At 45.6% G+C, this 71532-nt stretch overlaps 3 protein-coding genes across 7 annotated transcripts in view; 1 reads left to right on the top strand and 2 right to left on the bottom strand.

Moving 5' to 3' along the window:
* Window positions 1–3933, bottom strand: part of FOXP1 (forkhead box P1) — a 377497-nt gene extending 373564 nt beyond the window's left edge. For 4 of the 5 annotated variants that reach the window (XM_085072287.1, XM_085072284.1, XM_085072295.1 and 1 more), the window contains exon 1: window positions 3807–3933. The gene's annotated coding sequence lies outside the window, so the exon portion shown is untranslated. Of the gene's footprint in view, window positions 1–3034; window positions 3534–3806 lie in introns of those variants that run through there. The other variant, XM_085072285.1, reaches the window with a different exon arrangement.
* A 27249-nt stretch (window positions 3934–31182) lies between these two features.
* Window positions 31183–48014, bottom strand: EIF4E3 (eukaryotic translation initiation factor 4E family member 3). Its single transcript, XM_085072281.1, has 7 exons — window positions 47687–48014; window positions 39091–39163; window positions 37073–37167; window positions 35641–35701; window positions 34323–34389; window positions 33121–33276; window positions 31183–32630 (listed from the first exon to the last, which is right to left on the bottom strand). Exons 1-7 carry the CDS (start codon window positions 47977–47979, stop codon window positions 32599–32601), a joined length of 777 nt encoding a protein of 258 aa, XP_084928407.1. The 5' UTR covers window positions 47980–48014; the 3' UTR covers window positions 31183–32598.
* Window positions 48015–62784: 14770 nt separating this feature from the next.
* On the top strand, window positions 62785–65073 carry GPR27 (G protein-coupled receptor 27). The gene has a single exon (XM_085072280.1). It carries the CDS (start codon window positions 62876–62878, stop codon window positions 64016–64018), a length of 1143 nt encoding a protein of 380 aa, XP_084928406.1. The 5' UTR covers window positions 62785–62875; the 3' UTR covers window positions 64019–65073.
* The last annotated feature ends 6459 nt before the right edge of the window (window positions 65074–71532 follow it).

The following is a 71532-nucleotide window of genomic DNA, read 5'->3' as shown; positions in this document are numbered from 1 at the left end:
GTGTGCACACGGTATTTCATTTGATATACAAATACATGCTCAACAGATATTTTACAAAAGGATTTGTATTATCCAGTTCAATCTCTTAATATAAATGACCAGAAGAGGTACAAATACTAAACACTGAGATACATTCCATAAATTTGCCTTTTTACTACCAGCCCTTTTCCTAATTTTTACAGTGCCATGAAACAGAAGTAATTCAGGAGCTACAAATGTTTACAGTATATCACATCAAGGATGATAATGCAAATTTTAGCTCTTAAAAAAGGGGATCCACTCCATGAGAAACGCATATTGCAGCGTATGCTGCACATTAATGTCCGATGCATAATTCCCCGCTCAACTTCCCTGCTCCTTCTCCTACCAGGGCAAAACCCAGCTGTGTTACGGTTACCAGTGGAACTGATTTAAGCAGAAAATGTTTATAGATGTTAAAAAACATTACACATTACGCAAAATGGCTTAATAGCATACATGTGCATGTTTAATGCACATACTTTTTATTGTCTAATTATAACACATACCATAAAAATCTACAGGCTTCAGATTAAGTTATGCAGGACAGTTATGAAACCTTACCTTACACAAAGTATAAAGTACTTATTGTGTGATCTGCACTGCCAATTAAAAAAATGCTTATGCAAAAAGATTTGAGATTTCTTAATTCTTCAGCAGATGTGCACTTGGTCTGCCTCCTGATTAATATACATTAGGGTAACAGCCTCTTGCTAGGATTTTTTTTAACAGAGATTTACATTGTTTTACAATGCTTTAAAGAAATGAAATGGACAGATTTGTAAAGTTTGCAATGAAGTGTTTGAATACAAACATGAAACTGTCATGCAACGAAACTAACCTCACTCCCCTGGTTCAGTTCGATTAGTACTTAAATCCTAACTGTTTATTGAAGTAAAATCAAGTGTCTATTAACACTCTTTACTGGTGTTTCCACCAAAAAACTACACAGTAACAGTCTCTCTGATACAGCCATGAAGACACATTACACACAGTCTTGTAAAAATCCTGTGTTATCAAAACCAAGGTCCATCCCGACTGCTTGGCAACATGTTTGAAGGAAAGATATTACAAGTTTTCCAAACTCCAGGAACGCAGTCATCCAACATACTGCGCTTAATCACAACCAAACTCCTCTCTTATACACCAATGCAGAACTTACACACAGAGAGAAAAAAACAAGTCCACATTTCCTTACAATTCAGCAAACCAGAAATAAAAGCTGAATTCCACAGAACTTTTACGTTTTTCTGCAATACACTACTGTAACGCCTTCTTCTCTGCAGCTCTAGACAGCGTAAACAAAATCAAATCCTAAGTCTCCCTGAAAGTGTATAAATGCACTTCAAACCATCATCACTTAAAAAAAAAAACAAACACCAAACCCCAGCCCAAGCACAAAAAAACTAACTTTGCAATCAAAACTGTAAGCAACAGAAAGCCTTGTCTGAAATAGTCGTTATTTTTCTCAGAGTTATCCTTTGGTTTCACAACAAAGATCAGCATTTGTAATGGTCCATTTCTGCATAAGTGAACATATAGCCTTGCTGCCTGATCGAATAGTCCAGAGCTTTCAGTGAGGCAGCTCCTGACAACAGCCCAGCAGCAGCTTTGTTTGATCTCTCCTGCCTTCCTTAATCTGGGTTGTCAAGGTTCACTTGTTGGAGGCTGTTTACTTTACTTTTTCCAGAAAAAAAAAAAAAAGTGATTTTTTTTTCCTGTCTCTCATACAATGACTAATCCAAAGACCAAGGGGGAAGAATGCTGCCAATGCAAGATGTTAAAGCTACAATACCTTTTTGCAATGAGATTTTAGCCGACACCTTTTGAATGGTAACTAGTGAAGAGCTTCCTCCCCCAGTGCACTGGTCCATTCAATACGGTTGGGAGATAGTTCAAATAAAATGTGCAGGGGAAAAGCTTCAGAGGAGAGAAGTTAAAACGAGCAGCCCAAATTTCCCTGTCTTCCCCCAAATCTAGTTGCAGAGATGCAGAGTACCTCCTTGGCCACATTCGCTTCCCTGGGAACTTATTTCAGGCTCTCTCAGACTTACAAAAAGTAAAAGCTTCTCAGCAGTAACAGAAACTGTAAAAATAATACTAAACCTAGCAAAACACCTATTTTCCAAAATATTAAAACAAGCCATGGATTAACACCACAAGCAAAAAAAGTTTCTTCGATGACATGCTTGCAACTTTGTCTAATTAAGCAGCTGTCACTAGTGACATCAACATTTGGTCAAATCAGGTAAAATCCAAGTTTAGAAAAACAGTACGGAAAGGAAACGCAGCTTAGAGAACTGTTTTAATATTTCAAACCATCCAGCACCCTAGAAATCAGCAGGCTATACGGTGGAGACGACACGCTACGAGCAGTACACATCCATTACTCACTCCGAGAACAGTTACTAAAAATGAAACCTTAAACTTCTGAGCACAGAAGTTGGGCTCCAGCCTCTCTACAGAAGCGGCTCTGAGCGCTCGCAGGCGGCAGATGCCTCGGGTAGGGACGGGAGAGCTGCGCGCTGCTGCCGCTGCCAGCCTTGGGGGAAACCGGGGGGGAAAGGACGGGGAAAAAAGAAAACCAAAAAAAGTAATCTCGCTCGGCTTGGTTCACTCAAAGCAAAAACACGCAATTAAAATCATTACAGCGAAGTGGCAGCAGCAGACTCGCTACAAGCGCGGCGCTCCGCAGCCCGCCCGGCGATGCTCTCCGCGCCGGGGCCGCGCGGTCATTAATAGTTGCCGGGCGGTGGGGAGGGGGCTGCGCTGCGCCCCGCGGAGCCCTGCCCGCGCAGCTGCCCGCGCCCCGCTCGCTGGGTTGGTTTGTTGTTTTTTCTCTTTTTTTTTTTTTTTCAGGAAAGAAAGAAACCCACAAACCGGCGGGGCGGGGGTGGGGAGGAGGGAGGCGCGGACACGCCGCTCGGCCGCCTGCAGCGCGCACCCCTCCGCTGCCCGGGGAGGCTGCCGCGCGTTGCTGCGCGGGCCGGCAGGTGCGCGGGGCGGCCCTACTTACCGGGCACCGGCGGCGGCTCCGCGGCGCGCAGCGAGCCGCGGCTCCGTCCCGAGGCTCCGCACCGCGGGGCTGCGCGGGAGGGGGACGTGCGCACACACACGCGCGGGAAGGATGCGCGGTCCGCACCCGCGCAGCGAGAAGTTACGCCGGGCTGAGCTGGGGAGGCGCGGGTGTTTATTCAAATACTTCGTTTCCAAAAAAAAAAAAAAAAAAAAGGGAAAAAAAAGGAATTGGGGGGATGGGCGCAACGCGTCCCAAGGACCCGCGGTGGGGGTGGATGCGCGACGCGAGGCTCCGCGCCTGCGGAAGAGACTGCGCGGGCGTGAAGCCGCAACAGGTGCCCGGGGAAGGGGGAACGAGCAGCAGGGCACGGTGCGGGGGGGGCGCGGCCCCACCGCAACTTCTTGCCCCGAGTGCCGAAGTTGGGGCGTGCGCGCCCCTTGCGCGGCGGCGCGGAGAGACCCGGCGGAAAACACGCGGAAAGCGCGAGCGGGGATGGGAGGGGGGCGGGACGCGCCGCATCCCACCGGGGCGGGGGGTGCGCGCAGCGCGGGGCGGGGGGGAAGTTTCCAAAGTGGGCGGGGAGGGGGTGCGGGCGGCCCCGCGGCCCGGGGAGGGGGCTCCGCGTCCGCGCACCGCCGCCCCACATCCCCCCACCCCCCGGTACCGCGGCGGCGGTCGGGGAGGGGCGGCCGGGCACGTGGGGCCGGCGGGGGGAAAAGTGCAACAGCCCCGGAGGAGCGGGGAAAGTGTCGGGGGGCGCCGGACTCACCCGCAGGACTCGGCCCTGCCGCTGCCCAGCACGGCGCGGCCGCGGCGCGGGCGGGCGGCGGCGCGGAGCGGCGCGGGGCTGCCTCCGTCCCGTCCCTCCCTCCCGTCCCTCCGGCACGCCGAGCCCGGGCGGCGCGGCGGCGTGCTCCGCCGCTCGGTAAATAACAATAGAGCCCTCCGCCCGGCGCCGCGCCCGCGGGCCCCGCACGCCGCCCCGCCGCGCCCCCGCCCCGCGCCGCCCCGCGCCCCCTCCCCGCCCCGCGCAGCCCCGCGCGGGCGGGCCGGGGGCGGCCCGCGACACCCCCGCGGAGGGAGATGTTGTTATTTTTTGCTGTTGTCAGTCTCTGACGTCACATCCACCTGCTGGGTAAACAAGGCTCGGCGCAAGGGAAAAATAATAATAAAAAAAAATAAAATAATAGAAGCGGGGGGGTGAAGCGCGCAGGGGGTGAGGGGCGAGAGGTCCGCCAGCGCGGAGCTCCGCGGAAGACGGCCGGGGGGGGGGGCGGGCCGGGGGAGGCGGGGCGGCCCCGCGGGGAAGCGAAAGTGGCGGTGGAACGCGGTGCGCAGCGCTGCGCATCCCTGCGCGCCCCTCCGCGCCCCGGGGGACAGCTCCGCGCGCGGGCCGGGGCCGCTACGTCGGCTGGGGCGCAGCGCTGCGCACCCCTACCAACTTTTCCGCAGCCGCGCCGGGGGTGAAGGGGTGTCAGGCCAGCGGAGCTGGGGGGCGCGGGGGACCCCGGAGTGCCTTCCGCAGGTACCCGCGGAGCCGCCTTACCTGCGCGGAGCGGCGAGGCGGGCGCTGCCCGCGTTCCCCCCGCAGCGCTCGCCGCTGTAGGCGCAAACACCGCTTAGACACACTGCGCGGGTGCGCAGCGGCGCGCACCGGCCGCTGAGCGGGACTGACCGGCCCGAGGGCCGGGCTGAGTGCGGAGCCGCTCCGCGGGGGTGGGTCCGCATCTCGGTGGGTGCGCGGAGCGGCAGCGCTCCCGGCCGCGCCGTCGGGGCTCCCGCGGAGAGGGGCGGCAGCGCCCGCGGGGAGAAGGGGCAGAGTCGGGACCACCCGGCTGCCCCAGCCCTGCGGCTCCGGCACTCGAGCACCGCGAATTCTAACAGCACCGACGGCCTTAGCGGGGAGCTGGAGCCTCGGGCGGCGCTGGGGCTCCCTTGACGGCGGCCGGAGCGGGCGAGGGGAGCGAGCCCCGGCGGGCAGCCCCTTGCCCCGCCCGGGACCCCGGCTCTGCCGGCAGCACCGCGGCGGCCGGAGGGAACGGGGCTCGATCGTCGGGCGGCCCGCAGGGATGGAGAGCGTCCTGCCCGGCTCTGCGGACGGGAGTCATCGGGCAGCCGCGAAGTTACCGAGCGACCGACTCGTTCGGGGAAAAAACTCTTTTTCTTGACCCGCCCGGCTTTCTTCCCTCCCTTTGTTTTTTGGGCGATCGCGTGTAGCTGCCCGCAGGACTGACCCGGGGCCGGGGGCGACGGTTTCACACAGTGCCAGAAGCGATACCTCGGGGCGAACCGCGCCCGCGGAGACCCGCGCCGGGCCGAGCCTCGTCCCCCGCCCGGCCCCGGCGGCTCCGGCAGCAGCGCCGAGCCCGCGGCGCCACCTCCCGGCGGAACGGCGGGAGCCGCTCCGGCAGCAATTAACACCTGGAATTACCCTAATAGCGAGGTACTTATGCCTAATTCATTGTATTTTAAATAATTAAGAGCGGGAAATCGCTGCAAATAAATATTTGCGGAGGTGATGCTCGCGCCGCTGCCGGAGCGGTGCGCTCGGGCCGGCGGGGAGCGCTCGGTGCCGGCGCCGGGCGCTGCGGGGCCGGGAGCGGGTGAGAGCCGGGAGTGGAGCGTTCGGCATCCGCTCCTCCAGCCCGGGAACTGCAGGAGACTCCGGGGTTCATGTGACCGGCGGGACCATCAGCTTTAAAAGCGAAATTTTCATTTTCTGCGTCTTTTGTTATATTTTTCGCTTCATCTGTCTCTTCGATAGGGAGAAAAAGGAGCTAAACCTATTAAAAGAGCATTTTTAAACACTCTCCCCCTTACCGCTAAAAAAAATACTTGTTTTGCATTTCATCCTCGAATAAACGCTTATTGGTTACTTCTCCATCTCCTGTTTTTAACTTCACACATCCAAACCAGTATATCAACTCTGTAAAACATGATTAATTCCACAGACAATACCAGCGGTGGGACTTCTCCCTCCCCCTCTGCCGATGTAGCTGCTAATTGTACTTGAATTGTTTACTGCTGTATTGTTTTACAAGTGCCTGGAGAAAGATGCTTGATATTCCCACCACCAGCAGAACCATCCCAAGAGCAAATGCTTGGCAGATTTTGGCAGGGATGTACACAGGCTACAAGTACAGCTTGCTAGCTAAAAAAAAAAAAAAAAAAAAATTATGAAGGTGATGACGCCTCTGTAATTATAGGTGTTACTTGTTATAAAGTCAGAATGTTTTCCAAGCTACTGTAATGCCACACCTCCAGTGTCCCAGGAGCCAGGCCTTGGAGTCCTTTCCGCTTTAGTCACTGGTTTATGAGGCTTTGCAGAGCACATCACCAGGCTGCACGGCAGGTTCCTGGCCCACTTGGCACTCCTGTGTAGGTGCAAAGCCCATGTGGGTACTCAGCTGTTATTCTACCTTTTACATCAGACATGAAAAGATGAGATACACACTGTGTACTGCCCCGAAAAGTTGGTGGACATAAAAAGGAATGTACATTGGATTTACAGCCTGGTTTTATGATTATCTGACTTGGTTTCAAATGAGCCCAAGCAGAAGCAGCCCTGAGAGTCCCCTCATACTGCAGCTTGAGGCAAAACCCCTTCTTGGCAAGCTGGTGGTTGGTGCTTTCCACATTTCCTTGTTTGGGGTGTAGTCAGGGCAAGTCAGATCAGCCTAACAACAAATAACCTTCAAAAGGGTAGAAAATACAGCTCTGCCCATCACATGGTACACGTGCAAGGTAAAGTAACTGGACAATTCTTTTGAGCAGATAACTTCAAGGGCAGGAAGAGTCTACTAGCCTATGAGAGGGAATTTTAAAAGGTGTAAATATCAGCTTAGAGGCTGAGCCCTGTGCTCTTGGCAGCACTTGCACCAGCTTTAGTGGAAGCAGGGTCTGTTCTCCAGTTGGGGAAATCCCACAAAGAGATAATGTGACACAGCTAAGGGCTCAAGTCGGCTTGTCTTACAAAGTAAAAGCTCTCCCAAATGAGACGTATAACCAGACCCGGATATTTTTAAAAATTAAATATTGTAATTGGGATTTTTTTTTTCCAGCATCCCAAATTCTGATCCCTCAGTTGCAAACACATTTGGATTTTTCATCTGCTTTTACTATTATCCTTTCCCAGTTTCCCTGGCCACAGTAGAAGCCGTGTCCTGGCCTGTGCTGGGAGGACAAGCTGGAGCAGAACTGAGCTGCCATGTGCCAGGAGGTGCCTGGCAGGACAGGGCTGCCCTGGAGCCACCCCGAGGGCTGGTGCTGGGCTGGCTGTGGCAGAGCAGGCAGCGAGCAGCACAGCCAGCTTAGTGCTGCTTGTAAGGGAAAGACAAGGCTGTGCTGCCCCGCAGCATCACGATCCGGGGAGAGCAGGCTGGAGCCTGGCTCCACACACAGGGCAGCGGGAGTCAGGCACAGAATAAATGACATTTCACTCTGTTGTGAGTCCAGAGGAGCTCCACTGCAGTCAGAGTTGGTTTGGATTTGCATGGGCAGTGCAGAGACATGAGTCTTGGATTCACCCCAGACTCCTCTGGGTTCCACAGTGGATGGGAAAGGCTCCCCATGTCTGTACCCACACTAATCCTCTTTACTCCTGGAGGTGTCCCTCCAGCCGCCACTGAACCAGAAGCCACCCAGAGATAACTTTTCTATAGCACATTTCCATTTGTCCTGAGCTGCCAGCCAATACATATTTCCTTTTCCTGTGGGGGCAATGAATAGCCATTGTATTTGCGTTGGACTATTAATCTGCCTGAATTTGGTCGAGATTCTTAAATGAATATTCATGGGAATTAATGTCATTTAATTCCTATTGCTTCCTGAATATAATTACGTGGCGTACGTGAATTGGCAAACACCACAAGACATCCAATCTTGTTGAAAGTCTATGACCGATTAAACACCATGAGATGGACACTCGTGCAGTACTGAAGATGCACAAAGCACTGCCAGGATGCAGCTTGACTTTGGGAGAGGAAACCAATAAAAGAGGAAAGATGTACACGGTGGGAAGCAAACAACACCTTGAGGGTTAGAAAATATGATTAAAAAGGTATTTTAATACAAGCTCTTCCCCAGGTATTTGTCTACATGTAGGGACTACATTAAACATTTATATTATTTTGGGGAAAAAAAAAAAGCCTTATTTCTTCCACTTTCCCACCCACAGAAAAGCATCTTTCATGGCCTCTTATCCTGCCCTCTTTTGAGAGACAGCATCTCTTGGAAGACCTTCAGCACAGCCTACAAATAAGAAGTGCCCAAGCGCAATCCTCCTTCTCGCAGCAGCCCGCCTGCCAAAGTTCACGCTGTTCCCTGAATAATAAAGCATAATCAGCTCTGTATTAAAGCAGAACCCATCCCCAGCATCAGTGCTACCAACCCCTGTCGTAACATAACAAGGACTCTTCCCAAAATATTTGGGCTTGCCCTGTCACAGTGAGAGGCGTTCAAGTTCAGCGCTCTGTCAACAATGCCAGGTGTCTCCTGAACCTCCGGCGCCCGAGCCAAGAGAGAGAGCTCAGAAGCACAGGAATAATCATTATTCACATTACTAAAATGTAACGGAATGTTTAAACAGATAACGTAACACGATCCCTCACAGCAGAAAAAAAAATACTGTTTATTATTTATCCCTGTCAGATAGAAAATGAACTCAATCTCCTGGAAAGCAAAAGCAAAGCCCTTCTTTTTTTTTTTCCTTCTTTCTGCAACTGACAGCCACGAAAAAAAATTCTATTGTGGCAGCTGTGCCCCTTCAAAGGGGCTGATGTTCGCTGTGGTTCTTCATAAACCAACTGGCAAATTTTGGGGGTGAAAAAGAAGTGACTTGAAGCCAAACACATCTAAGAAAAGAAAGCCTGGTGAAATCAAAAATCCAAGAACAATTTCATGTTGAGTCAATCTGAAGATTTCATTTCAATTTTGATTTTTTTGGGGGAATAAGAAAAAGACACACACCCCCTTGCTTGAAAATAAAATTAAAGGACATTTTGAACACAAAGTAGTTTCAAAATGAAAAATCAAAGTGTTTCATGTCAGAAGTGTCAAAACTAACAGCTTCAGCATTTGTCAGAGCTTTTTTGAGTTTTTATAAATGACAAGTTTGGCATGTGTGCACAGACCGTTTTGGTGCTGCTGAATCTGCATTTTTGCATGCAAAAAAAATTGGTCGGGTGAAATTTTCTGCGGAGAAGCCGTTTGCCATTCCCTTTGTGTGGAGACCAGCAGCACTCTCCCCATGGCTGCACCATGCAGGAGCCTTGCTGACACCTCCAGCTCCTCTTTGGCTTATTAATATTTTACCCTTCAGTTTGCAGGACTCCACAGGCCTGTTTTTTTCCAGAACCAGCTCCCTGGTTAGCAAGAGGAGGTGCAAAGGTTAGGAGAGACCGACTGTGCATCTCCAGCTTGATGTGCTGCCATGTGACAGGCGGCCACAGACCTATCCTAAGGTGACATTAGGTAATTTTTTAGCCTGGTTTATTACTGCTAAGTGCCCTTTCATTGGCTTGCTGCCTTCCTAAAGTGAGGCTTTTCCAAAAATGTTTCACCCTGAGAAGTTTGGAGAGGTTACAGTTAGGTTTGCACCTTATGTGGCAGGAGAGCAGGGGTGGAAAGTGGGGTATGCAGCACCTGAATTAAGACATTTAGTTTAAAATCTTATATTACATAAAAATCTTAAGTTACATAAATGCTATTGCTATAAAAATGTACCAGCAAGCATTTACAATATTAGCAACTGAATATATTCTTGCTAGCAAAGCAGCAGCCACATGGATTTTGCAGGTCTGCTTCCAGCCTAGCTGATTTTGCTGCAGGTTTGGGACAGTGCCTAATCCCCTGGGAAGGCAGCAAATAAGATCTTCTGCAGATAGCAGACACCTACCTGCCTTTTGCTACCCAATTTCTGTAGCACTTTCTACATCTCTCTGATGACAGCAACACTTCTTGCTGTATCTTGACAACTTCTAATTAACCCGATCTCAGCATCTCTGAAGCTTCCATAGAAAAGCAATGTAATTCTCTAGAGAGGGAGAGCAAATCCAAAACACCATCTCTTTCTCTGACCTCCAATACAGCCTTTTACTCCACAGAGACTACAAAACCCAGGTTATGTGTAGTCTGACTCTGCTGAAGGCCGGACCAGCTCTTTCCCTGCCTTCTTGGAAGGCTGCATTGGAAGCCAGCAGAGATGGGAACAGATTTCTAACATCTTGTTGGCATTTCTGGGTCTGCTTAAACTCCTGCTGCAGGAGCACATGCAGAAATCTCCACGAGGACATGCCACACTTTCAGGTTCCAGTGAGACAAGCAGTCTCATCTTGGAGTCGGTCTCCTCACTCCCTGCCCTGCTCTCCCCACAAGTTCAGCATTGCCTGGGAAGGAGATGCAGTAATTGCAGCTTTCCCTGTGAAGGATTTTCTGTTGATGCTGTCTCCAAAGTGTTCTATGCTGAAGTATTATTTCATCTTAACTTTTTCCACTATTATGACTATTTTTTAATCCAAAAGTCCAACATCAACAAAGATTAAAGCTTTTAGGCTAGTTACATATCTATGAAAACAACAGTCTCCTGTGTCTTGGGAGATAAACACTACCAGATGCTCTAGTAAACACCAGAAAGGGGAGAGAGGGGGGAAAAAGAGAGTGATCAGGAAAAGTAAAGGGCTGAAAATAAGTTAGAAATAGCAGAACAGGAAACCAGAAAAGTAAATTCCTGGTGTTTCTGGCTCTGTGGCAGTGAAGAGGTTAAACCCCAGTACGCTGCCATCTCTAGACAGAACTGGTTGTTATTGCATTGATAAAACCCCGGGTTGTGTTTTCCTTGTCCATTTTGACCCGTATCTGACGTTAGCATTGCAAATGATGTCTGTTGCCATTCAACTACTCAGAGTGAACGGAGAGAAACAAGACAGAGAGCTTAGCAAAGATGATACTAATGGAAGGGGTGGGGAAAAGTCTGATTTACATGTAATTAATTATTATTTATGTAAAAACCATATCGTTGTGGTGGTTCTTGACATCATTTAAAGCCTCTTTTCAAAAGAGGAGTCTCCCCTGTTAATGCACTAATCTTTTCTGTGCTGCAAATATGAACTGTGACAACTGAGGGCAGCCACACTGGCCCATCACCACCACTTGCAGGGCTCACATCACCTGCCCAAAGGAGAGAAGAAGAATCCTGCCTCCTCCTGAACAGGTGACTTTGCATTGCCAGGGTCATGGGAAGCTAGAAATTTCCCATTCAGTGGGAAATCATCAGACCCGAGGCCAACATAGTGCGGAAGATGACAGAGTTATGCATTGCCATTGTGAAGAAGTTTCAGATTAAATAAATGTATTTTCTTCTGAACTTGTAAAATGATTAACTTATTTATTTGATTTCAGTATCTAATCACAAAATAATTACCTAACCCAGCCCCAAGGTATCTTGGCACTGTTGTTCGAGACACACTCCAGCACAGACAAAAGCTCCCGCGGGAAGACATCAATCATCTTCCCCTACAAATGAAACTGGTCCACAAAAATGAAGGGCACGGCTCCACCCCAGCTCTTTCAAAATTCAGCTGTCTCAGCCAGAGCTCCGGTCCAGCTCCCAGACACATCCCTGCCCACTGGTTTGCACAGGAGCTAGGTCAAACCTCAAGTGCATGCATTACATATGGCAGCATGACCCAATTTATTCAGGCTCTGCTGGACAAAATCTGTACAGTGGGAAGTTTATTGACAGTGTCTCACTGGTTCTCTCTAATTTGCCAAAGAGGCTGCTGGGCAGGAAACTCTGTTAACCTCAATCATAGTAAGGACAGATTAAAGGGAGCTGGCCTCAAAAACAGCCAAGTCTCAAGCCACCTTCTTAATAAAGAAAAAACACCCCACAGCACTAATTGGAGCAATTGGATGGGGTGGGAACTTTGTCTGGAGCCTGGGGGTGGAGGCTGGACCAGATGGGATGGACAGTGCTCATTGGAGGGAGGGATGTCACCTGCACACTGGTTCCACTCACCCATTGCACTCCCTGCACAGCCCACGTGTCCCAGCACATCTCCCCATCCTCCGGAGCATTTCTGCACACAGCACTGCCTCTGCCCATGCTGTCAGCTCACAGGGGACACACAGTGACACTGGTGGCTGCTGAGACCTCAGCCCTGTGCTGCCCAGCTTCGGGAGGACACCCAGGGCAATGCCTGCCATAGGCCAGGTGGACCAAACCAGAGGCAATGCAGACAGAAACCTGTCGGCAAGGTTCCCACCTACCCTTCTGCTTTTACACAACGGCACAACACATCATGTTCTCCCATTGTCACCTCCCTGTCAACTGCTGTGAGCACCAAAGCGTAGCTAATCCCACCTGAGAAGGGGTGGAAATCTTCCCTTAAACGTATATTTTAATCGCAAGTGAATAATTTCCAAACAGCACAAAACAGTATTTTCTTCAACCTTTGCACATCTCAGCTGTGGGAGGATTTTCATCCTGGGTGAAACGGCTTGTCCAGCCTTGCCCAGTTTGTGAATGAGCTTGGATACCAGGCAGGGACCCGATATCCCAGTTGGAAGAAAGAAAAAAATTGCCCTAACAGAGAACCATCTTCCCAATTGCATTATTTGTTTTGTCAAAAGCAGCAATAGTTACTGCCATCAGCTTGAGACTGAGCAAACTCAGGTCATGCAGAGCATGCTTGGCATGAGGAAATGTTTTTGTTTCTTGAAGCAGGCTCTGAGAAGGTCAGCTTCTCTTGTCTGCCTCTACATTTCAGGCTTTAAATGTTTTTCATTTTGTTTTTGCAATACTTTTGCCTACATCATCATCAAAACATTCTTTTTTTGTTTGTTTTATATTTAAGTTGGGGGAGATGTTTAAAGTCACCTTTCCCATAGGGACAAGTAGGCCAATATCTGTGTATTCCAATTTTCAGACTTGTAGAACTGAATGAGGTCACAGCAGGGACTGTTTTTCCTAGAGAAATTAGCACAATCATAGGGCAGAAATGTTTTCAGAGCTACTGAAAATTCTTTATCTGGTCAGTCTAGAGACCAGATGTTTTCCTACAAATTCTTAGCTCTTGTTGGTTCACAACTGCTCTCTGTCATCTTTGCACATCAAACATCTGCAGAGTCAAGACAGTGTTTTGAATCTCAGAAAAATATCAGGCTTTCAGAAGGGTTATTTTTTCTGCTGTGGGTTTTTTTTTTTTTCCAGAGAGAAGATATTGTCTTAATGGGAAACCTCACACCCAAGAACCTTGTGGCTGTTTGTTCCTACCCAGGATAATTCCCTGGCCAACACATTACGGCTTCCACCCCGATACTGTCAGAGTCAGAGGCACATTTCCTTCAACCCTCTGACTTGGTTAATCACATCAAGTAATTTGTTTATGAAGCTCAATTTTTCAAAGCCCAACTTGGAAGCAAGTATTTATCCTCCCAGATACAAGCACTTCTGCTATAATTTCTTTTAAAGTCAGAGCTGATCTTTATCTACAAAAGGCCGGAGCAATAAGTATTTGGTGTGTTTAGAAAACACGTCTCTTTCACCACACCTGCAGCCCGGCTGCCAACTTTCAGCCATGTGGACTCTCCACTGCTCTGGGAGATTCTGGTGCAGTAAACAAAGTAGTTTTCTCTGGATTCCCATGTTCCAGGTACCTCTCCCAGATGTTTTATGTACTTATGCCCTAAAGGTCTTCACACAAGTCCTGTTTCCACAGCGCTTCCAAGGGTTTGGTGGGAGCAGGAGGTGACGGTAGTTGAGTTTTCTTCTACTTCTCCACTCCTCTAGATCATCCTATTATTGACTTTACAAGAGATGCAGAAGAGCCTTCACAGTTGAACAACAACAAAAACCATTTCAGGAGTTACTCCTAAGATTCTTCCCTACCCTTGATGTAAAAGACAAATGAAATGCCATCTTTTTCAGGCTTCTGCTGAAAAATTGTTACAGCACCCTAACCTGCAGCTGTCTCCCACAAGCTGCTTCTACCTGATGCAAGGTGATGTCCCATAAGCCTCTCCCTTGGCATCACTAGTGTTCATGTGGGTCATAGCAATGCCAGTGCCACTGAGCAAACAAACTTCAAAGTAAAAAAGAATGCCAGAGCCAGGGAGACATGCCTGAGGGTGAGAGAACTGGGATAATGAACTCACAGCATCAGCCAAGTGCCAACAACCTGGTACTTTTTGTGCCTCTCATTTCTGCAGTTTCTTGGAATGGTTTCCTAAGCCACCGTTTCATTTTGGAGATGAAAGGAACAGGCAAGGGTTAAATCAGAGCCACCATCCCCCACCCCAGTCTATTCACTGCAGAAGGAAATCTGTCTCTCTCCCACCCCTCAGCATCCTGTCTCTGCTGCCTTGGAAAACACACAAATCCCTCCCGGCTTCCTGAGGGACAGAGACCTCAGCCTGCTCCCAGCCCTCCTCCACCCCGGTGCACCCTGGGGCATCCTGGTTTCCCCAGGGCAGAACGCCCTTCCCAGGGGGCTCCAGCCAAAGCAGCTTCTTCCCTCCCACCTGACCTGGCCAGAGGAGCTGCTCTAGCAGCACCATCTCTGTCTCCTGGGTTTTATCCCAGCTACTGCTCAAACTTGGTGTTGGGTACAGTAAGTATCCTGCAGCTACCACAGCTTTTTCTTCACCAGGGGCTGAATAATTCCTGAGTGGCTTCTTCTCCCCCTTGTCTCCCTTTACCAGGTATGCCCCACTGGCTCATTTTCCTTTTTTGCTCTACAGTTGATGGGGACAGCCAAAAGGAACTTCAAACTGATCCCTCAAGGTCATCCCATCCTCATCCAGTGTATTCCCCATTTGATGCCCAAGAGTTTTCCCATCCCTGTGACTCCACAGAGCCAAGCCATGCTCATAGCAATCTAAAGGTTGGGAACCCACAGGCCAGTTCCAGTGTTAAACCAAGTCACACAAGCCTCATTAAGTCCCTCAGAGGTCACACAGGGGTCACTGCTTTCCTTACACAGCCCTTGAGTACTGCTGAGCACATTTGCTTCTGCTGAGTGGAAAGGTCAGCTCTAGAGCCACAAGTCCTCTCCAACAGGCTCAGAAAATGGACCAGTTCAGTTTCCCCTTCAGATACAGGGAATGGCTGCCAGGAGGAGAAGAATCCAGCCCTGGGCATGTGAGGAGGCTCAGCATCACCTGGGGCACCCAAAGGTGTCCCACTCACTACAACCACATGGCACAGCACAGCTGGGAGGTGCTCAGTACCCTCACAGCAGCATCCCCTCAGAGCTGTGTCCATGCCAATAAGTGCAGTTTGAAGAATGGAATGGCCCTGCTGCTGCCTGCAGTCCATGAGCTGAAGCTGTGAGCTCTAGGGCCTCTGAACTGCATGCTGGATGTCACAGAGACATGGCCTGAGAATGCTTCCAAAGGTCAGGTACTGCACACTCTGCATCCTCTGTGCAGCCTAACTAGGGCACTGTGAATTCGCACCTTGGCTCTTTGTGCTGGAACTTGGCCATGGAGACAAGCCCCACATGGCTTCTTCCAACACTCCTGGTCATGGGGAAGCAGCACAGAGAACTACAGCATTGCCAAATCTAAACATTGAAAATCATGAGTCATAGTTTCCAAATATTATCCCAGTGGTATTTAAAAAATAAAAAAAAAAAAAAGGAGGAAAAAACCCAAGACATTTAATGAATTCCATTTTTCATCTTTCAGATGACACCCAAAAGTTTCTCCACAGTTCTCAGTGCTAAAAACTCAAGGGAAAACAAACACATGACAGAAAGCAGGAGTAGAGATTTTCATGCATTCCCATGATTCCAGAAGCTGGAGTTTTAAAGAAAAAGAAATAAACAACAAAAGGCTTATGACAGAAAGATTATAATTTGGCTAGCAGCAGAACTAAAATCTCATGGTTTATGTGACAAACCTCAACTGAACAATTCAGCTCAAAAACTTGGAAAAAGAAGGTGAAACATTCCAGCATAATTTTGGCTGCCAAAATAACAGAAACAATTGTGCAAAATTTCAACACAAGAAAAAAAAAATCAATGAGATTTGTTCCACTTTCATGAACTCAAACAGATGTTGACAAAAAGATGTTGCAAATAGTTCTTGCTGTTGCTCAGCTGAGCCTGAGTCGTTGCAATGCGACTGCATCTCTTGTTCATTAAGTCATCGCTGTCACTCACACAGAGCAGCCAGTGCAGTGTCTCTGCACCCTCTGTGCTCCTTTGCAACTTTTACCAGCACAACAGGGTTAACTTCAGCCTCTTGTACCATGTTAACAGTCAGAATTAATTAGTCTCATTTCTTCTGCAAGAACATACCTGTACTGCCCTAGGAGAAAGGGGCACAGACCCTGTTTCAGACATAAATCCCTGTTCCTTGGTAACATCTGCACTTTTTAATATGATCTACAATTTGGGCTACAAGTACCAAAGGGCTCAGCTGGCTCCTGTGTGCTACTTTCTGCCCTCTTTCGGCAATGAAGCAACCCTTAATTGTAGTTACTCTAGATTAGACCTGTAGGACCCAACCTAAATCATACCAAGATCCAAGAGGTGCTCTCCTGGAAAAAGCCTTCTGAAATGGATCCCATGTCCAAATGGAAGATGACGCCATCACTGGTTTCATTTCAAGGCAATCCAGATGTTCAGTAAAGTGATTAGGAAGTGGTGTGTATCAAATAGAAGATACTCTGCGTTGAATTAATGCATTTATTTGCTCTGAATGGTTTTCCAGTTCAGGGCAGCACTTAGCCTGTCATAAGTAAAGTGCTTTGACAGAACACATGGACATTTCTGCTGCTTAAACTGAGCCAGCAAACAGAATGGCCAGCAACTCCCAAGTCTCAGAAGAGTCCAAAGAAGTACTGTGTCTCTGATATATTTATTTCCTGACCCACTAAATGCATGAGTTCAGGTCCCATTTGTCAGCATCCTTCATAGGAACAGCCATTTGAAAGGAAGCAAATAAACATAACAACATTACAGTGGGGTCATTGAGTTTTCAGCCTATTACTGGCTAGCAGGTGTGCAGAGCATCACTCAAACCAGATAATATGGCCCTTTGCTTTGAAGAATGAAAGCCAAGAACTTGTCTTGTCTCTCTGTGGTGCAGCACCTCTGCCCAGACAGCCTTGGTTGTTCTACTGCTGTCCCCAAGCCAGGTGTCCATGCTTGTGGCACAGAGCTCTGGTCATAACCTGGCCTCAGCTGTGTAACTGGGACAAGGTCAGTAAAACCTGTCCAGGACTAGCAAGAGCTGCTAAAGCCTCGTCTCAAACTACTGTAGGGTGTAAGTGCCTCCTGCCTCTCCCATAGGAACCTACTGGGGGTTTTTCATTCACTTCAAAGAGGAAGAATGAGGATGAAGAACAGCTGAGAACATAACGTGGGTAGATCCTACGTTTTACTTCCATATTTAGCAATCCAAGAGAATCAGTAGCCCCCTTCTCCCTCCTTGTCAGAGAAGCATTCAGTGGATGTGTTGACTATTACCCCACCTGCTACAGTTTTCTAGGGAGAATTGCAGAAAGAAGTCCCCAGCCAATCACAAAACCACTAAATCCAGAGGCATCACATCCTCTGCAAATGGAAAGCACCCAGCTGAGACAAGGCACCAGTCACCCCATCCCAATGCAGCATCCACTGACATGGGCAGGATCTCCAGTGCCAGGGTCCCTTCTGAGTTCAGACCTATGTCTCTTTTTCTCACTTGAGTTTCTCCTTACACCTTCTGCTTGTGAACAGGGAAGGACTCACAGGCACATGGGAGAAAAAAAAATCCAGATAAGAGAATGCAGCTGGGCTGTAATTTGTAGTTTCACAGTCCTTTGTGGATAAGCCCCAACACAATACATCCATTTGCCTGCAAATTCCGAATTGTGTTAAACCCACGGTAGTTCTAATGTAACAATATCTTCATGCTGAGCAACTTGAAGACTGCTGAGAAATACAGCACTTAAGCAGAACAAAAAGCAAATTCCCAGCAGCACCTTCCACCCCCATGTTTTTATTGAGTTTTAGTAGAAAAGAATTCCAAAATACAGAAGGCCTGCAGACCAGACTAGGCATTGTCTGCATTAATTTGGGGTTTACATTACTTTCAGCTGATACTCAGATGAAAAATTAACCCAGCATTCCTCTATGGTTTGGGATTCCGTGAGCGAGTTTTATAGACACATCTCTGCTCCCTGGACCTGGTGTTCCCAATGATATCCACTAACATGGGAATAGGAGGAACAGCTCTGTGTGTGTGTGTGTGCTTGTTTGCAAGCCAGCATCCCAGATGAAAAAGGAACATGCAGAATAATATCAGCTCTGATCCGAGAGCTCTGGAAGGGGTCATGGTAATGTAACTTTTCATCAGCCTTAGTGACAGAAGAATCTGGCCACCAAGATACCTGGTCTTTTGCCATGCAAAGAAATACCAGAAACTGATTTAAGTGGCACCAAGATTTTTTCATTAGTGCCTGAAGGAGGTAGAACTCACATATTCCTGCATATGAGAAGGTGTTGCGTTCTCAGTGTTATGTGTTTCTTAAAGTTTTTAGCTCAAGTTTATCCCTTAAGGCAAAAATAAAAGTTTTTCAGGTTACCAAAGTGCTGGGCTTCCAGCTGCACTTATCTGATTATGAAATTTTAATTCTCAAAATATGTAACTACATAGTTGTCATTTCATTGAGTTACGTAGGATGCAAACCAGAGAATTGCTTTTATAAAGATCCCTCAATGTAACATATTTACAGTTCCTACTTATTTCTGTTGGAAGCTAAGTTTTTAGCAGCCACATGTAAATTTAAACACCTGAGGCCTTCCCTCATACCAGAGGTTACAAACTTGAGCCACTTCTAAGAACCTCCAGGACCAGCCAACTCTTTCCATAAGGGGCACTTATAAGCAAAAGCTCCATCTGGGAATGAATGGGAGGAAATCCATGATTGTGGGAGGATAACAGGGCATCAACACACCCCAGCTGAAGAGAGCATATCATAACTACTCCATCCAGACACCTTCAGCAGCAATCCCACCTGCTCCACCATCCTGGAAGGATCCTGCAACTCCACTGCAGTGCTCCCACCTCCCAGGGAAAGGCTGGTGCCTTCTCCAGTAACACCATCACCAGCTCCTGGGAAGTACCACCACAAAACTCACTGAGTCCCACTATTAATGCCTGTAGCTAGTAGGGCACACAGATCACTCCTGACTCCACCAAAACTGTTTCTCTCCCAGTTTTTCACAAGAGCCCTCTCCCAGCAGCCAGTAAACCCCCCGAGCAGAGCCCAAGGAGAACAGCTACCTCCCCACAGCAACACACAAGCTTTCCTCTCTCCTGTGGCTTCATTCCAACCAGCTTTGATCCACTGGCAGAGAGCTGAAATGCATGGGAGCCCTTTCTCAAGGGCCATATTTCCCTTCTCCCTTCCAAACCACCTCCTTGGAGGAGAGCTTACCTTATGGGCTCCTGTAGCCTGAGGGAGCTCTGGGAGAACAGCTTGTGCAGATGGAGCAGGTCAGGCCTGTTCCCCTCACTGTCTGCTCACAGGTGGAGGCGTTTTCCTCTCCTGAGCAGGAGCTGGAGGTTACAGAAACACGGTGTGAAGCATCTCCCTGATCTGCTCCCTTGGGTGGGATGGCTGGCAGGAAAAAAAGGGACCTTAGCTCCAGGATTTCTCATCTGGGTACCTTCCACTTACAGGAGTTGGGCCCTCTAACTTAAAGGAATGAATGGAGTTTATGAGACAGGATGGCAAAATTAGGATTAAAGCAGATCAAACATTAGGTTTTCAAAAATTACAGTGAAAATAACATTAGTTGTAAGTGGTTGGCAGGAGGGGCATCCTCACTGGAGCAAGGTCTACAAGCTGTAGCAGACAAATATGGGCAGTTCTATCAGGCTTTGCTTTATAAACACCCTGCAAAGGCAAATCACTGGGTGGGAAATGAAATCAAGAAGGAAAAATATATATGTTTCTGATTATTCTACCCCTAATGTTGTGTTCTGTCATTATGGCAGATTGCTTAATTGTGCTGCTGATTACTTTTCCTGAATTCTTCCTACAGCTGTAGTTTTCGCAGTGCCGAGGAAACACTAATTAGCAGGAGGAATGTTGCCTTAAATTTTTTTACAATATATATACATGTTAAAGAAGAGAATTCCTCAGTATTTACCTATTTACCTACTTAGTCCTGGTTCTGTTGTTTATTTAACCCTTCCACTCCCTGTTGATCTGTCCCTCCTGTACTCATGCCTGGGCTGAGGTGGGGAGGCACGTCCTGGTGTCAGGTGAAAAGGCAGCTGTAATCCCAGGTAGCAGCAGTTTGGCTCAGTCCTCCCCACCCCTCAAAATTCACCTTGTCCAACAATCCAAATGTGCATTCACTGTGGGATGGGTTGGTCTTTGTGCATTTGCTACTAGGAATTATCTCTATACTTTGCAATATGTAAAATAAGATGTATAGGAGCATCTGCACGATGCTGTAATTTTACCACACATTTAGACTCCACATCCTTAATGATCCTTCACAGGACTGATTTGATGTTAACTCTTGTTTCACTGTGGCATGCTTCTGCTCTGCTTGTCCTGTCATATATTCCTGCAATATATCCACTCAATAAGGAGAAATGCTTCTTATTTTGTGTAAAATAATGCTTTGGCATTGGAACTTTTTAATATTTTGTCCTTTAGTGTTAACTACTGGTTCAGACAGCCTTCATCGTCCTCCTTCTCATCATCCCCTCTTCAGTAGATGCAATCAAAGAGTGCAGTTGCTCACTAAAAGCATGTGTGGAACCCTCACACAAGATATTTTAAGAGGGGTCGGAGGGGATCCCAGTCTTACACTTCCACAAACCCACAAGTATGGGATCGTTGGATTTAACAGAAAAAAAATGAGGGGGAGTAAGCAACACGTCTGCTGTTTGTAGGTTTTACCTCTCTGAAGTGACTGCTGCATTGACCCCATCTAGCACAGCATTTTTTTTTCTGTTTCTCTTGCACTTTTAGCCATGGTCTGAGCTAGCACCTCGACTGTGACCCAGGGCAAGCCTGCTATGTATAATCAGCAGTTTAAGCCTCCAGCACTGTAGGTTTTTGCTGGGGTGCTTGAGACTACAGCTATTCCGTCAGCTCAGTTTGGGTTTGACTCTCTGGGAGCTCACACAGCCCACACACCCCAGCACAGCCACCCTGCTTCCCAAGAAAGGAAACTTGGGTGGGATGAGAAACCTCTTCAGGCGCCCTCGCTGCCCCGCGGCATGGCTGACTCATGAGCGATGCCCGCGGGGCTGCCGCCTGTCACTGTGAAATTTCGGTGGCATCAGTGACTTCCCCAGTCAGTCCTGCCCTTGACACGAGAGATGGGTGTTTCAGTTCACCAGCTGCACCAAAAAGTCAAGACAAAGCAAACCAAAAGCAGTTTGGGCTGAGCTGTTAAACAGATCGAAACCCAAGGTGAGGAACAGCTCGACTCAGCTTAGCAACTGCAGTGTGTGAAAAGCGCCCAAAACTCACCAAAACGGGGTTTGACCACCTGAAAGTTGGGAAGGAAATTAGTGAGAAATCTGGGTAAAGTCAAGGGTAGCTTATTAAGTCCCATTTGTAAGGAAAAAGCCAGCTTTGGGGCTCGAGGAACAGAGGCTACACACTGACACAGATCTGTCAGAGTTGCCTTCATGCTTTATGCACATTCACAAAATACATTGGCTTCTTCCTGCATATGTTTTCCCACCACTATATTGCTCCTGAAGCTAAAATTACATGAACAAATAGTGCTGCCCATTAGGACAAGGACTTCAAGATGCATCACACCGACTGAAGCTGGCTGTAGACAGAATCCCTGGCATCTCCTGGGCTTCTTCCACACTCTTCAAAGGGCCAGACACCACGTGCATGGCCAACCCCGTGGTGCTGGAGGCACTGGGCTTGCTTTGAGCCTGCAGTGAAAGAGCTTGTGCATGCTTAGCAGGCGAGGTCAGCGTCTCTGGACATCTGGCAGCTCCCAACAGGCTGCCAGACATTGGGAAATCTGAGACAAACACAAAAAAGCCTCCAAATCTGCCTGTAAACAATGTTCAGGTGGGAAACCAGCATGTACAGTAACTCTGGAGCCTGCTTTGCTTTAGCCATGACTGGAATGTAACCAGTTGTGGGTTTTGTGGAGTCAAAATTGGGACCTTCAGCCCTGAACCTCCTCCACAGCCAGGTTCATTAGGGTATTTAGGTACCAGAATTCATTGAACAACTCAATCCATTCATTTCACTGGACCTCTGTTCACAGAGAGCAGTTTCTATCCAAAAGAGCTTGCAGATGAAGGACTGCAATGTCAGATAGTACAGATTGTTAAAAACCACTAGCACACATTGTTTGCAGACTGCTACCCCAGTCTCTCCTCCAAGAAAAAAGCCATTTTATCTGCCTGTTCCCGGTAAGTACAGAAAGAGGCTTTATGGTCACCCTAAGTATTAAGATTGAATAATGTTTGTCTATATTAATCTGAAGTACATGGCAGCGAATAAGGTAATTTTTCCATTCTTCTGATTGTATGTGAAAATTCTCTATGAGCTTTTTGTGCATTTGATTGCAGCAACTTGGGATGTTTCCTAATTTGTTCTTCTCCCAGGACAGTTTTTCTGGATTAGCTGCTAACAAGCCCTCGTAGAACACATGGTATAAAATATTGTTGCTTTAACATTTCAAACACCCTGGAGAGGAGGTCACAGTCTCCTGGCCCATGGCCCACGTGCAGTGCCTTTGCTGTCTCAGAGGCCCTCTGTTAATATCTGCTGCAGCCAAGCAGCAAGGAGTGGGATGGTCCCACAGCAGGGTGTTGGCTGACAGTGACACACGTGCAAATCAAAATCCATGTTTTCCTGCTCCAGCACTCTCCTGGTGACACCTTTCCGTTTGTTTAAGGCAAGGATATGTTGGCTAAGAATGTCCTCACCCACCCTCTAAATGGCACTGCACATAAATCACTGTTACTTAAAGTCTGTATTTCTTTATTAAAGGAGATGCTGCAAAGTGCTTGAAAATAACGTTTGCTGCTGTGAACTGTGGTGCCCAATCAATGAGGAACATGACAGTCAATTACCCCTCCACTTACTGACTGTCCCCAGAAATCAACCTGGATCAATACCTTCAATCTCAATTGATAGCAGATACCAAATCTGAAATAGTACATTTCATTGCTGTGGAAGTATTACCAGAGTGTGTGCAGTGCCCACTGCATTTATTTAACCTTTCATTTCCACTTGCTCTAATTTGCCGGGGGATGTGCTCTTTAAATGGTTCACACCCATCTTTACAGCAGAAGTGCCCAGCCAGGGTCATCGAGAGGAGAAGCTGGATCACAGCTCACTGCCCCGGAGCATCTTCAGTGCAGAGAGAGCCTGAGGCAGAGAATAGGGAAACAAAGTTCAGGCCAACGCAGCAGGAAAATCAGGAGGGAAACTTGGGTGCTGAAGCAAAGGAAGGTGTTCCCCAAGGTGCTGCTCTGCAGTGGGCGGCAGTGCAGCCACCACAACCTTGCTGTTGTCCCAGGTGGCATCTCCATCTACTGCCACCCCTCAGTGTCACCATTCAAGCAGTGAAAATTCTCTCGATATACTCTGGCAGAGCATCAGCTTCACAGGAGGGAGGGTGGTGAGGAGCAGGAGGTTGTGCCTGTCTTTGTTACAGAAGACTTAGCAAAGCTTCCAAATATTTGAAGAAGAGCTGTGCCAGGAGCTCTTTCAGAGTTTCCTTCGAAGATGCCAGTTCTATCAGGCTTTTGTAATTGAGAGGGATCATTTGCATTTGTAATGGTTTAAACACAAACTCATACACACCGGTGTGGGTGCAGTGGGCAGGGATGGAAATGGTCTGGGCAGGGAAGAACTTCCCTGTACTTCTGCCTTCCCATTCAAAAGCCTAATGGGCTTTGATTTTGGTGTCCCTCAGGCATCCCTGTGACCATGGACTACTGCCACCTCCCTGCCATTGCCACCTAAGGGAGCCTGGGCCCCTCACCATGACAGACTTGTCCTCTTGGACAGCGGCATAAGCTCCTCCATGGGATGACCACAGCAGCCAAAAATCCCCATGCCAGCTTCTGGATCAGTGCTACAGGTACATACAGACAACTCGACTGTGAAGTCAGAGGTCTCTTGCCTGCACCAGTTGCTCCTCACAGGCAAACCCCAACCCTATGATTTGCCACCATGGTGCTGCCAGCTCCTGCAGGCTTCACTACAGCGAGCTGGCTCCATAAAGCACCATGTCCTAGGGTCAGACAGCCAAGGTGCTTGGCTTCCCCTTAAAAATACTTGGAGAGGTAGTAAGAATAGGAAGGGTACCTGCTGCATCCTTAGAGTCATGGAGAAAAAGCTGGAAAACTTGAACTCAAGAGCTCAGGATATAGGCAGCAAGAAACACGCTCTCTTAAAAATGGTTTACTATTGGAGTTGACTGTTAATATCGATTCAATGTCCACATGTGGCAGAGGCAGGAAAGCAGCTGAAAGATAACGGAGATAAAGCATTATCCCTAGGATCACAGGATGGCCAGGAGCCAAGGCATTGCCCCTTTTTTAATACACAATCCTTGTCATAAGATTGTATATCCATTTGGGGGCAGAATTCCCCTACTTTACTCTGCACACTCCCCTCTGAAAGCCTTGTAATGCTTTACTTATTGGCATCTTATTTTGATGAATAGACTGCAATTGGTGCAAAAATCTCCTGAATGGCTTTAGGAGACTCAGGCATGTGATCGTTGGCCAATTTGTACTAAGTACCATCACTCAAAGTCTGTATTACTCACAGGATGCTTAAGCCAGCGTATTTTCCTAACAGACACAGTCCTCTGAGGGTACAGCTAAGCGTGCTGGGGACTTCTTTGAAGTAGTATAAAGGATAATTATTCCCCAAAGTCCCATTTAAAAAACATCCTCAAAAACTAAGTTTTGCGCCTTTGGAGAAAAAAAGCCCAATCCCAAGTACAGCAGTACCGGGAGGAGTGACTGCCTGCCAGGCTCAGAGCGGCACGGGAAGGAGACATGTCCTGTCCCTGCTCCTTGTCTGGATTGAAATATTGAGGATAAAAATAGGGAAAAAAAAGAGACCTTGGAGAAATGTGGGTCAAGTACAAGAGGCTGCTTTTTTTTTGTTGTTGTACTTTATGTAATGGGCAGGGTGCCTGGGAAAAGGATATCTCAAACAGCAGTGGCAGCGGTGGAGTCTCGGAGCTCAGGTGGATTTCTGCAACCTGTTACAGCCTTGAAAGAGCTTCTCCACTGACAAGCTGGCCCCAGCACCAGGCTACTCCTCATCAAAGCTCTTTTCCCTCCTTGGGACCCCAGGAAAATGCAAGTCCCCGAGATGGTGGTTTAACACATGAGCAAGGAAAAATCCCTCCGCTGGTCTCAGTTACCAATCCCTCCTCATGCCGTGGGGCAGGAAACAGGAAACACCAGCCCCAGCCCACTCACCTGGATGGGCTTTGCCCATTTCTTCAGAATTGCTTCTGACCTGGTCAGCACCATAGCGAAGCCATGGAGATGCAGCCCTCTCTTACTTTCTGAGTGCAGAAATGCATTTGATGATCTGTGTTCACTTTCCAAGAGTCAGAGCTGGACAAGGGCCTGCCTGAGCAACAGAAGAGCTCATTCCTAGGTGAGGAGAAGAGAGGGAAAGGCAGATATTCCATTTAGCTCAAGATAGGGGAGAAGCAACCCACAGCAAATAGATGCTCCCTCCATGGCGCAGTATTTCTAATTAAAATTAATTAGAAGTTGTCACATGCTCCATTCCATTATTTCTGCCTGGCTTTGGGCAAAATGGTTAGCAAAAAGTTTTTCAAGAGTGTTTAGTTTGTGGTGTCAGAGATGTCACCTGACACCAACAGTTTTACCTGGCACTGTGAGGAGCAGCCTGCTTTGCCCCACTGTGGACATAAAGTGCTTTTCCTATGTCCTACCAGGAGTGCAGAGCCCCAGGAAGAGATCCCATCCTTAAGGAGAAACACAGGAGCAGCACAGCCAGCCCCACTCCAGCTGCAAACTTGCCCAGCCATGACAGCTTCTCCCTATTCCTACAGATTGTTTTAAGCTTTTTGTGTGCTCAAACAAAGGGAGAAATACACAAGTCCAGAAAAAAGTTATACCATTATTATTTTTAGCATGCAGTTGTGTTCAGAAATCCCCCAGAAATCAAAGACTTTCTGAATTTGCCAGCAACAGTTAAAGAAAATCTATTTCCCTACTGCTGTTCATAATTTAACCACCCTCCCTCTTATTTGCACTGTTTATACATGAATTCCTACAGCATTATGTGCTTTGTATAAGCAGGAAAAGTCCAGTCCAGACACGGCTCCATGACAGCTCCTCCTGACTAATAGCAGAATTATCCTTACATAAGTCCTTTCTCTTCCTTGGCATTTTTTCTCCCTCCAGGAAGGTACTTCCTCGCACACCCCGGCAGGATGGAGTGGCTCAGTTCCATGCCTGATGTCGCAGTGCCATCTTATGGCAGCTCCAGTGCCAGCCTTTCACAGGAGATCCACTTGCTTTCAGCTCTTTGCAGGCGTTTTCTTGTTGAGGAGTTGAGGTTTTAAATTTATAAACTGTCTATTAAAATAAAAAAGGCAAATATTAAATAAGAGATTTTGGTAATTACTGAAGAACTTTAGAAACTTAAGAGCCTTCCAAGGATGCTCAAAGATGGAGAGTAATCAGCAGAGATAACTTCTTTTCTAAGAAGCAGGAAGGATGGAGATGAGGGCAATGAAGATGCTCACATCACTTTTGTAGTTAGCTTGAGTCCAGAGGGAAAAACATCACCCTAATTACTTCTGAAAACACGGAGAAGGGCTGCCCTGGGCTCCCCTGATCAGATGGCCTGCTGGGAGAAACTCCAGGAAAGTTACCAGCTCACCCCCACCACACAGCTACAGCAAGAAGGTGGGGGATCTGAGACATAAAACCAGAAGAGTGGTGGTCCTGTAGCTCCTGCAGGGTGTAGATGTAGAGAGTGACAAACAAGCTGGTTGGGAAATACTGAACACAAACAAAACAAAAAGTCTCCACAAAATTATTGCAAAGTGGAAAAAGAAAAAAAGCCATTAAGCTTTCTGTGCAGACTGTGCCTGTGCCACACAATGCAGGATGATTAACCAGTTAACCTGGCAGGCCACCCTGTCCCTTCACAGGCAAATATTATTTTGAAAAGCTACTAAGAGCCAGCAGTGCTAATGTATTTGGGTCAGGATTTTCCTACTCCAAACTCCCTATTTTGTGACCAAAGGCATGCAGGAAAAATCCCTTCTACCTTTGATGGGATTTACAACGTGATCTACCCCATGGCTGTGAAAGCTTCAGCGGGGAGGCAGGGGTGCCAGGATGGGTGCCTCCCTAGTGGGAGGCCATGGACTGTGATTACCCAGGGAGGGCACATCATGGCACAGGATTACATGCACCATCCATCACTTGCTGACTGTGGTTTTTTTCTCTTTGCACACTTGTATGGCAATGTAACTACAAAACATTCCTCTGAGCTGTTCACTGATGTGCAAATATAGCTTTAAATGACTTCTCTAGGAAAGAATCCTCACTATTTTATACAAATTGTCTTGCATGTTTATTAGACAGAATCATGATCCAAAAAGAAGGGGATCCATCCCATGCCTGTTCATAACTCTGTTACACATTATGAGCTGAACACACTCCAGGCCCCCTCATATGATGAATGATACCTACTTTGCCCTTCCCTTCCAGCCTGCTCCCATGTGCTTATTTATTTATGGAGCCTCAGTGTGCTGATGGATACTCTCCAAGTTCCTCCATGAGACAGAGCACATCACAGGCATTGGGCTTGCAACAGGCAGTTTGGAGAGGGAGCAGTAAAACCTGAAACTCTGCTCCTGGCTTCACCACCGTGCAGGGACACCCCAGGACTGCTCCAGAACTGCTGCACTTCCCACTGACACTGCTCCCAACAGCTGGTAGTTTCCCCACATTTAAAGCCCTTTTTCCTGCCCCTTGACAAGGAGCAGAGCACCAGGCTGGACTCAGAGCCATGCAGGTGCATGGATGCTAACTCACCCACTCCGGGAATGCTGTGCCTGGGAGGTGCAAACTGGATGTCTCCTGCTGTATTTAGCTTGGCTGGCTTGGCCAGCCCATTCCACTGTCTGCACAGCCTCAGGGAGAGTGGAAGAAAACAATGTCCTGCCCAGCCAAGCAAAACACAGGGAGGTCAAAAACTGTTGTACAGCTTCTTGGAGATGACACACACACCCGAGGCAGGTCCACTTGTCTCCTGGCATGGGAGCATCGTGCAGAGCCCTGCTCTAACACCACAGCTCCCAACCCCAGCTCCTGCCCCAGGCTCCAGCACACACCTCCCAGGGATGAGATTTTGTAGCCTAGGTGGGAGGAAGGTGCTGATGTGGGTAGTCCTGGTGCAAAGCGCAGTCCCCATTCCCCTGCACTGTGGTACATACGGCTTCAGAAATAATCCAGTGTTCATTAACTTGTCAAATTAAGAAACTGAGAGCTGTCAAAGTGTAGCAACGATTGGAGGTGGCTTTTATGGCAAACTGTGGAATCTCCCACTGTTTGTCTAATCTCATTTCCTCATCCTTCTTGTCCTAAGAGCATCATTATAAGACGGGGAAAAGTAGAGAGGTGAAGACAGGAACGATTTCCAGCTGAAAGGACCTCCCCTTTCTGTGTGTGTGTGCAGATGAGAGGGTTTGCATAAACTGTGTGGGATCAATAATTTTCCTCTGTCACGTTTATATTTTAAGACAACTCTTAAATTTCATCCCCTCTGGTTAATCTGCTATAGGAAGAATATAAAAATAAGAATATTCTTTTGACTGGTGGCAAACATGCCTGTCCTCCAGCACTGGCTTTTAAGAATGCAACGCCAGAGGGAGCAACATGTGGCACATCTCAAGCCCCTGCAGCTGAGATGAAGCCCTAGAGGAACCAGCTGCTGTGACAGCAGAGGGTGAACAAGCTGTCCAACAACAGCAGCAAACCCAAATAAATTAAGTCAACGCTGTCTTTGCTGGGGAATGAAAGGTTAAAACCATGCCAGCAACTGGTTGGGGACAGGCTTTTGAGGCAAAGCTGCTGTTCCTTGCCTGCTAATTGTTATGTTTTCCAAAGATTTTATCAACTAAGTTGTGTTCAACAAACTGCTATTTAATTACTAGAGTAAAATCCTGTTAATTAGCCAGCCCCAGAAGACAGTCCTTCATCCCTGTTAAGTGAAATTCCCAACTAATCCCTCCAGCAGCCATTGTGTTGCAGCCTGGAGAACCCCAGAGAGCCACTAGTGATGCCCATGCAGGTGGAGGGAGCATCAGAGCTTGGCTCCCACCTGCTGCCAGTGGCTATCTTCAGCCCTGGGAAGGTGCAGACCAGCACAAGTGTAACACCCAGAAGTAAAAAACTGTTAATTCCTTGTAGCAATCCACAGCTCTCCCTCCTGGCTGCAGTTGCCCAGGTGGCTTCAACCACAGCCTGGCCAGCATCTCCCATCACATCCCTGGGCTGCATCCCCTTGCTCCCTCTCTTCCTTCCTCTCTCCAGTCCATGCCTGTGCCTATGAAGGAGGCCAGCAGTTCCCCTTCAGCCGTCTCCACACCAGCCTCTACCTACCACCATGTAGCATCAAAGCTTTCCCCAGCAGGACGCTGTGAGCACTTTTACATGGTGCTACAAACATTTCAAAACATGACCAGGACTCTCCTCTTAGCTCTCATCTCACCTGGCTTCCCAGGTGTATCGAGGATATGAAGTTTCCACAAAATTCACAAAACAGCCTGGATAAAAGAGACAAGTGCTCAAGCTGTGTAAAAAGCTTCAGCCTTTCTGGATAGTGCCCGAGGGCACCATTCCAGTCTGGATCAGCCAGGGCTTGTTCCCACCCCAAGGGGGAAGCAGGTTTCTTTCATTGAGCTAGTCTGGAGTTTCCTTGCAGTCTGTCACCATGAAGTTAAATGTTTTAATTTTGCATTGAAATGCCAGCAGAAATTAATTTTGACAGGAAGTTGTAGGTACTTCTCTGATATCCATTTAAACAATTTAGAAGATTTTGAAGTACTGGTGGGTTCGTTTAATCAAGTTCAATAAAGCAAATCTCCAGGTGAAAATAATGAATATTTAAAAGAGTATAAAAATTAACTGTTCGACATCATTTAGTATAAATACATGCCTACAGATGTAGGGATGAAAGCACAGTTCAAAAATTCTACAAAGTCTTAAAATCAATGGTTGCAAAATTTCAATATGCAATTTGTCATGTTCCTGTGAACTTGCAGTACCTGGTTTGATCCAAGCCCAATCTTGGATTGTGGCATACGATACACTGAATTTTAGTTAAAAATATATCCATCAGCCCTGATTCTAAGTAATAACAACAACTACCATCAGAATTAAGCCATGTGGGAAAAAAAAAGAAATCCTTGATTTTATAGAAGAGCAAAAACTTTACAACACTTTGCAATATGGAGCTTGGTAGTCAGCATGCAGCTACCCTACCCTACAGCTAGAATAACATCTCTAAGCCTTTATCCAATGTTGAAGCACAGAGGTCTTTAATATTAAAGAGACACACAAGGCAACAACATAAAATATTTGCCTTCACTTGGATGAATAAAGTAATACCTTAAACTAACAAGTTCCAGTGAAATCACCAGACCAGCCCCTTCTGCCAGCAGCTCTAACTACCGGAATCAACATCTGTCCTGAAAACAAACCTGGGGAAGAAATAAGAGGCTGTGGCTTGTTTCCAAAAGTAAAAGGAAGCAGAGGGAGAGGTGTGTGATTAATTCTTTATTAGTATTCCACTTACATTTCCTCCAAAGACAGGGAAGTATTTCAAGTGAGAAATCTTGCTCATCAAGCAGTAGAAAACGTTTCTCCTCACTGTGTTCTAACCCTCACTTCTCTGAAGTCACTCTTCCCCTCCATCATGCAGACCTGGAGGCTGTCCAGGTACATCCCACCTGCAAGTATTCGCTGGTACTTCACTCTTCTTCACTGAAAAAAAAATTAATCTAGGAACAAAATAGATAGCTTTTTAAAGAGTACGTTTTAATGAAAAATACACAGGTTTGAGACAGCAAGACCAGTAACATTTCATCCCAGAAAGCAATTACAGAAGCAAGACACTTGGATTTTAGAAAATGTGTTTAATTAATAATGCTCATTAACTACACAGTTTTAATCCATAAATACAAGTTATAGTTGTAAGTACAAGACAAAGTTGTAAAAAAAATCTCAAATGTGTGATACTTATTTTTAAACTTATTTGATATTTATAGATTCCTCTTAATATACTAAAGATGTGGAAATCAGTGCAACTTGAAGAGCTGCCAGACAAAACCCTCTAAACGATGAAGGAATGCTTTGCAGAGGGTATGTACATCTCTACCTTGCAGCTTATTGTAAAAGGAACTACATCAATCTTTGGTAGTATATTAAAACACCTCAAACAGTTAATATAGACAAACATTTAAAGGTTAACACTGTTTATATTCCTATTCACCCTACAACACAGATTTGATTTCTATATTTTTTGTTTGTTTAAAAAAAGGTCACTTAGGAAATCTCGATGGCTTGAAACAACAGTGGGATCTGTTCCTTTGCACTGAAATCAACAGCAATTCTGACACTGACCTAGTGGGTGCAGACATGGGTCTGATGTGCTTAAGGAAGCAGGAAGGAGAGATTCAGTTTGTACAATTCATTAGAAATTATTCATTACATCTTTTCATGAATTTACAGAAAAGTACCATAAGAAAGTATACAATATAAAAAGGTAAACACCCTATCACTCATATAAGAGGGATAGAGTTTGCAGGGCTTCTTACTGAGAAATTTCTGAATCTAACCTGAACAAGGGCTCTTCTGAAATCAATACAATTAAAAGACATTAACATCATCCTACACAGGGGGAGTCCCAATATAAATGTGTTCTCTTTAGCTACTTATTTAAGGTATGATTTTCTATTTACTTGTACAGTATGTGCTGTTGTCAGTGCAAGACCAGATTACACTGAACATTACAATAAATGCAGTGCAATTTCTTTCTCTCTTGGGACAAAACCAGTGAGTAAATTTTAACATGATAGGAATGTTTCAAAGTCAAAATTGAAAACACATTTCCCCAAGCCAGGATTCCTCCATGTACAGCACATCTTGGAAAAGCAACAGAGCATCTCTGTTTGCTTTTCACTAAGTACAGTGCAGAAGAAAAGAAAGCCTACTATCTTAACGAAAGGGGGACAAATATAACCAAGTTAAAAAAAAAACCAAGTGGCCAAAATATTTTTTTAAAGAAACAACAAAGAATTAAAACCACCAACTCAACATGAAGTAATGAATCACATATTTAGTGGTCAATGCAACTATTTGGTGTTTTTTCATTTTCGGTAGCAATAGTCCAGTTTGAAATGTTAGAAGCTCAAAAGGCCCAACCACATGTAGCACTTCTGCAGGGCTTCCACCATCATCCTCCTTGTCCAGACCAACTCAAAATGTCAAATAACAACAAATGATCTTGGCATACAAGGCACTTAATGCTTTCCACATCAGCCTTCAAAAGCATGATGCTCTCTGTGGGCTAGGGAAGAGAGAAGGAAATAAAAGAATAAAAGAACATGTCAATTCTGTCCAGGAGTTGAAAAGATTAAAAATAGAGAAGATAAATATAAATCAGTCAATGAAGAACACAACATGCCAACAAGTGATCTTTCAGAATAGACCATTCTGATAATACATTTATAGGCAGTAAAAAATATGAGATCCCTAAAAATCCTGATTGTAAATGGTTCCTCTAAGTGAATACTTAAATTGGACAGAAGAGATTTGTTTGATTTGTTTTATGAATCAGGCATATTAAACATGAAACAAAACATATTCTGCAATGAAATTAAAAATATCTTTTGAATGATAGATAACTTCTACATTGAAGGGACATAATTTTAATGCAATGACAGATGCTATATTCTTAAGTGATTAATGATTAATCAGGCAGGATATTCCCATAGAAATGCCTTACCAGCATCTTGTTTTTCTAATGAAGGTAGAATTTAACAGCAAAAAATACTTACATTTATAAAAGACTGCTTTAAAAGAAGTGTGTGGGAGAAGTTTGTGAATCTTTTCTAAAACTTTTGCTTCACTTGCTGAAGAGGAGTTCATGTTCCAGACTTGCACAACATCCTCACGGTCACGAACACTGACACTAACCCCTATTACTTCATCATCTGCACAGAAGGGGAAGAACCATGAAGGAATACTTTAAAAGTGAGACATGTCTAATTTGCTACTTATGTATTATGAAACAGTGCCCAAAAGCTGGGAAAAAAATGAAGATGTGAAAAAAACAGCAATCTCCAGTGAGGAAAATACCAATGTTCAAACCAGACAAAGTAGTTACCAGAAAGAAACTCTGGTTTTAGAAGCTATTGGAAATATTACCTCATGGTCTTTTTTATGAAGTGCCATAGCATTATTCATCTTTGCTATTAACACTCTTATACTTGATTAGAAGGGAATCATAAGACTCCCTCCAGAAAGGTCAGCAATATGAACTACTAAAGATAATTTACCTACAGTAATGTCTACAAGCAGAAATGGGAGGATGAGGGTGAAACAACTAAAACCCCAGGAACAGTACCTGGTGGAGATCAGACACCAGCTTTTCCAAACTTTGCTCTCTTTTTCCTTTATATTTTTTCAAGGCAGCAACAGAAAAAAAAGAAAACAAAATTAATGAAAGTAATAAAGCCCCAGTCAGGCTGCTGCTGCCAGTGCTGGTAACTCAGCACTACACTGAAGAAGTCCTTTTTGGTGTGAAGTTCTCAGGATACGGTTTTGTGGAGAGCTCAGAGGCCATGCCACAGCTGGGAGCACTGTCTGCCTACAGCTGTGAGCTCCATGGCACAGCTACTCTGTGCATCCCAAAGAAGGGATCACTAATGATAACACAAAGCTGGTGTCAAAAGCACATGGCCAAGGGAAAGAACCACCCCTGTAGGCAGCAGAATTCAATTAATATATTTGCTTAAAGTGACCCCAAGACAACCCTATCAGTGTATAAAGGGTGTGAGAGATGCAGTTTGAAAGGTTATTGCTGAACTGCTCTGTAAACTTGAGAAAGTTTTTTTTTTTATGGAATGATAGCCAGTGAAGGATGATTCCTAACAGGGTATTCACTGTCACTGTAACAGCCACTTTAATCAGATATTCATGCTTAGAAGAGAAGCAAATATGGGGAAAAGAAATGATGGAGAACTGTCTCAATCATTACCTGCTGCACAACAATCTGTAAACTGTTCTCCAATAGTTGCTAGCAGTAGCTCTTTCCAAACTGCAGCCTAAGGAGGCAGAAAAAGATTGTATTCACATTATTATTTTTTAATTTAAAAGTTAGATTTGCTAGTTCAGTTTTGAGTGTCTTCTCTTCCTGAGGTTGTCTAGACAAAAAAAAAAAAAAGGATGTTTATTATAAGTGCATGCTGGGTTATATAATTAATTGTTAGGTCTGTACAAGATGGTTCATCTTAGCCAAGGAGATGCTGTGCCCACATGTGATGAAGAATGAAGCCAAAAAAACTGAGAAACAGGCATAAAGGTGTTATTTATGCTATTTGCAAGGCAAAAGCTGAAAGCTGACTGAAGTTCACCTTCAAGCAAACCTTTCAGAAGTGACTGAGGCCATGTGGTGCATGGTTTGAGAGATCAAAAGTACCTTCATATCAAAAAGGGGTTGCCATTCAGCCTCTGAAAAACAAGGCCTCTGGGGTCCCTAAATTCACTGTCCAGTAATTCAGGCTCCCCAAACCACTTGTCACTTCTGACAATCTTCACACCTTGGATTATAAGACGAAAAAGACAATTTCAATTTCAGTCTTTTGTGATCACTTGGGACTGCAGGGGAGGAAAGCTGCCACTCAGATGCAAGGAAAAAGCCCACAGGCAAAAATCAATTAACTTTTGGCTGAAATTTTGAGTACCATCTTTCAGCATTTAATGCATTCTGCAAGGCTGTCACATTTTTCTGACACTTCACTTTTTCTGTTTAAAGGCCTGATCCAGAGCACACTTACACACATAAACACCATGTGTGAAGAGGTCAAATCTCCTTTCTGTGGCAGTTCACAGAACTTACTCACATGCATTTGATTAGGGAGGCAAAGAGAAAAACAGGTATTTCATTAGAGCTCAAGGATATGCCTGAATAGACTTCATTTTTCACACTTTCAAATGAAAAAAATATATCATTTAGCACAGATTATCAGGAAAAGGTCTTTCTATTTTTCTTTGTATGCCTACAAGCAAACAGTCTTGAGAGCAAAGGTGATTATAAATGACCACATTTCCAAGCTGAAACACTGCAGCTTTCATTTGTTTTATAATACATTGCCAAATGTTATCTAAAGCAAGAGATACAGAATTATTGGAAAAGAAACATCCACTCATTTTCTTTAAAAGGTTATGGAAGTTAGTGTTTGGTTCTTGTGTTGGGTGATGTCAGAAGTAAAAACCTTTACAACAGTTTTATCAAGAGAAGTTTAAAGAAACTCCCTTACTAAATAAGGCCTGAGTAAAAAGTCAATATAACATACCGTACTTTCTTTAGGGACCTTCATTTTCCATACGCCTCCTTTGGCATTGCTTTCTTCTTCCCTGTTATGGGAAATAGATCAGTGAAAATAAACATTCAAAAGCACATCTAGATAACCCTATGTTTGTGGTTTAATTTTCCCAGAAAAATCCCATCTGAAATGCAATTACTAACTCCAGAGAGCATGACTCTGACTTCTGACATGAGAGATAATTCTTTCATTGTTCCCATGAAGTATATCTCTCAACACCTAATCCCTTTCCTAAGTTTTGTATATTGGAAAATACTTACATTTTCCCTGACTACAGACCATCTTTGAAGTGGCTGCCCACTGTATGAGAACAAGCCACAAAACAATTTTACATTTTACTATGGTAACCTTTAATTTTGGAAAACCTCTGGCATATTTTCACAGAAGCAGCTTATTACTCTTTCATTTATTCAATTTAATAAAAGAACACGAGCACACTTCATTTCAGTTTTGTGACAGCTATAAATTAATTGCCCTTATTAAAAAAAGACTGAAGCTGCCCAGGGTCAGGGCAGAAATAACCATTAAACTGCTTTGCAATGACAAAGGCACAATGTACTAACTTGTGATAGTCTCAAGTTTATTCTGTCACAATTCTTTTTCTAAGACTCTAAATTAGGGCTTCTAGTTTCCTATTAAAGCAATGTAAAGGCAAAATTAAAGGAATAACCTAAAAATTAATCTTTGAAATATCTAAACACAGTATGACACCTATAGAGATTCCTCAGGATCAATGGCCTCCCACCAATCCCGACAGATGCTGAGGAAAGGAGGAGGAAACATTGGGAAGATATCTTCAAAAATCTGCATCCTCAATTCTTACTTCAGGATTTGTCTTTCTTCCTTAAGAAAAAAAAAAAGCTGAAATTGGCCAGTATACTGTAATGGTAATCTGAGAAAAGATTCATGGCAATAATTATTGAAAAGCTAGTGAATTACTGATGATGAGATCAATCTCTTCCAATCCCTTTCCTAAAATGCAAAATTATTTTGATAGACCTACAATAAGTGTTTAATTTTCAGAACTGATCTTTGCATTTTACACCTTTAATAGTCACTTACCAAATGAAAACTAAAGACAGGAAAAACAAAATTTAAAAACTCCAATATATTCTCATTTATCCTTACAAAGATATGAAGGCCTGCACACAATGGCCCAGTTAATCTATACAGACCCCAATGTTTTTTCAAACCCACCTGAGCTATCCTGAGCAGTCACAGCATTTTCAGAAAAGTAACGTAGACCTTTAGATGCATTCACTTTAGAGAATTTTCTTTCATAGGTGTCTTAAATTCAGGTGTTTGCAGCCAACAGAAACAAGACACTCCTGTCCCACACCTTTCACCCCCTCAGGTTATTCCACTGCCCATTCCCAGAAATATCTGTTAACAACATACATACCAAAGTGGGCGTCTTTCTCCCCGCATTAAATGGTAGCTACATCTCAGAGGCAAATTTGTCACGGGAGGAATGTTGTTGTAGACACTCCAGAAATCCTTGAAAAGGAAAAATACGACTTGCGTTAACACAAGAGAGTGTTTCATGCAGATTTATTTCCTTGCTAATTTTCTCTGAACCAATTACACATCCTTCTCCTGGGAACAGGCACCTTCTGTGCTATAATAAAATGCTCTGAAAAGAACTTCTTACAAGTTCATTTCTACTTTTTTTTTTTTTTAAGATGCCAATCCTGCATAAGTGAAGGTGGAAAAAAGGGAAGCAGTCGAAATGAGCATTATCTTTTTGAATACAGAGTGGAAAAAATCATCAAAAACAGAGTTACACTGAGTATGTCAGAACAAACCAGTACATAAAATTTTCTTAGCATATTAAAAAGATATACTTACATCAAATATCCACCTTGCTTCACTTAAGACTAGCCTAAGCTTCATTATGATTATCCTGAGTTACAAAAACACCACAAACTAAATGCCTAATGGTGAGCTAAATGCCTAACCAGCAGCCTAACTAGTTTGTCTGAGTGAAAGGTTTCAACCAGATGCAAAAAACCTGAGATGCACATGTTAATACAGGAATGGGGGAGAAATTTGAAGATCCAAGTTAGCAGAAACCATTGGATTACTTCCCGGTGCTTCTGCTGGTAAAAGCAGAAGCTGTCATGCAGGTTTGGAGTGGCTAAAATGCACCCAAAAAGAAGGAGTGAGCAACAGGGAGGGATGACAGAAAAGATTCCAATCTCTTCACTCTTTATCCAACAGCTGAGAACAAGAAAAGATTTTTAAAGACTTAAGTTGCATCAACATGTGGTGATGCAATATTAATCATTAGTGCAACTCATTAAGTATTATCTACACATTATATTTAAGTATTATCTAATACATTAAGTATTATCTAATACTTAATCACTAGCACAACTTTAGAAACAAGGATTGCAACATTATGTGATAAAATTTTGTGGCCCTTGGCAACTCTGCCTAACAGCCATTACCTTTACCCAACCACAAGAAGAAATGGAAGACTACTAAAAATATAAAAACTTGGTATGAAACACCCATTTCAACTTTCATCTTACTGTTAACTGGTTGTGTGCCCAAACCCTAAAGCTACTTGCAGAAGAAGGTAGAGCAGAGGTACACTGGTAGATGGCTGTGGAAACATTTGAGAGATCTTTCTGTCCTGAACTAGGGACTTAGTTTGGGAGGTTTCGGGTTTGGAAGTCTCATGCAATGTAACAAGTTGTGCAGACCTTTAAGAGAAAGCCTTATTTAAAGCTTCAGTAAATCGCTACAGCTGTGCTTCTCAAAGAGAGGGTCTGGCATTACCTTAGAATTTCAGAGACTTAGTGAACTAGTCAGCTTAGCACTAAGGTGAGACAAATACCAATTTGCTATAGATCACGCTAACTGTGGTATTAAAACAGAAATGCAAATTTACTTGCAAGAGATCCCCACTGCTAGGCAATGGCAGATGACACAGACATGCACCATTTCTCACTGCTGCAAGTACTGCAGAGTTTAAGAGTTCCTTAATTCAGCCTGCTAGAATCTTTTTTTAGATACATGCTCAAGGAGAGAAACCCCACAAGGGAAAAAAACCAAACATGCTGTGATTTTTAGTCTTTGTGTAATTAATTTCTATATTAAAAAGGACGAGAAAAGGCTGAAAAAATATTTAAAATACATCAAATATAATAATTCAATGTAGTGGAAACTCAGGAAGGTTTAAAAATTCAGTATGCCCAATCCAATACGCCTCCTCCTTTCCCAATCCGGAAAGCCAAATGAAATTCAAACACTGACTCAGTAACACAAACACACAACACCAGTAACACTCACGTTTCACACCTCAGGTAAGCAAAGCCATGGGTGTGACTCATCCGAGGAGGAAAAACGAAACTTAAGGTGTGAAGTTACATTAATGACATGTGGCAGCTCCTGTAGCAGAGCCAGACGCCTTACCTGCACAGTTTGGACTGTATAAATCTTCTTCAAATTTAATGCACATTCAGCTGCTGTTGTACCAGGAAGTGACCTTGAAAACAAAGCACAGATTAATTAAAGAATTTATTTTATCAAGGAGGGGGACGAGAGGGATGGAGAGGGAATGTGAATCGCATGAGCATGGTCAAAACATTCACGTGTCAAAGGGGAAGTCCAACTCCAAATTATCACGAATCATTTAAAAATAGGAGTTAAAGTCCTTTTATACTTGCAAATAAATTAATATTTTCCAGGTAATTTGTACAATTAAACAGGAAGATTAGGAGTTTTAGCCAAGCAGCACAGTGCAGCTTTCAGAGCCATCACACACCCTCAGAGCTCGGCTGCTCACAGGTGAGGGGCTACCAGAAAGGAACTGTATGATCCTACCCCGTAATTAATTTTAACTGCATTTAATACACCACAGGCCCAGTTTTTAGGGTTTTAAGGCTCTCCCGGTGCTTCACACTTTGCAAACGAAGCTCATCCGCACGGTTTGTGTCACCCATACCCGCCGGGCCCTCAGAGCGGGCCGCTAGGTGGCGCAGGCGCACAGCCGGCGGGAAGGCGGGAATGGCGGGGCGCGGGCATGGCGGGAGGCGGGCATGGCGGGAGGCGGGCATGGCGGGAGGCGGGCATGGCGGAGCCTTCCCTCAGCCCCGCGCCGCCCTCACAGGGCGGGCATGGCAGAGCCTTCCCTCTGCTCCGCGCCGCCCTCACAGCCTGGCCACACCCGCCACAAGCTCCTCGGTACCCCCCGACGGATGGGAGCCGTGCACGGGCTGAGGAGAAGCACAAGTCCCACAGGGCAGCTCTCCTGCCAGGTGCCATGTCACCTAACGCACACAGATAATCTCCATGACTCCAGGCAGTTCATCCACCGCCGGCACTGATGCCTTCAAGCCACATCTGCCACCAACACGTCCCATAAAGCCAAGAGATCCTCGGGTTGGTCTCACTGCCAGACAGCCTGGTACACCAGGCATGGTTCAGCTTCTGTAGCTCATCCTGACGATCTGAAGCTCATGCTGACCATTCCCAGCTCCCGCCCAGAGCTGCTTCCCTCCCGCAAGGGCCTTCAGGGGAAGCCATAAAGAGGAGTGGCTGTGGTCACTTGGTCTGTTTAGCCTGGGGGAGGCTGAGGGAAGAGCTCATTGCATGAGGGGAAGCGGAGGGGTAGGCACTGATCTCTTCTCCCTAGTGACCAGGGACAGGACCTGAGGGAACGGCTGGAGCTGTGCCAGGGGAGGTTTACGCTGGATATCTGGAAAATGTTCTTCCTTCAGAGGGTGGCAGGCATTGAACAGGCTCCCTAGGGCAGTGGTCACAGTCCCAAGGCTGCCAGAGCTCAAGGTGTGACCCTTGGGGATGGTCCTGTGTAGGGGATGGTCCTGTGTAGGGCCAGGAACTGGACTTGATGATCCTCATGGGTCCATTCCAGCTCAGGGTTTTCTGTGATTCTTTAGGCACACACAGCACCAGCTGCATCCCATCATCTGAAAGGTCTTTTCCAACCTAAATGGTTCTATTTATAATCTTTTTCACAACTCTTCAGTGCATGAGACATGGGATGGTGCATCCACACCCCCAGATATCCCTGAGTTCCTGTCACTGCACTAATAGTGCATCGTTACACCCACCTTAGAATTCCCAGCACACAATCCCACAGGCACAATTTTGGGGGAATGAGGTCAAAACTCCAAAGGCACATTCAATTTCTTAGAACTGGAAACATTTTTTTTCCCTTTCAGAAGCTGAAGCAGGATTTCTAAAGAAAAATGAAGATCAAAGACAAAAGCAACCTCCCATTGTGTCTCAGAAGAGGAAACAAAAATGTGTAAAATTACTAAATCTGGAAACAGAAGCAAGAGAGCAGGTTTAAGGAAACAGAAGAAAACGCAGCTGTTGCTTGGGTAGCAGCTGAAGAAAGGATAAAACCAAACAGATCTCAGCATCCCTCCCTGATACATCTGATCAGCATGAAATATGTCCAGGGAAACACTGAAGTTACTCTCAGTTGTTACAGATATAATTGAAGCTCTGGGCAAACCCTAGATATTCATGTAAAGGAAGAAATTTAATATGCAAAACTACTGAAACAGCACTACATCTTCAGAAGTCTAATAATAGCTCTAAGATTTTTTTCAAGGCTCCTATTAAAATAAGCTGCTTTAAAAATACATACCAAACCAGCAGAAAAACACCTCCCAACTTATTCAGTATAAAACAGGCAAACTAACATCTGCTTTACTCTTTGCATGTTAATTACCAGACCTAGCACGTTACAGTGATGGAACTGGCTGGAAACAAACAAAAAAATCAACCAGAAATCTCCATCACACAGCTTGTAGTCCAGTGGCTCATGAACTGTAAGAACTCCCATGAAAAAATGGATAACTTGAAACCAGCCACAAAAAAACCCCTGTCATCAATGTGATAAAAGGAATTATCATAGTAAGGTTTGGGGGTCTGGGTTTTTTCATGTGTGTGTGTTTTGGCCTTTTTGATTTACACTTTACACAAAGCATTAAAGAGCAAAAGGAGAGATTCATGGTATTTAACAGAAAAAAAAAAGCCTGTCAGATTGCTTTTGAAAGCACAAAAAAAGGTAATAAGTTAAAACAGACTTTAAAACTTACCAAGTGATTTAACTATTTCTCAGTAGAGAGTAGTGGATTCACGACAAACTACCCCTTGTTTTTTTCTTGCTGACTGAACTAGCACCTCTCTACTAACACTTTGTTCCATGTAAATTAGAACACAAACAGGCAAAACCTGAGATAAAATTTTGCATCTTCTTGTCTCACCCCACTGCCCAAGAAACTTCTCTTCTGGACTATTTCTGCCACTGGTGGCTTAGCAGTCACCAAGACATCTGGCATTACATATGTTGTACAACATATATTATCATCACTCAATATCCTCATGCTGATACTGCCACTGAGTTGCTTCAATAGCGAGGTCTACTCAAATAAAAGATTAAAATATATTCTCTAGCCATAGCCTTCAAAGGTTACCTAGATCATCATGGTAGCCATTTACCAAATTTAATGGCATTTGAAAGAGCAGCTAAGACAGGTAGACAGAATATTCCACTCGGAGGTTATAAAATGCTTCATTTTGATAGTTGCAAATAACATTTTCCAGAGCAACTGTGATCAGCTGGCAGAGAGCACCAACCAACCAGCAAATTACCTGTTTTAAAAGTTATGGTGAGTGACCATTTATTCCTAGTAACACGCCTGGTAAGTGCTCCAGGCCCACCAGATTACAGTGTTATTTCAGCCTTTCACTCAGCTCTGGAGAGTGTCAGTCATTTATGGATATGGGCATGAACACCCAAATGTTTTTATCGAAAAAAAAAAAATCAAACAAACCAAAACCCTACTGAAAAAATACCCGTGATTGAGAAAATTATGATGCATCAATTTAAAAGTTCAGGATCATTTGCTCCAGAAATTACACCTGCACAAATTTGGTTTAATGCATAAGGCAGAAACAGTATTTTAAGCAGGCAGACAGAAGAAAAAAGCCTTGAATTTCCTGCAAAATTCCAGACTACTGACAAATCTGAACTGTAGAGTTTCTGTGATAGTCACCCAGACACTCAACAGGCCCACAGAGATGACCACTCAGGGGTTTTATGCCTTGAAACCCATGAAATTGGGATTTTTTTTTTAGTTGAGTGCATAGTTCAAGTTGAATTTAAATTAAGTTAGCAGAAATGAGAGATGACTTTCAAGTGAGGGAATCTGTAGAAATTCCTATTTCTGTAACTTCCCAGGAAAAACTTGCACTGTAAGGTAGGAGTAGTAAGATGGTTGTATACTTTACTAAAAATCTCAATACACATGGAACTACAAAACAAGATGCTGCAAATACTGACCCTCGAAATGAAGCCATTACAGGATTTTTCCCATTCAGATAATTTTACAGCCAGCAAAAATACAATTAATACAATATGCCCTACTGAGCTGCCAGTTCTTGCCATGGTGAACAATTCATTTCCAGGAACTCAGCAGGCCCTGCAATCCCCATGAGCACAATAACAGGAAGGACCTGGATCACTGCACCAGCCTGGCACCAACAGCTCTTCCGGGGATGGAAATAGTCTGTCACCACTTCACCTCCAAATGCACATCTGGGTTTCCCATGGAGAGACTGCACATAAAATACTCAGTGGTTCTCCTGGTCTGCCTGTTTCATGCCTTGTGATGCCACTGCATCTTCAGAACCTTTACAGGAGACTATTTAGTGCAGTATCAGAACTAATTGAGCTGCCTAATCAGGCCAGACCCACTGTACAGCATCTCATGGTGAATTACACAGGAACGTGGAAACAGGAATAATCTCCACAAAATGAATCCTAATGCCAGCTTGCTTCACTACTCCTTCATTATTCCAGCACGAATAAAGAACAAAGGATACAAAGATAAATTCCATTGTTTTATCTATGAATAAACCTCCAGGTGGTTGTGCTTATGTTAATTTCTGATGCTGAACTGTAGCTTTTCTGTTTTTCTGCAAAGAATTAAGTATAGAAGTTGTTTCATATGTGCTCACACTGGCCTTTGTTTCCCAGTGGGAATCTCATCACAGCTTTAGCGGGAGCTTTAAAAGCTGCCAAGCAGTTCTGAAAATACCCCTGTAAGTGCTTAGCCACAACTGCTTTTGGTATAAATAAGCAAAATATTTACTTACAAAGCATAAAGTCAAAAACATGCTGTGGCAACTAAATAAATCTGGTAATCCATTCTGAATACAAAGACTGATTTCAAGCCATCAAAGCCTGTCAAAATGCACTTACTGGATTGAACATTCTTATAATATTAACCATCATTTTTCATTGTAAGCCACCTACTCATAAGCTGTAATAGATGAAATAGATGATCCTAGATAAATAAATTTTGCTATAGGGAAGAAGGGAAATTACTAAATTTAGTTTCAAATATCTGATGTGTTCAGTTAGGAAGATTAATACATTATTAAAATGGTTCAGTTATCAAAATGTATCAACGAAGCTTTATATAGAACTCATCTATAACATACAGAGAGAAAAATCAGCACATAAGGATAATATCTTATGTAAGAATAATTTGTCTTTCCTGGAGTAGACTAATAACACTACTTATTTGACAATGTTTATAAGCACATACTTCCCCTCACACAGATCTAAAGGGCATTGTTTGATATCAGGCAAGAAGGGCAAGCAGGCCATGATCCTGCAAAGTGATGAGAAACTGGGAGGAGATGCAGCCAGGACAGCTGACCCCAACTGACCCAAGGGATATTCCAGATCATCTGACATTGTGCTCAGTACATAAAGTGGGGGGAAGAAGGAGGAAGGATGGATGTTTGGAATGATGGCATTTGTCTTGCAAGCCACTGTCACACAGGATGGTGCCCTACTGTCCTGGAGGTGGCTGAACACCTGCCTGCCCATGAAGCAGTGAATTAATTCCTTGTTTTGTTTTGCCTGCCTGTGCAGATTTTGCTTTCCCTATTCAACTGTCATTATCTCAGCCCACGACTTTTCCTGCTTTTACCCTTCTGATTCTCTCCCCAGTCCCGCTGGTGGAGGAGTGAGTGAGTGCCTGTGTAGTGTTTGGGTTTTGCCTGGGGTTAAACCACAATGAGATGGCATGTGATACCCAGGCTAACTGACAGTCAGGATTTGCAAGGTTTACAAAGAAAGATATTGGCATCATGTCCACATGTACATCCAAAAGTATAATCATTTTCACAGCTTTGTATTTACACAAAAATCATCAGGACATCCCAGTGCTTTGATGGTCATGTCACTTGACTCTTCCTTTTGTGCAATCCCTGTCTTGAATGTGCTACACAACATAGTGACCAGATGTGCAATCCTCACATTTAATTTGTTATATTCAGTGATGTATATTGACACTTTGTTGTAAAAAATAACTGAAAGGCTACACAATGTAGCAAAACCTAAGAAGGCAAGCTTTCATTTCAGAGCCAGAAGCCACTTCAAGCAGAACCCGAGTCTTATCGAGATAAATACAATTATAAAGAGCCACCAGCGTGAATCAGCTTCCTGAGGTGGCACCAAAAGCACCTGCAAGCCTTGCTGAAATTCCCCCCTGCTTCCTAACATCACTGCAGGCAAAAAATCCTACCAATGAGACGTGTGGGTATGAGCTTGGAAATCTGTAGAATGGACAAAATAAACAGCAGATCTAAACTCCTCTTTTCTAAACTTTTAGCACATGACCTTGGAACATTTTAACAGTTAAAACTGAAATCTCATTTGTCTTAAGATGAAAACACCTGCCAGCTTCTCTGCCACCTTTGATGAAACTGCTGACCTGCAAGCATTTGAAGATCATAGATAGGATCTTATTTGTCAAAGTGGTGAATAATATTCTCCCAAAGCTTTCATCATGCTCGTTTTCCTAAGGCATATACAGGGTAAGATACCAGCAAGCACTATCAGATGGTTGCTATTTCAGACACGGATACCAAGAAAGGTTTAGCACTTACGGGAAATGCAGATGCCCCGTGACACCTGTGGGATGATGGCAATGAACCAGGACCTGGCCACAGGATGCCAGCCTCCAGATGTTCAGCCTGTGCCAAGGCATCCACAGAAACAAGTGCTGATGTAGATAAAACAAAGGCATTTACTTCTAAAGCAGGAGATGTATCCAGTGCTGCTATGATAAAAGCAGGGCCATGAACCCCAAGGGTAGCACATCACTAGTTTCTACAGAAGGTACCACTTAGCTGATGGATATTTATTTTAACAGCGTGACTTAATGAAAAGATATATTTTAGAGATCTTAAAATTGTATGTCATGGATCTCTCTCACAGTAATTTAATAGAAAGAGATAACTGCATATCCATCTCAACATCTATTTATCCTTAAGCATCACTTCTTCCTGCTTTTTTCTGCAAGTACAGGGTAAAACGTAGCAGCGGTCAAAAATCAATACCATCTCCTGAGGAAACAGCATTGCTCCACACTAGGTGCTACTGAAATAGATTAAAAAATCGCCCACAGCTATCTGCTGTAGAAAGTCCATCCAATACAAGTCTAAGCTTCCATCAAATCTCTGTGGATGTCCCCATACAGGTCTCAGCCATTTCTGTGGGGCTCTGCAGAGAGATGTGAACCTCCACACACAGCAGTAAATTAAGTTCACAGTTCCATCTCGTGTGCTTTTTAATGCCTTAAATGATTTTTGAGTGTATAAAACATGTCTTGTTTACCATCATTTTTGTTCCCTGCCATTATTCTATCCCTGTTGCTGGTAAACAAAACACACAGTTTTATGCAACAGTACCGATTAAATGCATTTACATGTGATCTGAAAAGACAAAAAAATAGTCTATAGAATAACTGAATGTTAAGAGTCTAAAACATTTTGGAACCAAGACTTTAAAAAATCATAGGACTCAGGAATGCAGAATGGATTTTAACTTCTAATGCTGACTGTAAAAAACAGACATGCTTATCTCCACATGGCTTGTGTAAACAAACAGACCTGGTTGGTGACTTGATTGAACACCAGTTCAAATGATGCTTTTTTACAAACAAAGAAGCAGAAATACAACTCAAATCCTGAACCTGATCATAGCTATGTCATGACTGCAAAACGATTGATCAGAAATAATTGGTAGGTTTATTTATTAGATTTGATTTGCAGGACCTGAGAATATTTGTGAGCTTTCAACAGTTCCTTGTTATTTCTCTGTCATGAGTTGAAAAGTTACCAGAAAAATGACTAGAGAGAATATTACCAATAGCATGAGGCAGTATGTTCAGTGGCAGAAAGGCTGTTAAACTTTCCTTCTGGAGTGGGGAGAGAAGAGAAATACACCAAAAAATTGAGAAAAGGAAACTGTAAATTAAAAAACAAGATGCTAGAAAATACACGCTAGCTAAAATGCTGATTAAGAACTTTCTTTTTCAGTTTTGACTTTGGCACTTCTTCCCTGTTTCTCACAGTGTGGACTACAGGGGTGAGCTCCTCTGGCAGCCTATTTCCATGGCATTAGAGGCTCAAGCTTCAAGCACATGAAACGTAATATTAACCTCCACATAATTAATAAATTTTAGGTAATCCTTCAAAATATACCACTTTGGATTTTAAGAACTGATCACCTACGGGAGCCAAACCTGGTATTAAAGAGTTGTAAGACTGGGCATGTCATGGTCAGTGGGTCCATCTGGGGCAGCAGGGATGCACAAACCACAGCAGCAAAGCACAACCTTTACCCTTCTATTCCCAGGGCTGGCGAGCGTCATCTCTAAATGTAGAGCTCTAACCTGCACCGACGGTGCCTGGATCAATGTGCGTCCGTTCAACTACAAAACCGAAAGCGTTTCCAAGCCAGTGTCACTATGCGGCCCCCAGAATCGCTACCGACCCCCTCGGTGGGGACAGACATCGGGACAGTCCCGCGCGTTTCCCATACGCAGCCCAAAATTAACTTCCCGGATCCAATCTGTTGGACGAGCGAACCGATAATCCCGGAGATGCTCATCCCTCCACAGGTGGATTTGGGGGTTTTCCCAGCTCCCGCCGCCCCCCCGGCCCCACTCACTTGTCCAGCCAGAAGGTCCATGGCGAGTGCAGCGGCAGCCCCGGCGCGTCCCGCTCGGGGGGGCTGAGCGCCATCTCCCCGGGCGATCGGGGGGGCGAGGGGCGGGACGGGGCGCGGGGAGGGGACAAGGGACGCTGCGAGGAGGGACGAGGGAGGGGGTGAGCGGGACTCCGGCTTGGACAAGGGCCAGGAGAAGGACGGAGAGACGGGACAAGGTGCGATGAGAAAGACAGACGGGCAAGGGGCAGGGTGGTGACAGCGATGGACGTGGCCAAGGGACCATTGGAGAGCATGGGTGGCTCCCCGAAGGGGCACACTCGCTCAGCCCATCCTGTCACTGCCTCTCTGCAGGGCACAGCTGAAGGGAATTGCTGCTCTGCTTCCTTAAACCTTTACACAAACCCACAGCCACGAGGCGTTGGGGCACACAGGATATCAAATGTCCTCACCCTGCGCCACAGGCGCAGCTGGCAGCCTCTTTGCACATACACAGCTCACACCACAGATCTGTCATGTCTCTGGAGCTGCCTTTTTGAGCAAAATAACCTTTGTGCTCAGTTTGGCTTGGCAATGCTTATCAAAACTAAATCTCTCTACACCCCCGACTTTTAGGACACAAAACCCTTGGACATTCACACACTCTGCTGGCAGCCTCTTCTCTCACATGGTCACACCGCAGACCCAATATGCCTCTGAGGATGCCTTATTGAGCAAAATAACCTTCGTGCTCAGTTTGGCTTGGCATTACTGACCAAAACACTAAATATTTCTAAAAACCCAAGTTTTAAGACAAAACATTTTCTACATTCACACAGTGAAAGGATGGCTACTGTGCAGACTGACCATGGATAGACATAGTGCAACAACAAACCTTTCCAGGCTTGGTGGGGATAATAATTTATCTGTCTTCCCATCTTCTCTACAGCTCATTTAATTTACATGCCTGGTTTTACAGGGAGATGTTCCTCACAATCCAACATGGACGTGCAAAAGCCCTCACATTATTTTTAGAATGGTACTTTTTAAATTAAGATTCTCCCCATTGGGACTGTGCACAGTAGTAAAGTTAAACACCCACGTAAGTGATAGCAGGATCAAAGACCATGAATCACAAAGATTTCATTGCAAGCACATTTAGTAGGATGAATAATTTTATATATACTTCACCTTAAAAGAAAAATCAATAAAGACACACTCTTTTAAAGAAATAAAAATCTAACAGTGAGAAAGGGCAGAGTTCACCTGTAAAAAGCAGTACAGTGACAATGAAGAAACACAAAAAGTTAATGGTTATATTGTACAGATGGAAAATGCAAACGCCTAGTCCAAATTAAATAAGATCTGCAAAACCAGTTGCACCATCTCTTGCAATTTAATTTATTTCTCTTTAAATAGAAGGCAAGATAATGACCATTTGGGAGAGCTTGGAATCTAAAAATTCATTGGTATGCCCACTCTGAGCATTTTCTCTCTATTTTAATGATGAGCCCATCAAAAATGTTAATCCTGGAAAAAACCCTACAATAAATGGCTGTATCCAGGCACAGATTTTCTCAGAAGAGCTGGAGAAGACAGGAGGGAAGGAGGAGAATGCTAATTTCTTATGACCCTGAAGGGCCACATCTTGCCTCTGTGACTGTTGATGACACTCTCCATGCCTAACACACTTTTGGTATCCTCTGCTGAGGTTGCCAACACAGTATTAAATTTTGGATATGCAGCAGCATCACTCTGGAAATAAGGCCAAGCCCACTAGACTGTATTACAAAAACTAACTTTGAATCCAGCACCTGCCTCTGATGGGAACCACACGCTTCGGTGAAAACCTCCAGATTCCATTATGAGGGAGCTGCTCATCAGTTAAAACGCTACAGCTCATGCTGAAAACAAATCATTCTGTTATAAACAACCTGGGCTGCAAGGAATGCTATAGAAATAAAACCCCCACACCTCTGAGACACAGAGTGAGAGCCAGGAGGCACAGCCTGTATCATTATTCCAAATGAGATATGTAAAGCCTCCGTTTATTCCTTATTTACATCGGTAAATACCAGGCTTCACAGTGGCACAAGGAACGTTGTGGGAATCTCAACTAACAGTAAATTAATTTGGTTGTGGAGGAAGGGCAATCACAGGATGCATCAAATTAACGCATCCTTTGCCTACAGAGATTTCCAAGAAGTCGTGACACAGAGGAAAAAAGGAGTCTCCTGAGATGAATCTCACAAGGAAAAATCATCACGAACACAGCATCCTGATTCTGCTCGGCTACCTCATGCTGCCAGCACACCTTGAGTGAAATCATTTCAGAGATTAAAAATCCCAGGAAGTTATTACCGCTTTCAGAGAGGTATTTATAGGACTTGAATTAAAAATGTATTTTACTGATGTTTGCTATATATTTGGAAGGTTCCTTTTTAAGGAAACCCTGGTGATGCCTCCTGAGCTCTTGTACCTTCTCAAGCAGCTTTAGCAGAAAGAAATGGTGTTATGGTGCAGCCCTGTGCTACAAGATGGTGCAGAGATGAGTTGCTTAAAGCTCACCACCACAGAAGGGGCTTCTGGCTCCATTCCTCACACCTCCTCCCAGCCACATCTTCCTTTCCCTTGCAGAGCTCTCCAGGTAAGCTGCTAGTTTGCTGCTAAGGCCGTACAAAGCAGGACAGTGGGGTGGAGAGCAGGAGTCAGCTGCTAGATTAGCTCAGCTCATTTTCAGTGGCTAACTACTGAAATTTTCCCAGGTAACAACTGGGAAGAAAAAAAGAACCAACAAACTGGAGTGGGGAATACTGCTCTGCCCCATTTTATATGCTCCTAGCACTGCTTGTCTGCATCCAGTTTTGGGCAACTGAAACTTGTTGCCACACAAAGGCCCAAGTTGCCCCCATGCTGGGGTGAATTAGAGCTGAAGGAGGCACTTTATAGCCAGAAGAAACAATGAATATTTCATACCTCTTTCCATGGTTTTATTTGAGATTTAAATCCCTACCCTTATAATCCTTCCTGATCCCAAAATCTTGACAGCAATGGGTACATTACATGTGCTTGAAACATTATTTGCCTGTTTCAGTGGATTTTGCTGTAGTCCCTGCTCCCATCTGGTGCAGAAAATCCCCTTGCTACAATACAATGGTGTTTTGAGGGGGCAGAATGCCTCTTAAAACCATCAGGACCTTCCTTTTCCCTGCTGACAGTTGTGCACCATCACTGTGGCAACTGCAATGCCTGCATACATGAGAAATATTAGGAAAGCATTAGGCTTATTTTAGCTGTATTCTAATGCAGTGTAGCACCTGGAAGGGAGGAAGGGAACAAGCACCATATGAACAGTCACAGTGCATTTCCACCCTGGAAGTGTTCCACAGCTGTCTGAGGCGACAGGTACCGCACTTTAAAAAACACCTAGGAGATAACCTGGGTTTGTTCAGTGCTCCTGACACAAAATGAATGGTGTGAAATGTCAGCTAGACCTCTCTCCATCTGAAGCTCCTCTTTTTCACTTTGAGGCAGAGCTGGTTGGAACATAAACCTGCCTGGACTTGAGGGATGGCTGGAGAACAAGCCTCGGCTGCTGTGCCCAGCTGCTGCCTCTGCTGCCTCAGAGCCTGAGCCAACAGCCATGAAATGTAATTTCTCTACCAAACGCTGGTGTCACGATCACTTGCTCTTGAAACACTGCCTGGGACTTCAGAAGCATATTAAGTAACACAGGAGCTGCTTCTGAGAGGTTCCCAGGAAGATAAACTGATCAACTGGGAGCCTAAGCAGAGGTGAGGATGAAGGGATTTTAGTTGATATTTGCTTCCAGAGGCTTAAATAAATGTTTTTTAAACCCTAAAACACAATATTAAAGTGTTGAATCCCAATGCTTTTGGCAAAAGCTCCCTCATCTAGGAATGATTTCATATCAGCCAAGCTGTTAAGCAGAGGTTGTCATGGAAACAAGTTTTATTCAAATGATGTGGCCAGAGATATACTGTATTTAGTGAGTTCTTCATTTGCTGCATATTGGGAACATGTCAGAACTAAATGATCTTGCATAACTTTGTTTTGTTAAAAACAACCTGGCTCACTGCCCCTGTTTTTCTCACAGGCTTGTGTCCAGTCCTGCGTGGGACAGAAGGTTTTCCACACAGTATCTGCTCATCAGGAGAGGCTCCTCAAGCAGCTGTTCCCTGCAAGCTCCCAGACAAGTCTTCCTTCAAATACATGAATCTGCCCAAGTCAAACAAGCAGAGGAACCCTTTCCTTAGCTTCTATAACTGACATAACTATTCACTAGTCCAAAAAGAAGTGCCATTCTACCAGATCCCTTCCTCCCTTACCAAAAAAGTTCCTACATGTGCATTTTGAAAGTCTAAAACTATATCTATACAATTACATAAAAGTAAGGCCAGTTCACATGGTTGTGGGCATCTCATAAGTGTCCATGACCTCCTACTAAACACAGGAATGCTATTAAATTACTGTTGGTCACTGATGCCAGAACAAATCTCAGAAAGGACATGTGCATACTAAATTTGTACCTCTGATTTTTTAGCTGTGGAGCTTTTAAAAAGTACATGAACTTTGTTCCATATCCTAGGAGTAAATGCATATATATTTTTTAATAGAAACAAAATAAATGGAATAGTCCTTGCTCAAGTTATAAACTGAAATCAAGTCAGCTTTGGCCAGGACACTGTGTGGAAACGTCATCCTGAAGAGTGAAAACAAAAATGAAATACAAAATTGGCTCCAAGATCACTCTCATGGAAACCGCTGTGCAGATTTTATGGAGCAGTGTCCAAAGGAAGGTGGTTTAAACAGTCTCCCAAGGGACCACGATTCCTGATCGCCCAATAGAAGCTGAGCATTAAGTAAAAGGCAAACAAAAGTAACACCTTACCCTTAAAGCCATTACAAAACTAAACATTCTGTAAAATGCTTCATGGGAAGGCAATGGCATCGCATGACTTCCTGGAAACGGAAACATTCCTTAAAATGGAACAGGAGCTTGCTAACTTCTGGCACAGGTGATCTTAGATTTCTCCAGGCTTTCTAATTACAGTTTATAAAGAAAAAAAAAATAGGTCAAATAGCTCTTTTGGTATATGAAAAGCAAATCACAGGATGGGAGTAAGCCAGATATGAGCATGAAGAAGGCAGTACCTACCTCAAGTTAGTGTACAAGTTGGAAAGACACCAGTCTTTCCAGGATCCTTGATGCATTCCAGAATCACAGCTCTCTCTGGTTACCACCACTTGTGAAGGAAGGCTCAGCCTCATCCAAAACCCTTTACAGTTAAATAAGGGCAGGGATTGACTTCATCACTCTTTAGATTAGAGCTTTATTTCTTTACCTAGCCATCTCTGGGGAGCTGAGCTGGCTTAACCCAGCATCCAATCCATGCTTTAGGTATTAGGAGACTGGAGTTTCTTACTTAGCTTTGGCTACTGGGCTTCTGCTTTCATCCTTCCCTGTTCCCCACACTTGGAAAGCACAGGGACTCTCTTAGTTGCTAAAGAGATGCCCAGAAAAGGTGAGGTCAGAAGCATAAATGCAAGAAACCTTACAGATCTCAAAGTTAAGTTATATTTTGGAAACAAACTCCAAAAATCTCACTTTTCCTGATTTTCCAGTAAAATATCTGCAGAATGTTTCACTTAGATATTGCTTCCCCAAACATGAGGATCCCAAAATAGCACCATCCGCAATGCTATTCTTTGTTATAATGTTATTGGCACCACATCTGGCATTGGCTTTGATGTGGAACATGAGCTTAAATATGGTCTTTTTTTTTTTACAGGCTTCCCAGTATGCAGCTGAAGGAAATGATGTGCCAGAGTCACATCCTACACACTGCACAAACCATGTTAGCCTGGACTGCAGAGTGAGCCTCAGATGGAAACCCCCCACTACGATGGATATTGTAAAAAATAAATACATTCTAACACATAAAAATTACAGGACATAAAATTTTTATACGAGCTTGCTGCTCTATGGTTCAGCCCACAGGGGTCATTCCACTTTCTGCATCACACCATCACATTTGGTACCTGTCCAAGCCAGCAAAGCCAAGGCCCCCTCCGGAAATAAACCACTAGAGGGAGACTGACTTCTGTATTGCAACACCCACCTGAGAAAATTCTGCACATCCATTAAAAAAACCCCAAGATTTGGGTCAAAATTGCTCTTTGTGTTTCTTCTTCACAAATAAAAGTGGCTGAAATTAAAGGGTCAAGATTTGCTTAATTAAGGTAAACTGAGGGAGCGTCATGTAAATGGGATCAGGCAGTCACATATTCTTCTACTGTTTGTAAGAGAGGTTAGGCCAACTCTATTAAAAAAAAAAAGAAAAACCACACCAAAAAATAACCCAGCCACTGAAAATACTAATAGCTGTATCCTAGCAACATCACGGATTCCATGTGGACTTTGTTCTGGAGTCTACAGTCCTATTTCATCAAAATTATTGACTTTCTCAAAGTCTCTAAACGACCATCAAAAAAACAGTTAGTGCTTAAAAAATACAAACATTTAATTAGTCACATTAATAAGAAAAAACGAAGAGCAGCATTGCGTGCTAGTGCTCCCTTTTCATGGAGCTCAATTTAGCTTCCTTTGAAATCCATGTCAAAATTCCCACTTTATTCCTTGGTAGCAGAGCCTCTCCTTCGAGGAGAAATGCTGGAAATGGCCCTACAGAACTTGGCAGATGAGGTTTGTTTCCCAGGCTGAGCTCACACGTTGCATGGATAGAATTCATACAGCACTCTGTGATCCTCCCAGTCACCATGTCCTTATTGCAAAGGTAAATCAATTGGCATGCCAGTGACATCCAGAGGCTTCCTACAAGGCTTTTGTGCTATGCACATAACCAGTGTCCTTTTTTTTGCTAAGCTTTGGGGTTTTTTTAACCACAACAATTTTTTTCAAGATCACAAAAAACATGAAATCCTGCTGGATCTTCCCAGAAGCCCAGGCTCCTCTCAGGTATGATGACTTCAGGTTAAACACAGCTCTGGGAGGTTTTTCCTTATCAGACCTGCATCACTGAAGTGAACTTTGTTAGATAAAATGCAAGGGCAAAAGGCCAAATAAATAAAAAATGAAATGACCCAGCCCTTCCAATGAAAAACCCTTTGCACAAAAGAAACACCTAAGAATAAACCCAACTCCAAACAAATAAGCTCTTACCCTTAACAACTTGCATGATGATCCAAAGAATCCTGGGGCATTTTGGCATATAACTCAGGGTTTGGGCAGACTCAGATTTTGGTCACAATTTTCACTCAGCTCCAAAGTATATCACAGCTTTTCTGACAGTTTTCATCTGTTATTCCAAGCTCTGCTTCAACAAGTTAGCAAGACCTTTTACCAGAGAGAAAGCACTATTAAAAGAATAGCTTCCTTTTCATCATTCTGCCTTAAAAGCTCAGTCGATAGGATAGTCTGGCAAAAAATGTTTCTCACACTTTACTTAGCCCACAAAGTTGGTTGAGACCCACCAACACTTTTAAACTGCAAAACCTTTTAATGTGCTATTCCTATAGTTCAAAGGTAAATCACAAGAGAACACCTTTGTTGAAGAAGTTATTTAAATACAAGTTAGTGACTTTCAGCCTGTGAGCATGAATCCAGTGATGGCTGGATTTGAATTCCAGGCATGGCACTGAACTTTCTGAGCTGCTCCAGCAGCAGTGGTGGAGAGCCTTGAGCTGCCCTTGGCACTGCTGGTCACAGGAACACACTGCCATATCATCATCCCACTCCAACAGCCCAGCAAGGGTGTTATCTCAACAGACAACACCGTTTGACTACCAATTTAGCATTCAAGCAGTGTTCATGGACTCCCTGGTACAGTTAAATCTCCCTGTTTTAGTCACACTGAAGGTTTTTATATTGCTCATCCTTTAGTTTCCACCAGCTGTGGAGGGAAGGGGCAGTAGGCAAGGGGAGATAGCCATTTGCACAGAGTGCTGAAATAAGGGAGTAGTTCTGGCTTCATCTAAGCTGTGCACAGTGTAAACCAGCAGGAAAGGTAACATATAAGGACAACAGATCAGCAAAGAAATCAAATTTCGGATTTTATCTATTCTAATTAACAGATGGTATCAGAAGGTAATTCCAGCACCTCAAATAACTTTCTCTGATGACTAGATTAATTCCAAAACTGCTCCAAGAAGAGCAACTGAATAAAAATTTGAGAGTTGCATACCAAATTCTGCTCCTAGTTATGCCTTGCTGTTTGGGTAATTTATACCCGGGTAAAAGGGGAGGAAAAAATTAAAATACACAATAAAGATGGAGATGCTTTGACTAGCCAAGCAGATTTGATTTGAAGGCTCTCCTTGGCATTTAGTAGGAGTAGTAACCTCAGCCTGTTGGCCAGTGGCAATGGGATTGCTTTTGATGGCAGACACTGCAGAGAACGAGTGGAGAACAAGGGCTGAATTCATATGAAGAAAATAAAAACTTGCCTTCACAGTGGCTTTGCAAGTGAACTTTCAGTTGTGCATTACCTCCATTTTTTTTTTAACGCAGTGAATATTCCAGACAGGCATTCACAGTAGGTCTATCCAAAAGCAGAGAGAGGACAGCAATGGAAATAATTTGGCTCATGACCAACACAGCCACCTCTTGCTCTGAAGCAGCCCATGCTGTCCATGGTGAATTTCCTGTTGGGTGCCAAAGGTCATTTCAGTGTGATGGGGATGGTGGATTCACCCTGTACAGATGAGACAGCACAGCCTCAGTGCAGGGAATGTGCTTTGTGAGGGTTGAAATCACTCACACAAGGAAATGTGACAACACAATGTGTAAAGTCTGTTGTTGCCTGCTCATCCCACTGCCTGGTTTTACCTCAACCTGTGCAGATGGCTGCAGCACACACATGCTCACATGTAATTAGGAATACACTTCTTTCAAGACTTTACAGCCCTTCCTGCTAATGAAGAACTTGGGGCCTGAGAAGCACCGCAGCAGCAGAGCCAAGGGCTGGCAGTGCTCCTAAAGGCAATAAGCTGCTTATCTCTGGCCTAAGGGGTTTATAGCACCCATGTATCCCCAAAAGCTCATTAGCTCCTCAGTAAGCAGCTGAGACATTAGATGCACAAGCAGAACAGCAGTGGCTTGAGTTTGGTACAGCACAGATAAAACTTCTGGGCTTGGCTATCTGCAGCAGGCTGGTTCAATAGCCTGAAGCAATCCCACTTATGTATAAACTGGAGAAAGCCTGATCTTGTGAAATGCTCCTTAGTGTCTGGCTTTGCTGGTAGGAGTGTGTGCAGCTAAAATTCTGCCATGAGGCTGCACCTGCCTCCCTGGTACTCACCAGGAGCCAGAACTGGCATCTGGCAGCATCCCCTGCCACGGCAGCAGAGGAAGCCACATGCCCTGACACAGCCTCACATTGCATCTGCTTTTCCCTTGCCCTGCCCTCCTCCATCACTCACTGCCTTCAGGACAGAGGGGTAGGAATGCAACCCAAGCAGCTGGCCTGCATCCCATGAAAGACAACTATGGATACAGGAAGAGAAGGACAGGAAAATCTGTGCCTGGGAAGATTTTAAAGGAATGGCTTTCCGTAACTTTCACAGCATGTCCAAGGGACTGGATAGCAGTTATGAGCTCCTGTAGAAAGCCATCATGTCAGGGATATTTCCTGTCTCACTGAAGCTATTCCCCGTGTCACAGGGGAGGTCTTCCACAAAGGAGCTGCTTCTGAAGAACAGTGTGTCACCAACAATTCAGCAGGTTAAGTTTAGCAGAGACAGTGATAGAAGTGAGCAGGAAGGAGCTATTCTTCCCCTCTGCTTTTCTTTCCTCTCCATTGAGCAGAGTCTTTAAAGCCCAGGTCCCTTTGCAGAAGGCTACAGAACTTTTAGCAAGTGGCATGCATGGAGGCTCTCACAGCCATGATACCTGTGTCTGGTTATTTCCAGTCAAAATAATCTCCTACTCAATTATGGAGAAGAATAGAGAAGCTCAGCCTGACTCACAATCACATGGGGGAAAAATGAGAGGAGTTGTTCAAGTTCAAAACGTTCATCTCGCTGTGGAGGAGGATTAGTACTGCTGTGGAAGGAGGCTTTCTCTCCCCCTGCAACAGCACAGCACTAAGGGATGGAAAAGACCCGAGTCCACTTCCCTGCTGTGCCAAATATACTCCTCCGTTCTTCCCTCCTCCCTCCCCAAGAGAGCATATGAAGTATTAAACAGCCAGGAATAAGCCCTTGAAAAATGTGATCGCTAGCTGTCAGATAACCCTCTGTCACAGAGATGCAGCTCTGTGACTGTTCGCCTGCAGATCCTCTGCTGCCATCCAGGAAATCAGGACTCAACAGTGACATTAATAGTCCCATCCACTCTGGTGTCATCTGTACATTTAACACTACTGTGCTAATAATTATGTGAACAAATCCACATCCAAAATCCTTCATTAGTGTTTTGCTGAGCAGAGAACTGGGCTCTGCTGGCCCATGCCCTTCCCAGCCTGATGGCAGTGCCCAGTGCCCCATCCCCAATCTGACACCTGGACCCTCTGCAAGCAAGAGGCAGAGTGGAGGTTTTCCAGCATTGGTTTAAATCTGTCTTCATTTCACTGGCAAGTACCATGGCTCTGCCCTGGTTACAGAGGGCAAGCATGGCTGCTGTGCAGAGCAGTTATTTTGGGTAGTACTGTAAATTTCGCAGACTTTAATCTTCTCACGCTGTTTTCACATTACCCAGTGCCCAAACATTACCTTAATGTGTCATCTTCTGTTCTGTCATTGCCACAAAGTATTATCATGATCCTTGTAAACACCCACAAACCTGCCTCATTAGCTCCTGGCACTCTCTCCTCCCCTTCCAGGGATGACTGATAGCCACTGTTACACCAATGCCATTCCCTAGGCTGCAACCTTGTGGTTTGCTCATTCTCCCTCTCCTCTAGGGCTCATTTCCGCTCTCTCTCCCACTGCACCATTGGATTTTAAGTTTCCCTGGCAAAAGGACAGCTTTTTGTTTTGCTTGTGTAGCACCCTGGTCCCTGACTCACTCTGTTAGGTGCAAAGATAACACAAATAATGAGTGTCATCTGGAGAGCTTTCTGGGAATTACAAGAAGCTGGGAAGGAGGACCTTTAATCTTTTTGTGCCAGATCCAACTCAAGCCTTTGTTATCCTTTTTTACTCCAGACTGACCTTTCCATCTCCTTGATTGTGAAGCCTGAAAACTTTCCTTGCCTGAATTATCTGTGACAGCAAAATTGCTTTGGCTGACTGCTCTCACCTGTCCCTGTGGCATGGCAGACATGGTGGAGGTCTGGGATTGTCCTTCAGGCATGTCCAGACATTTCCTATTTCTTCCCTTACATCACACCAGGGACAAAACTGATTTCTACTACAGTAGTACCGAGGTACAGGACACTTCTCTTCCCAGAAACATTATACAGAGCTCCCAGCCATGGGAACACAAACAAAGACACCAATAATAAATAGCTAAGGATTCGGGAAGCACACCAGTGACTGATAGAAAGAAGGCAATATGCCACAGTATTTGCTGTAAGAATCCCTATTTCAGCTGTCTTTCCCGTTCAAGGCAGTGAGAGGAGAACATGAAGAGGCAGCCAATTCAAGTAAAGCACACTGAAAGGTCAGAGGAATCCATCTAGCTTGTGCAGCACCATTTTGTAAGCAGAGAATAGCTCTTCATTAGACTCGTTTTGTGAAAGTGATTGAAGGCAGAAAGGAAAATAGCTTAACACCCTCATTACAATCTCTGGGAATTACCTGTTCCCCATGACTGCTGTGATGGGTCTGGCTTTTGTCTGGCTGTGCCCAAATCAATGGACACACAGTGTTTCCAGATGCTGCCAGGGCACTGCAGGCAGGAGCTCTGTGTTTCAGTGCTGTGTCCCAGGCACAGAGGTGTCCCTGCTGAGCCAGGGGCAGGACAGCTGGCAGAGTCCTGCAGAGCCAAGCAGCACCAAAGAGGAAGGCTTTGCTGTGTGGATATTGGGGAAGTCCCTGCTGCTCCTTTTGACTCTCAGGGGTTGACTCTCCCTCAGGCACTGCAGTGCCTGCAGGTGGAAAGAGCTCCTTTAGCAGCTCTGCAACAGCAAAGGGGTTACAAAATACCCTATTTCTATTTTTAATCAAATGCTGCAAATCTGGCACTGTCCCAATGTCCATGCTGAGACTGAGTCTGGGTGAAGAACTTGTTTGAAGTTGATGGGTCTGATGCAAACAAGACATGAAGCAGCCTGAGGTGCTGGCATGCCTGTATGGGGTCACCCAGGTGGGGCAGGGAGGCCTCTTCTCCTGGCAGGGTGTAACTAACAGGCAGAGTTATCCTGGTGGGTCTAATGCCAGGTCAGCCCCTTTGGGAGGTGAGGAGCCTGCTCATATGAAGATTGTTAAACCCTCACCTTGCCCCTTATTTTCTCCATTCCTTCTGGCTGTCCCTTTAATGTCACATCTCTCAGTCAGCCAAATTCTAGGCTCACACCTCCTGTGGCACTATATAACAGCCTCATCAGGGAAGCAGCCCTGGGAAAATGGATGAAACACCATTCCCTGCCGGCTCTCTTCTCGCTACAGGTGGAAGAAAGATGAGCTAGCAATTTGCTGCTGGCCTGGCAAGATAGCAGTGAATTACGGCAGCTCCTGAGCCAGCTCAGCTGCGCTGGCGAGCGTTCAGGGAGAGGAGAAACCCTTCCCGCAGGAGCGGAGGAGGGAAGCAGGTGTGCTATTCCCTTTTGTTCACTTGATGGCAGAGATCACAGAGCTAGCACGGGCCAGAAGGGCTCCTCTGCTCCTCTGAAAAGCCGCATGCCCCCAAGGATAACAGCTCCTCGTAGTCACGTTTGGCAAAGCGCTTTGGCTCCTGGCAGCCTGCCGTGGCAGAGCCCTGTGCTGCACCGGGGGCCGGCGACAAACGCGGTGTCCCGGCTCCTCCCAGAAAACACGGCTCCTGACAGAGGTGCCAGGGCTGCCGAGGGGACACCGCGAACCCGGCATTCGAGTCGCTGCATGAATGTGAGAAACGCCTGGAAAATTGCACAAAGCACTGAACAACCCGTGGGCAATTCTCTGTCACAGTAAAACTTCGGTGCAAATGAGAAACCTAACAACTGAAAACAGCTCAGATGCACTGGCAGGAAGCAAAAAGCAGCCTCAATTATGTACCACCTATTTTTTTTTCCTCTTCACAGAATTTCTGTGGTCTCCTCACACTGCAATAAATAACGGACACAAACCAGATCCAGGGGCAAATGAAGTCCTGCATGATACAGATTGCCCTCGACACATCCTTGGGCTAAAGTCTGGCTTTGATTCACCACTGCTAAAATGCCAGGAGTTCAGCAAAGCTACTCTGGAGGTCTGGTGGCACGATCAGGGTCAGAGCCTGGTCCCCACTTCATGCAGAGAGACTTTCTGAAACCAGCCAGAAAGCTCCACTCAAAAGATGCTCCACCAACATTCACTTTTGGGGCTGATGCAGATGATTTAATTGCTACAGTTTCTGGAATAACGCTGAATTTACTGACGGCTTTTAATAGAATGCTCAAAAAGAATTTCAGACGCGTCCTTCACAAGAGGCCATGAAGGAAACTCAGTAATAGTACGATAATTGCATTAGCATCTCCAGTGAGCCCAGGGCCGTGCGTTGGTGCGTGCCTTACAAGGCACGCAGAGAGGCCTTGCCCTACATACACAAGGATGGCAAAGTGGGAGAGAGAGGACAAGGATCTGCATCTCGCTGGCCTAAATTAAACTGCCCATTATAAACCTGCACCAACAGCACAGGTGCATCAGCAGATGTTCTGTGCTAGTCGGGTCAAAGGTAGTTTATCCAGCTCACAAAACCTGCCCAGCCCTCTGTGGGTCCTGTGTAACTGGGCCTGGGAGCTGGTAACCCCCTGCACAACAGAGAAACACGGAGAGCATCCTTGTTTGACCTTCTTAGGACCCTACTCAGACCCGAAATGACAGGTTCCACTAGGAACCCAAATGTCAGGCTCCTGACTTGCAGAGGCACCTTTTCCTTGATGTTCATACTGAAACATTTGCCTTGCAAGCTTGCCGTGAGCCTCCTTCCCCTGCAAACCGCCCTGCCCAGCAAGGGACAGTGCACCCAGGTGCAGCACTGCAACAGGTGCTACTGGACTTGCCTCCCTTGCAAGCACGAAGTTAAATGGCCGCTTAGTATGACCAGACCTGGCAGAAACACACTAGTGACTGTGACACGGGTGTATCACTAACGCGTGGCTATACCGGACCAATACATATGCCATGTGTGTCCATGGGCACACACACACCTGCCTTACGCCCAGACACACCATCTCCATCAGCTGGGAAAGGCACCGCCCTCCCCTGCTCCTCCAGAAGGCGATGCACCCTCCCCTGCTCCTCCAGAAGGAATCCCCGGGACGGCCGCTGTGGCCGGACACATCACCGCACCTCACCGCACCGCATCGCATCCCCCCGCACCCTGCGGCTGCCCCCGAGCCCCATCCCGGCATTCGCCCCCGGCGGGAGAAGGGTGGGGGCCGGGGGTCCGGCTGCGGACGGCTCGGCTCGGCTCGGCTCTGCTCCGCCCAGCCCAGCCCAGCCCCGCTCCCATCCCCGCTGCGGCAGCGGGACCTCCGCGCCGCTCCGCGCCGCTGCGCGCCTGGCTCAGCACCGCGCTCCGCAGGGGCCGGGCTGCGCGGGGGGCGGAGGCGTGGGCGGAGGGACGGAGGAGCAGCAGGAGGAGGAGGGAAGGGAAAAAGGAGGGAGAAAGGGAGGGGGATTTACCCCATTGTCCTCGGCGGGAGCTGGGCAGAGCCGCCGCCGCCGCTGTGCGCAGGCTCGGCCGGCCCCTCGCCCGGCGCGGAGGAGCAGCTGCCGGCGGTAAGGGGAGGCTCCGCTGCGCTCCGCGCCCCCCCCTCCCCCCCAGCGCATCCCCGATGCCCCCGGGGCGGCGGCGGCGGCGGGCGCGGAGCTAGCGCGGGCGCGGGAGCCGCATGGCCCGCGGGGAGCGCGGCGGCAGCGCCCCGCCTCGCCGGGGCGGCCGGGGCGGCGGCGGCAGCGCGGCGGCGGCTGCGGGCATGGGGGCGCCGGGCGGCGCGGCCCTCGGCCCCGGCGCGCTGCCGCGGCGCTGAGCCCCCGGCCTGAGCCCCCGGCCCTGCCCGCGCGGAGGAGGAGGAGGAGAGGAGGAGGAGGAGGAGGAAGGACCCGATGGCGAACAGCAGCGAGCTGGGGAGCAGCAGCAGCCCGCACCTGCCCAGCGCCGGCGGCCTGCTGAGCGCCTCCGGGCTGAAGCTCGCCACGCTGGGGCTGATCCTCTGCGTCAGCCTGGCCGGCAACGTGCTCTTCGCCTGGCTCATCCTCAAGGACCGGCACCTGCACCGCGCGCCCTACTACCTGCTGCTGGACCTCTGCCTGGCCGACGGGCTCCGTTCGCTCGCCTGCTTCCCCTTCGTCATGCTGTCGGTGCGCAGCGGGGCCGCCTGGCCCCACGGGCCCCTCAGCTGCAAGGTGCTGGCCTTCCTGGCCGTGCTCTTCTGCTTCCACGCCGCCTTCCTGCTCTTCTGCGTGGGGGTCACGCGCTACATGGCCATCGCCCACCATCGCTTCTACGCCAAGCGCATGACGGGCTGGACCTGCCTGGCTGTGGTGTGCATGGTGTGGACCCTCTCCATGGCCATGGCCTTTCCCCCCGTCTTTGACGTGGGCACCTACAAGTTCATCCGGGAGGAGGAACAGTGCATCTTCGAGCACCGCTACGTCAAGGCCAATGACACGCTGGGCTTCATGCTCATGCTGGCGGCCGTCATCGCCGCCACCCACCTGGTCTACATCAAGCTGCTCTTCTTCATCCACGGCCACCGCAAGATGAAGCCGGCCCAGCTGGTTCCGGCCATCAGCCAGAACTGGACCTTCCACGGGCCGGGAGCCACCGGCCAAGCGGCTGCGAACTGGACGGCTGGCTTTGGCAGGGGGCCCACGCCGCCCACCCTCGTGGGCATAAGGCAGGCCACCCACAGCCAGATCAAGAGGCTGCTGGTGCTGGAGGAGTTTAAGATGGAGAAAAGGCTCTGCAAGATGTTCTACATGATCACCTTGCTCTTCCTGCTGCTCTGGTCCCCCTACATTGTGGCCTGCTACCTGCGTGTCTTCATTAAGGCCAGCTCCATCCCCCAGGTGTACCTGACCACCTCCGTCTGGATGACGTTTGCCCAGGCAGGGGTCAACCCGATCCTCTGCTTCATCTTCAACAAGGAGCTCAGGGTCTGTCTCCGAGCCCACTTCCCATGCTGCCAAAGCATCCAGAGCACCCAGGGCACCATCCTTTGCGATCTCAAGAGCTTTGGGATGTAGGGGGGCTTTTCTCTTTCTAAAAAAGAAAGATGGATATAAATTTCCATGTTTCTGCATATGATCTCAAGAGAGTGTGACCTGTGGGGGACATACTAAACCACCACCCAGCACCCAAACCTTAGGCTGTAAGAAGCTATTTTATTTATTTTTCTATATTTTGCGTATGCTCTCTTCAGAACATAACAGGTTGCTGTCTATGGGAACAGGTACTTGAGCAGAACACCCCAAAACCTTAGGCAGTAAGAAGCTGTTTTTTTCCTTTGTGATTGTGTGGTTTTTAAAAACAAAACAGGGCTCCGAGTTTCTGGTCTTGCTTCTAACGTTTCTAAACATGATTCCAACAGATATGGATTAAGGCCATGACATTTTTTTTGTTTCCCTATTCCTGTCTGTTTTGATAAAGGCTTAACAATTTTACTCATGTAATATTTGATAAGGGCCAAGACAATTTTATACTAAAGTTATTTTTGATGACCTCAAGAGGTGTTGTTTTATTATTATTTGATTTTAAGTGAAGAACATGAAGAGGACGTTCCTAATGTAGTCAGAAGTCAGTTTTGGTGGGAGCTGTTGGGTTCATTCATTCTCAAATGGTTTGAGTATTTGAAGCAGTTAGTTAACTTTTGCTTGACATGCAAACAGTGTAGAACTAATTTCAATTTTTCTTGTTGCACTATTCATTTGGTAATATTTCAGAACTATTTGTGAAACGTGATTTTAAAATACCAACTTTAAAAATAAGCAACTATAGCAGTTTTTAAAACCTAGATTGAAATTCATATTTTACTGCCTTTATAGGAAGTTATCTACAAACCTGGGTAATACTTGTACATTTTGACTGTTTTCTTTAATAAAATATTGAAAACCTTTACTGTATGTAATTGTTTCAGAATGGCAGCATTCTGCTTTGCTGACAAATAACTTGTGTATGTGGAAGGTTGTATGTCTTGTGTCTGAGTAGATTTCACAGCTAAGGTTATTATGGACAAGCACAATCCTTATTTGCTGTTAGATCTCAATTTAGGTGTTTATACCAATAAAAGTGACTAAAGCTATTTTTAAGAAGACTTAAATTCATGATGGGCAACAGGTTTAAATAGCACAATTCTTTGTGTCTGCTGAAACCAAATTTCTGTTGTAGCTAATTGCTCCTCTGTTAATGGTAGGAAAGAGTGTGTAATTGTGGATGGCTAATTTTAGTTGGCAGAGCTGTTTTTTAACACTGTGGCTTGGTCAATACCATACTCATTTATAAACTGCATTCTTAATGGGAAGCTTACATTTATTAAGCATGGCATTTTAACCTGCTCTGTTGGTCTACAAAAACTTCTTTGAAAGTACTTTAACCAGTAACCTGATGCAGGATCCTGGCACAACTTCTTAGCTGTCTCAGAGGAGGCTGTCCCTGAGGTGCTTCCCTTTCTGATGGATCATCTAACATTTAACAGACCTGTGCTGGAGCAAGTCTCACACAAAATGGCAGGGATATAGCCTCACTTTAGGTGAAGAAATCTGTTGAGTATTTCTGTGAATAGTAGTCCCAAATTGGTGGACATCAACTGAGAAATAGTTGTCCTGTGACTGTGAAAGGAGCACAAAAGAGATATGGCAGATCAGAAGAGGGCAAAGGTGGCAGCTTCAGATTGAGGCAGGGAGTGAAATGAGGTGGGGCTTCTGGTTTGGTTTAAGTCTTGTTTTCCACCCCCAGCTCAGATTTGAACACCAGAAAAGGCAGCATTTCCTGCAGTGCATAAAGAGAAGGTTGCAATTTAAGGGTTTGGTATATTTGCAGAAGAAGGTGGAACTGTACCAATGCTGCAGGAACTGGGCTAAGAAATATGACCATGGATGGGGGATCTTCAAAACAAAGAGAGACTTAATGATCATTTCTAAAGCTGTTTGAAAATGCACGTGGGTACAGAAGGAAAGCTGTCACGTACTTCAGATCACAGCAGCAGCTGGTTATCAGGGCTAATTATATTTTCAAGCTGGAATATCCGATGATAGCTTAGTCAGCCTTAGAGAGTAATGGGGTAGAGTTGAGTTCCAAAGACTATGGGGCAAGGCATGGATGCTGCTGCTGGGAATCGTGTTCCAAGTATACTTTACACCCCTGATTTACTTCTAGGTCTTTTCTGCAGGGTTCCGACTTCTGGATTTTTGTCATATCTCATATTTCCTTAAGAAGCTGCCTCTGCAGTTGGGGCCTAGAACAGTGATTTGTAACTCAGATCTTGCCATCTTTTTTTCTAATTCTGCTGGTAGCCAAGCCAGTATTTTCTTTCTCTTTACTCTATTAAAAATGCCTGATATTTTAGCATCCTCTGTCTCTTCCAGGCTATAAGTAGTATGGTTATGATTCTATTTAAACCACAGAGATGGGAAAATAGTTATTTTAAAACCCCCTTAAAAGCTGCGAGGACCAGATTTTTCACATCTAGAAAAATTAAGCACAAGTTGTAGAGTCGATCGTCTATGCGGGGGATGAAAACTCACCTTTGGGTGACCTGATGGTTTTATTTAGACTTGGCTTATCAAGCAGTGCTGCTATATTGAATGGCAGCCTGTGCAGAGGCATCCCCCAGCTCAGTGATGGCCTCATGGGATGGGGGAGTTGCTTCTTACCTGGTGAAGATAACAGGTGCTTTGCTGTCACCCATCAGTGGCAGCCAGACCCAACCTCTCTACAGCACAAGCATACAAAAAAGAAAAAAAAAGATTAAAAAGAATATCTGTATACCATGCCTTTTGCTTGCACACAGCTTCCAGGGCTGTCTCAGGACTTCTGATATACTCTGAGGGCAAAATCAGTGCTGTTTGAAGTTAATGTTTGAAGTTAATTTTATACTTTAGGTACTTGTAATGTCAGTCAGATTATGATTCTGGCTGTGGTAGTACAAAAGAGAAGGAACTCCAGTAGCTTTAATTCAGGGTTTAGATGGGTGTTGTACAATAGGGCTTAATTCCAAAAGATGTGAAACTAAATATCAAGGACATGGCAGAAAATTAAAGAGTACTCAGTGCCAGCACAGCAACAAACACCACTTCTCTGGCTGGGAGTACACCAAGGAAGTAGGGAAAACCAGAAAGGGTTGGAGAAGCACCAGAGGATAAATATGCCTTCTGAAATCTGAGAAAATATAAGAAAGTTGCAAAAAAAAAAAAAAAAAAAGCACTTCCAAAGCACAGCATTAACATGTTCTCATAGCAGCCTTTAGTCTGCATATGGGGAAAGTGGGTCACAGAGATTAAATGCTTTGACCGAGATCAGAGAAGGGGTGTCAGGGAGGATGAAAACCTGCTTGGATTAAAAAAAACAAAAGGAGAGAAAAAATGTTGGGGAGAATGGGATGAGCACAGGGAGACATGGTTGCTGCTGTTGGGGCTGTGAGGTGTGGCTTTAAATCCTCTATTCTGCAAAACCCAGAGTGCTTTTGGTCTCAGAAGTGCCAATGGCTGAGACTCAGTGAGAGCTGGGTGTTAGTAATTACCCACACATGAGAAGCTGTTGCTGCTTGTACAAGTTCTGGGCTCACTTGCAAAAATTCAGATGATTTGAACCCTCTCCCCATCCCCACTGACCAAAACACAAAGCACTTGGAAGGTTTGGTGGGCTGCACAGCAGTCAGGCTCTTCCAGCTCTCCCATCGACGTGTGCTTGACCAGAATGTGCATTCAGTCTTCTCTCTACCCCTCCAGGCAGCTGCACGATATTTTCACATATTCTGAGCACCACAAGTGCTGAGTACCACAGGAAATACCAATATCATCTCCCCCAGAGATTCTTCACTGTCTGGCTCAGAGGTCACAGCATGCTGCTTCTGCATATCTGTGGTGAGGGATTGCAGTTGTGATGAGAGCTGCTCTGGAAGAATCCTGATTGCTGCTGGCATCTTCACTCCCCAGGTATTTAACACATTCCTTACAAACATTTCCCGTTCAAATCGTGAAGTCAGTGGAGGTTTTTAGTATAGACTTAAATGTCAGGCCAGCTTGAAAAATGACACTGGTCTGAAATCCCAGTTAGCAGCTAAGATGATCTCTGATTTACAGCACTCAGTGCCTGCAGTACTCTGGGGTGCTTTGTAGCTCTGCTGTTAGATTTGGAAAGAGTTTGCTAAGAAAGGAGCTGAAATATTTGGCCTCAGCCAAATGATCTTGTTGGGTAAAGGTCTCATTCAGTGGTCATGCTAGAGGTGGAGGATGAGCAGGGCATGCATAGCCTGCAAGCTGTCATTAATTGCTTTCCCAAAACCAGGTCTGCACAGAGGAGGCAAAGCTGCCTCCCCAGCTGGTGTGAAGCCAGTAGCCTCGAGGAAAAGGGCAGGAATTTGGCTTAGTCTGATAGCAACAGTTCTTTCCTGAGGCTCTACCTGGATGTGGTACAGCTACATCTTCAGAAGGCTGCTCTGCCATATGCTGTGGGACTGCCCTGGGACACATTGTGCGGAGCTCAGAGGAGAGCAAAGCTGGCATTTTCCCTCTCTTCCCAGAAAAGGATGCACGGAGTTTGGCTGGACCTCTGCCACTCACCCCACATGGTTAAGCACAGTCACCTTGCTCTTTGGAGGCACCTGCACTTGCTCAGAATTGCCAACAAACTCCCTGAGGGAAGTGGCTCCAGAGAGAGTAACAGACACATATTGGCAGAATGCAATGCTAAGTATCACTTCATTAGCTTAGGCTGCAGATTGGATCATTCCAGACAGTATCAGAATACCCCAGAAACCTTATTAGATAGTTATGCTGCAAATCAAAAAATTATTAGAAACATGGCAGGGGGGCTGTTTTCTAATAGAGGTTTCCGAAAGTCATCATTTTTAGCACAGCTTCCTTTGTAGTTGCTCAAAACACTGCACAGGCTATAATTAACTCTATTGTGATAGGAGCCAGGAAGCATTTCCCATGCTGTGGTGTTCTTATGCTTCAGAATATTAGAAAATATATGACATGTTGAAGAAATGCAGCCATCCAAGAAAGACTATCAGTGAAGATGGTCTCCTAAAAGCTGGTGCCGAGTCGTGCTGGGTTGGGGCTGTGCCTATGGACATCTTACCCCAAACCTCCTTTGATGCTGGTGACATCGGTGGGGTAAATTCTTACTCATCCATCAGCTATAGACCTGCTGACCAGGAGCTGCTTTTCCAACTTGACATCTGTGTCACTCTGACTTTCCCTAGAGCTGCTGATGCTGAGCATCTCCGAGCCTATTTTCACTTGGTACAAGTCATTAACTGCCCCACACCTCGATGCTTTATCCCAGGAATGATTAGTTATTCACCTTTGTAACGCACAGAACCACTGATGGCAAGAGCATTATCACGGGTGAACAATCGCTGACTACACGAGCTTTCATCGCTTAACTTTAAAGTCAAGCTCAGCCTTTCATGCGAGCTGTTGCATTTCTGTATTTCTATTCATGTTTAATGACCTCAGTACTTGCTCTCTGTCTTTGATCTCGAGTCATGCATGGCTGTACTGTGGATGTATTTATTGGAAGGCCACTTGTTTTCAGCGCCACATTTTTCACATCTGCCGTGACCAGGTTGATAGCGCAAAGCACTTTGTGTGGGAGGCTTTCAAGTTCAAAGCTAGTCTTGCAAGGGCACAGGGAAGCTGTGAAGTCACAGCTAATTTTAGGCAGTCATCGTGGCATTCATAGAGTAGGCAGAAATCAAGAGATTGCCCGGTGGTGAGAAAAGCCCATCCCAAAGTTTCTGAATGTTATTTACTGGTATGTCATTAAAAAAATAAGCCTGTGTTTGTGTGAGGATGATTAACCATTGGAACAAATCATCCAGAGAAAAAATGGATCCTCCATCTGTGAGACGTGCAGTGTGAGGCTGCGCGCCTGCCCACGGCACACCTGCCCAGAGCCTGCTGCCTGCCCAGCCAGGGTCCCTCCATAGGGCTCTGGGGCTCAGCCTCAGCACACAGGCGAGAGAAAGAAATCAGAAACACCAGTAAACAGCAGCAGAACCCTCTCTGTGTCAGCGTGATTCACTCCTTCCTTTTGCTAACTGTTTTACAACACCCATTTTATCATAGCATATAAACAGCAGCGCTTGCTTCTCTCGGAAATTTTAGCAGAGGTAGAGCTAAAATGGCTTTGTCATTAAAGAGGGAAACACGGGAAGATTCAGAGGAAGGGCTGAAGTCTGGGTGCTTTCTGACAGTGAGAGAAAGAGGAATGATTTAGTGGAATATTACCTCACTGCATCGAACCACTCAATCTGTCCCCATCTGTCACTGAGCACTTGCAGGAGGGTGATGGAAAGGAAACCGTTGAGTAGCTTGATAGTCGAGTAAATCAACTGGGCTTTTTCCTTTTCTTTTCCTTTCTTTTCCTTTCCCTTCCTCATTAGCCCTTGCACGCTCACACTGCACAGCAGGTCCCTCAGTGTGCTGTGCCGAGGGTGAGGGGACTGTCCCCTGGGTGCCACCAGGCTGCAGTGGCCCCGGGGCACAGAGACCAGCTCTGGGTGCCCCCAGGGCAGAGCTGCCCCCGGAGCCAGTTCCAACAGAGCCCCAGGAGACATCGGGGTGTGGAGGGAGGAGGATGAAGAGGCAGTATGTTCAGCCAAGCTGCAGTGTGACTGCAGAGGGAGAAAATGGGCACCTGAGCCACGGCACCAAAGGCATCACAGCAAGAGGTGAAGTGGAGCCGTGGTGTAAAGCAAGGAGGGACATGTTTGGGATGAGCATCACCAAAGTGTGTCCTGGCAGGGTGATGAGGGAGACTGCAGAAACCACAGAGCTGCCAGTGGGGACAGAGGGCTCGGTGATGATGTTCCTCCCCAACAGATCCTAAACTCTCAGCAAGACAGACTTTTTCTTACTCTGTTTGTGAAATATCTGTCTAAGTGCTGATGTAATCCAAATCCAAATAGTTGAAGGCTCTGTTGCAATGTGTGAAAGGTTTGTTAGCAACTTTGGGAGCTTAATGAAAGGGTGGGGAGGGAGCTGGGATTATGACACCACCCCAGTCAGGAAATTTTGCAGTTGGATTTGAAGGGATGGGGGACCTTTCTGTCAAGGTTTCATCCATGTGAGAAAAGAAATTGGGGAGGAAAAAATTTAAAACCTACTAATTTGACAGAATGTGGTGAAATTTTTGGAAGGACTGAAAATATTGGCACCTGCCTCACCAATGCCTTTCCCTGAGCTGGCCCTTCTGGCAGGTCCCTTGGAAGAGGTTAGAGGTGTGCTCTGCTGCCTGGGCTCCCGTGTAGCCTGGAGGAGTAAATAAAGGCTGAATTCTGCACCCTCTGGAATTAATATCAGCTTTTCTGGTTTGCAAACTCCTTGCAGCAAGAGCCACATCTGCCCTTTCGCGGTGAAAGAGCCCACAAATCTCTGTGTGAAATGACATGAGTGCACTCACACATGCAAGACAAAAAGTAAATAAAGAAGACCCAGCCCTGCTTGCTGGGCTGGAACCAGGCCATATTTTCAGTCTGCACAGCATCACGGCCTTGGGATTTACAGAGCCACATCACTCTTAAAAGCAGATT

This window comes from Lichenostomus cassidix, chromosome 12, assembly GCF_008360975.1.
Source record: "Lichenostomus cassidix isolate B80296 chromosome 12, HeHo_3.0, whole genome shotgun sequence".
NCBI classification, from domain to species: domain Eukaryota; kingdom Metazoa; phylum Chordata; class Aves; order Passeriformes; family Meliphagidae; genus Lichenostomus; species Lichenostomus cassidix.
Note: the sequence above shows the minus strand (reverse complement) of the source record. Positions and strands in the feature narration are given on the sequence as shown.

Coding starts and splice junctions, on each gene's coding strand:
- GPR27 (XM_085072280.1), top strand. CDS start 62,876: ATGGCGAACAGCAGCGAGCTGGGGAGCAGCAGCAGCCCGCACCTGCCC.
- EIF4E3 (XM_085072281.1), bottom strand. CDS start 47,979: ATGCTCTCCAATGGTCCCTTGGCCACGTCCATCGCTGTCACCACCCTG. Junction 35,702..37,072: donor GGAGAAAGACGCCCACTTTG/GTATGTATGTTG, acceptor TTCCCATAACAG/GGAAGAAGAAAGCAATGCCA. Junction 34,390..35,640: donor AGGTCCCTAAAGAAAGTACG/GTATGTTATATT, acceptor CTGCCTCCTTAG/GCTGCAGTTTGGAAAGAGCT.